The following is a 72,089-nucleotide window of genomic DNA, read 5'->3' as shown; positions in this document are numbered from 1 at the left end:
TGTGTACAAATATCATATTTTCTTAATCCATTCATCAGTAGTGGGGCATCTTGGCTATTTCCATAACTTGGTTATTGTGAATAGCGCTGCAATAAACATGGGTGTGCAAGTGCTCTGGAGTAACCTGTGTTGCATTCCTTTGGGTATATCCCCAGGGCACACTATATCTTTTACTATTAACAATCCTGTATTATTTTTGTGGTGCTGGGGTGTGCCTTTATTTTTAATTCCATAAAACACTTAAATCTATTTGACTATCTGAACCAATAATAGTAATACAAAAAAAAACATTTTTTTTCAGAGTAAGTTCTATAAGTTTGAAATAAACAAAAATGTTAAAAATTTAAAAATTTTAAAAATTAACAATTTAAAATTTTCCTTATTGTCTGAGTAATAATAAAATAACAACAGATTATAAAAAGTATTCTCATTTACTTCATTATTCTAGAACAGAGAAACTTTGACTTCCTATTACATGCAAATAAAGGCCAACCTCCATTTCTGTGACTGAACTCTGACACCCTGACAACTAATGATATATTCTTTTCTCGACTACAAGACTCTGTTTCTTATTCTAGGTCTAGATATTAGCATTTTATGTTATTAATAGTTATATTTTCAATTAGTGAGCAAACTAGAGATTCTTATCCTAGGGTAAATAATCCAGTGAGAGAATATATTGTGCAAATACGTACGAGAAACCAGCATCTAGATGAAACACATATGAAAGGGACTTGAGGAATTTTCTCAATCAGGAATTAGTAACTGTAACAAGTACTCTGACAGAAACTTCCCTTCTTCCTCTCTCTCTCTATCTCCTTCTCTCTCCTTTGTCTCACTTGTTTTGCTGTCTCTTATCTCTATCTTTACTAGTATCTCTATCTTTTATCTCTTTACACACCTAGTATATTGGTTCTGTCCCAATGCTACCTTTGAAAGAGGAGTAGCCATTTTAGGAAGTACTGCAGTATGAAGATGTTACTTTAAAAAAGAGGATCTAAAAACTTAAATTTTGCTCATTATTGCCCAATACCATTTACATGCTACCATGCCAGGAATTTCTTTTCCTATTTTTTCTGTAAAAAAGTACTTTTCTGATAGCCCATGATTATATATGTCATATGACAGGCATGACTGAAAAATTGAGTGGCCCTGTTTTTTCCAGAACTCATGTTTTCCCATTAAAGGAACTTCAAAAATCCATCACAAAGTCAGACAAAACTGTCATGCTTTTTTTAGCATCACACTTCATGTATCTAAGGTTTTTCAGTTTTTATTTTTACTATGTTACATTTTGTAACATAGTAACTGCTATGTAACATTTTGTAACTGCTCCTAAATGCTAACATTAAATTCTTAGTGAATGTTTCTATGTCTTTTGAGTACAGGGTTAAAAAAAGAAAAAAAAAGATAAGTGAGGTATTCTCCCAGAGAGCTTTTTTCTCTCAATGATATATATATATATATATATTTGCTATTAAGGGTCACATGTATGTCCTGTTTCTATAATCTTAATTAAAGCTGTCCCCCAGTTTTTACTAGTCTATTCAGTCTCTGTTTATTTTTCTTAAACATTTGTCAATTCTATTTTTATTTCTCCCCTGAAAGTATATAAAATTCAGATAATATAAAGCCCAAATCCTGAGAGATCTTCTGCTCCCTCACACTGGTATTTGCTTTTCATTGAACACTTAGCTGAGCCAAGCCCCAAGTACAAAGTTTAACTGAAAGAGTGCACTTCCTAATCCTTGCTCATTCACAATCCTTTACAAGAAACATCAGGTTCTAAATGGTGAGTTTTCTTCCTCTAAAGATGTTTTTCAGATTAAAGCTGATACCCATCTGTCTATGATTTTAAAACAAACCTGATGATGGCAAAGGCAGGATCTCTCCTGGTTGGGAGAAGAACATTTTATCTGTAACTACAACATTGGAGACACGGACCCTAGAGACTATCTAACTCCTGCTCCTCTGGAAGTCTCAGAGTAAGCAATTAAATTTAATCATCTCAATATGATTCAATTCTAAGATGCTAGAAAACCTGAGGATAAATTATATCAACATTGGGAACATTTTATGTAAAATAAAGTGTTTATTAATATCAACTTTCTCAACCCCTTAGACTTCCCCAATTATAAAAATATATGCAATTATAAAGATCACTAATATTGCATATTAATGGATTGACTCTCAATCAATTGCTTTGCCTGCATATCACACACTCTGACTGCACTGGTGGAGATTGAATATCCAGCTTTCAGGTCACCATAATTCACATAAACAGAAATTTTTAGATAAAACAAACATTCAAATGCATAAGTGATGTAGTCCCTACAAAGTCTCTTGCTGAGTCCCCTAGCTACTATAATCCCATCTCAATCATGAAGCCCAGTGTAGTGGTGCATGCCTATGACACCAGATATTCAGGAGGCTATCAAAAGGAGGATTGAAGTTTGAGGCTGGTGCCAGGACTCATAATAAACATAAAACCCTACCTGAAAAAATAAATAACTAAAGCTCAAAATGGCTGGAGAAGTAGGTCAAATGTAGGAAAACATGAGGCCAAGTTCAAAACCTTAGCACCTCAAAATTTTTTTTAAAAAAAGGATTTTTCAGAATAAACTATAGCATAGTAAAATTGAATATAAATGAAAACAAATGTCTCAATTCCTCCTTTAGAAAATCTTTTTTTTTTTGAGGGGAGTGAGTTGGGTAGTTTGAACTCAGACCTTGTGCTTGTTAGGCAGGTGCTCTACCCCTTGAACCACACCCTGAGTCCTTGTTGCTTTAGTTATTCTTCAGGTAGGGTGTTACATTTTTATCCATGTCTAGCCTCCCCATAGCTAGAATTACAGATGCACATCAACAGTGTTGGCTTGTTAGAGGACATGAAATCTTGCTAACTTTTTGCCTGGACTGGCCTTGAACTTTCATCTTCCCAGTCTCTGCTCCTAAGTAGCTGGTATTACAGGAGTAAGCCACCATGTTTAACTCCTTTAGAAAAATCTTAAAAGTAGATTCATAATGTTTTATCATGCTCATTTATTGAGCAAACATTTTTTCATGCCAACTACATCCAAAGTTACTAATATGATAATAATATAAAAATGAATCTCTTTAAAGTATCCCTCTAAAAAGATACCTAATCTTTCTGTTGTAATAAGCAGCAATGTTGAACATAGACTTTTAGAATGGCCCGGCTCTGGGAGGAGGGGAGATAAAAGACAATGATGCAGGGGTGAATTCAAGCATGCTATATTTGATATATTGTAAGAACTTTTGTAAATGACACAATGTATCCCCAGCATAACAATAAAAAAAGAAAGGTAGGACTCAGTAACCATAATTTTAAAAGTTATTACTTTATGAATATTGCTGTCTAATTCTGGAACACCATAAAGTAGATTAAATACATAGGAGCATACATAATTGCTCATTTATTTATTAATTTCACAAAAATTTGTAACAGGATTACCCTGAGCCTGGTATTACCTCAGGAGTTATGACACAGGAGTGAGAATATTCCTTTGTTGATCAAATTTGTGTTTAAAGGGGACAATACACAAAATTAAGGTTATAATGATTTTCTAGTAAAGCAAAGGAATTTTAATTTTAAGCAGAGAAGTCAGGTAAGGTCACAGTAAGGTGCACTTGTGAAGTAAGGAATGAGCTATGCAAGTGACTGGGAGAAGTGTGTTGAGTTTGTCACAAAGGGAGAAAAAACATTTATTTTACATAATTCCACAATATGTGGGGATATGTACTTTCTGAATCCCCTTATGACAATGTAACAAGAATTACAAAGAATGACATTAGTTATTGTACAAAGGAAAATAGAAGTGGGGGCTGGAGGACTGACTCAAACAGTAAGAGAGCCTGCCTAGCAAGCATGAGACCCAAATTTCCTACCCCAGTGCTGCCAAGAAACAAAACAACAAGGATAAAAAAGTTGGTCTACTCATATCTATGTTTAATTCAAAGCTGTACTTATGCCCCTAACTTGATTCCTTTGTATGGTAAGGAAATACAAAATGACATTTGTGGAGTGCATTTGAGGTACAGATAGATAATTTCAAGTGTTCTGAAATAATCTGAAATTGTAAAACCAGGAGATTTATAAATGTTATTTACAATCTTTAAGTGTTTTTGAAGTCTTTCAAGGAAACAACAATAATAAAATACTTCTGCCAAACTTGCATGCCTCATAACAAATAAATGCAAGAACTGCTCTGGGTTATTGTCATTTTTTATGTAAATGTGTTTTCTTAAATATTTATTGGCTAAATAATCATGTGTACAGCCTGAAAGACACATGTATGTGGAATGTGCATGGTCCTGAAGTATCAGGACACAGACAGGGATAGTGAGCTCCTGACTTCAAGTCCTAGAAAAGTGAGTTATTTAAAACAAAATAACATATGTAGGATATTCTATTTCTTGATTAGTTTTTTAAATTGATCATTTATGACCATTTGTAAATGCTGATTTGATTAAACACTTGTAACAATATTGCCAATGACAAAAAAATGTATTCTTTATATCATTCAATACCTAATCCATGATTAAATTTCTGCAGTTATTTCAAAGGTATCATTTTCCAGTTAGTTTGAATCAAGAGTCAAACAAAGCCAGGCATGGTGACTCATCTTTGCAACCCCAGCTTATTTTGGAGCCAGAAATTGGGAAGATTCTAAACTCACTCCTTCCATGAATTGTTAGGTGACTCTGAAATGCAATTCATTAAAAAAAAAAAAGAAAAGAAAGAAAACAAAGCAAAACAACTCATGTCCCTAATCCTAGCTACTCAGACAGAAGATCAGGAAGATCAAGGTTCAAAGCCAGCCTGGGCAAATAGTTTATGAGATTTTATCTTGAAAAAACTCATCCCAGGGCTGGAGGAGTGGCTCAAATAGTAAAGTGCCTGTAACAAGCATGAGGCTCTGAGTTCAAATCTTGGTAGTGACAGAAAAAAAAAAGATATATTAAGATTGGAAGGGGTGATTTAAGCCTTAGGTGAAGAAGGCAGGAGAATAACGAATTTGAGACCAACCAGTGTAAAGTAGTGAGACCCTATCTCTTAAGCAAAATATAAGCAAAATGGCTGGAAATGGAGCTCCAAACTGATGGTTTGGGAAATACAAACTTTTGGCTGATAATAATCGACTACTATCTACAAATACTGAAATGACTTCAATGTTTGTCCTTTCTGAAAGATAAAATTAAGTTCTGTGACCTTCCCTGATAGAACCTGAGAAGTACTACAGAAAGAGGTTGCTGTATCTATAGTCAATAGAGCTGAGCACTCAAGTAGTAACAATCATCTCTCAACTATTTCCTTAGAAGTCTGTGTCATCTTCTACCCAAGAGATGTGATTAACTTCATGCTGTGTGCTTCACAAACCAAAATCACTGCTTAAAGTGCAAGGATTTCTATCTACAGAAGTCATAGAATGCAAGGTACAAAGGTATCAGAAAACAGCTCTTCTCTCTTTTATCATGCATTATAACCATTTGCATCTCCCAAGAAAGGCACAGTACTTCAGTGATCCAGTGCAGATAACTTTAACTTCCAGGACATCACTGTCATACATACACATTAACAATCAGAAAAGTGTTTTCTGGGCTGGATAACCATTCTTCTTTTAGTAACAATATTTTAAACACTGCACCATCTACTGTGTTTTTAGTGTTTCTTTGTGTGTGTTATTACAACATTCAAGAAATAAATGTCTTTGAAATAAAAAAAAAAAAACTTGGGGAATTCATCCCAGTATTCAGTTCTTTTACTTCTTCAAGGGATTTGAATTTACCAGTTCAAACATCAGAGTCCCCAACAGAAACCTCATTCAAATATATTCTACACATTTTCAGCATTTTAGTCTCTCTTCCTATTATTCATTAGGATAGGAAAAATCTCTAGATATTGGCTCAGTGGAGTAGAACTTTTGTACTCATTAATTTCCAGAAGGCAGCTTTCACATCCTTGTTCCTCAGGCTGTAGATCAGAGGGTTCAGCATGGGGTTGACCACTGTGTAGAAGACAGAAGCAACTTTGACCGCTTGCCGAGAGTTTTTGGAGTTGGGCACACAATACAAGGAAAGTATTGTCCCATGGAAGATGGTGATGGCAGTCAGATGGGAGGCACAGGTGGAGAAGGCTTTGTGACGTCCACTGGCAGAGCGTATTTTTGATACAGTCACAAAAATAAACACATAGGAGTTGAGGATGATTAGCAATGTACTAACCTCATTGAAGGTAGCAAAGGCAAAGAGCAGCAGGTGGGGGATGTGAATGTCAGAGGTCGAGACAGCAATGAGAGCAGTGTATTCACAGAAAAAGTGGTTGATTACATTATGTCCAGAAAACTTTAGCTGGAGAGCATAGCAAAGCAGTACCAAGGGAGAAAACGTACCCCAGAGATATGATCCAGCTACTAGCAGGGCGCATAGCCTCTGTGACATAACCACTGTATACAGCAGGGGATTACAGATGGCCACAAAGCGGTCATAGGCCATAACAGCTAGCAAGAAGGACTCAGTCACCACTGCTGTGCAGGACAGGAAGTACTGCAGCATGCAGCTGAAGTAGAAGATGCTTTTATCTGCCATGACCAGGTTCTCAAGCAGCTTGGGTGTGATGATGGAAGAGTAACAAAAGTCTACAAAGGAAAGGTGACTGAGGAAAAAGTACATGGGAGTGTGAAACTTTGGGTTACTCATAATGATTACTATCATCCCAAGGTTTCCTGTTATAGTGATAATGTACATGATCAGAAACACAAGGAAGAGAGGAACCTGAAGCTCTGGGTAATCTGTGAAGCCTAAGAGGGTGAAGGTTGTCTCCATACTCAGATTTCTTGCAGTCATCTGCATAATTCCTTTTAATGGGAGAATGGGCTTGAAGAGGATGACCCCTGACAAAAATAGCTTATAGGAGTAAAAGACAATTATGTCCTGACTTTCTATGAGCATAATAGGCACATAAGTGATAGTTAACGTTCTACTATTTGTACATAACTACATAAAGAAGTGAAGACTCTTAAAAATGTAAAATATGACTGTATACAGTGGCTCACATTTGTAATACCAGATATTTGGGAGGCAGAGATTGGGAGTAGCACAGTTAAAGGTCAGCCCAGGCAGAAGTTAGCAAGACCCCACCTCAATCAATAAACCATGTATGGTGGTGTATGCCTGGAGTACCAGCTTCCTGGGAAGCCTTAGGTAGGCATATGGCTTGTGGCAGGGCCTGGGCAAAAATATGAGACTCTATCTAAAAAATTTTTTAAAGGAAAAAAAAGGGCTGTAAACATGGCTTAGGTGGTAGAATGCCTGTCTAGCAAGTGTTATGTCACGAATTCAAACTCTAGCACTACCAACAAAAAGAAAGAGAAATTAAATCTTTGCTCCAAAGTGCAATGTACATTACTACTGCATTTTGCTAATGCATCTCAATTATTTAAAATCATTAAAATATGATTTTTCCATTCAGATACTTAAATAAATATTAGAGAAATTTAAGAAAAGTGTAACAATTGCATTTTGGTAACTTTTACTTCTCTCATTGAATGTGTTAGTTACCGAGCCATCGTGGAGGACAAAAGCCTACTTTTGATTAAATTACTTCTTTCCTTTCTGAGCTGTTTGTAAAAGGACCTGACAAAAACATTTCTATGCATATAAACTTCGTTATTTGTCACAGAGTTAGGTAACATTTACAGTAGCTTAACAGAGAGGGAAAGATCAAAGACAATCCTAGTGACAATAAAAGGAGAATGGGTATTTTCACAGTTACAGGGGAAATCAGAATACACTTACCTGCTACAGAGAAACAGGCCTCCACGCTCCTGTTTCTCTGTAGGCTGGTGTGACTGGTATTCCAAGGCAGTTTTATAACTAACTCTATTGCCCTGGGGACTCAAACTCTTGAGAATAACCAGAAAATTGCAAGCATCGAAACAGACAATTAAGGCAAATGTTAGTCTTCCCATATCATATCATCTTTAATGACTTGAATTTCCTTGAAATTACACAGAAAAATTGCAGTGTGAAGATAATAATGAGTCTTTGTTAACATATAATTAAAATTATCCCTATAATTAACATCAAGATGAAAATCAATTTCTCAATACTCAAAAATTCAATGACTCTCTTGGGATTTTGAAGTCAGCATACACTGATTTTGGTCAAGTTACTATAACTAATTTATAAAATTACCCAAAAGTTGTCTATTTTGAGAGGATCTAAAAATGAGAAAACATTCTATTAGCAACTCTAGTTTGCCAAGCAAATTCCTGTGTTGTTTGGAACACATAACCCACTCCTTGAGATGGATATGACCTTTGGAAAAGCCATAAATTCAACTATAGACAGAAGTTTTAGGACTTCAGGACATAATAACTTCCTCTGTAAATAAGTATACACATTTTGAGGAGCAGTCTCTGAAATTTTAAGAGTCTTCTAGAAACTAGAGATTGGAAATAGCCCATCAAGTTGCCATAGGATCTTCATTTCCCATCATGAATAAATTGTTGTCTAGCCAACCAATCTATAAAACTAGGCATGCACAAAAGTCAGCTGCAGTACTATCTTAAACACACAAGTAAATCACATGAGAATGGGTACAGATGTCTGTGGTCCATATTATTACTTTATGTCTTCCTCTTGTTCAACTTGGACCTAGAGCCTCATGAGGTATTCCCTGACAACTTGAATATGGAGGAGAGCATTGAGGTCTTATTTTCAGATGATTACTTACAATATGGTGTCACACAAAAAAGCAGATATTTGTAGCACTATAATCCTGCTCTGTGGTTGGCCTGCAAGACAGCAGTAAATAAGAATTTTTCCAGTACTACTTAAATATTTATAAAGTGTGTTGGGAACATTTGATCCCCCTTTGTAACATAGTTGTAAGAAAACTCTAGCAATAATTTAGAAAAATGCAATAACATCCTTCAAAATGTGCTATATATTCAGAATCTACAACCAATGTACATTGTTGTTTATCCAGTAATTTATGAGATTAAGCATTTCTTGGCACAAAGTCATTTGTAGTGGCTCTGTTACCTATTACTCTACTTTCTTTTCAAACAGTGCTGAAAGACTACTACATAAGGAAACTAGGAAAACTTATAAGTCAGATACTCCTTGAGAAAATATTGAAATACCACACCCAAAAGATGGAAGTAAATCACCTAAAAAGTGGGTGAGGCCATCTTGGAGTGGAAGCTTTAGCATTAATTTCTTTAAAATTGTTGCAAAAGGAACCCACATAAGACTGGTAAAGGATCCTCCCACTCCACTCTCAGGATGCTGAGAAATAACTTGCTTTTACTTACTAGGTTTTGTGTGTTTTTCTCCCTCATCAAAAAACAATTTAAGTATATTTGACATTGCAATTTCAATTAGCCTATTCGTTTATAAACTCAGTTGCAATGTACATTATTTCTATAAAGCAACAAATTATACTTGGCAACAAAGTAATCACTCTCCATTTCTTTCATACTTTTCTTAGGGGTGGGTCAGTCTAAAATACCAGAGTTGTTTTTAAAATACTAATGTCCTGGAATGGGGAGGAGACGATACTCCTTATTTCATCCAAGTTTCCTGATTGTCTGTGACAATCTTCTCTTATTCTCTTCAGCTGATAGTTTAACCAATGTCTCAGTTTATGCTCATGTTTACTAAGTTATCACATCTTAGAACTGTCTGTGATTTATCCATCTGGCTGAATGGAACATCTGGGCATCTGATACTCAGATCCAATACTCTCTGCATTGCATATTGTAGATTCATCATAGTTAGTGGGTTTTTATTAATTATCTGTTTAATTTTTTCATCCTGTTCTTGTTGTTCAGGTGAATATTTTGTAACAGTAGCCAGTTTGGTAATGAAGAAAGCTTATTGTCATCACATCTCATCTTTCATTTTCAACTTTAACTTAAAGAAATATACTACTTCTTGGCAATACAGTCTTCTCCACTGATGTCTCTGACCTCGTGATCACCCTTTCTCTCCTCAGTGTGCAAGCTCCAAAAACTCATAAGGTATTGGGAAAACTGGCTCTGTTTTTTACTGTGCTTATAACAGTGTTGAACTCTCAGACTTATAACAACAGTTATAAAAGGTTAGATAGCCTATGTGGAAGTTGGTAGACTTCAAAATATTATACCAGTAAATGAAATTGGAGAAATATATTTCTATGAAATAATGTACATTTCTATTCAATATCAAATTTTAACAGAATCTTTCCTTAAAAACATGATAGCTGCTTTATACTCTCTTACCTAAATTGTAGTCTTTCAATACAGTAGAAAGATGTTTTTAATACATGAATGATTTATTTATTTGGAAATTACTGGATTTTTTTTTCAATTCTGGGGTTTGAATTTAGAGTATCCTACTTGCTAGGCAGTTACTCTTCCATGTAAGCCATGCCCCCCAGTCCTTTTTTGTTTGTTTGTTTAGTTATTTTTCAGAAAGAGTCTCACATTTTTTCTCAGACTGAAACCTTCCCATATTTCAAAGATGACTAGTACGTGCCACAACTTCTACCTTACTAATTGAGATAGGGTCTCACTAGCTTTTTGAAAGGCTGGCCTCCTCCTTATCTCTACTTTCCAAGTTGCTGAGGTTACAAGGGTGTACCACTACTGCTCCTTGCCAAAAATTACTATTATGAGTACTTTTGATCTGATAAAAATTCAGGGCATTTGTTAAGACTTTTTCCTGAATTAAAAATAAATATACACAGCCATTTTCTCTGACCTTTTCTTACACTGTCCTTTATCACCTTCACAGGGTCAAAGGAAATTCATTATTCTTCCATATACAAACCAATGTGGCACAAAATATGTTATAAACTGGTTCATTCTCAAGGATAATAATTGGTATTTTTTAATTTTTCATAAATGTGTTGGAAGTTGGAGTACATATTTTGCAATATTTCATAACACACCGTTATCACCATATACCCACAAAGACACACAATATTTCATGGTATAATTAAAATAGAAAGTTTTGTTTTATTTATCAAAGTGGAAAAATTTTCATTTGTTTATCTTCAAAATGTGTGACCTGCATGACAGTAACTGACCAGAATTATGGTGAAATTTTGTCATCTGTGAATGCCCACTAAGAAAAAAAATTAAGAAAAATACTTGTTGATTTTTTTATATTTATCTACACACTTAAATTTTGAAGACTAGATTTGGTGGTATATTTTTATATAAGAAGTTGAGGTTTAAAGATTTATTTGAGATAAACACAATTACACCTGAGAAAAATGTTTAAATATTAAAATCATGTGAAGTGTAATATCAGTTGTCTACACAGGACAGTTCCTAGGAAACCTCATGTGACATAACTGCGCTTAAAGAGAGTCAAAGAAATGTAGAACTTTGACATTTTTTCCTAAATCTATCAGTCACTGGTTTAAGCCACACACACAGAATAATCAATTTAGAGGACATTTGATAAAAACAGGTACAACCTTGCCATAACAAAACTTTTCCCTGAAGGTTAAATGCGTAATCAACTGTGAAAAATCCAAAAGAGAATTAAACAAGGTACTTCTGAAAGTGACCATGATATCCACTGTGTTAAGAATTTACAGAATCAAATTCAACATATCAGTCTGTGAGATTTGTGAGTTTGTGAGAATAAGTGAAGTTTTCATTTTTTGACCACTTGATAATTTTTCAAGAGGATCACACAAAAATCAATGTATTCCTTGCTATTCAGAGTCAAGATCACTTCCTAAACTGTAATAAAATTCCAGGAGTCTATTGCAGAGAAAGGAACAAAGGAGTTGATAGGATTTGAAAGACAGTGCCCATAGCTCCATCAGTATCTCACCCATGAGCCCTCTCCTACTCAGCTGGGTGTGGTTTCTTTCATATGTTCATATTTCTTCTGTAACCCTGACATTCTCATCAATAAAATGGAATTGATGAATACTTTAGAAAACTGAGTTATCATATCAATATGTAAGTCAATAGGCTTAGGTTTTGTGCTCTGACATTTATTTATTGCATAAGATTCCTAGGGCTCTACAAGAAATCACAACAAATCTGTTGTGGTTTTAAACCACATGAATTTATTTTCTCACAGTTCTTGAGAACAGGAGTTTAAAAAAAAGGTGGTAACAGAACTGTGTTTCCTCAAAAGGTGCCAGGGGAGGATATTTCTTTGCCTCCTAGCTCATTGCAGGAAAAAAACCAAAAAACAACAACAACAAAACATTGCTTCTACATTCATGTCCCTTTCTTCCTATGTGTATCTGGGTGTCCTTTTATTTCTCTTAAAAGGACAACTCCCTGGCTTGAGGGAATCCTAAAAAATTTCTATGATCACGTTTTGATCCCTATCTTAATTGTGTCTGCAAATATTCCATTTCCAAATAATGCCACTCTGAGGTTCTAAGTGGATGTGTGTGTTTTAGATAACACTGTTCAACTCGTAACACTTGTCTTACTTCACCTATGGTTCTCAGCTGTTTTGATTAGCACTGAAGTGAACACAGAGCAAAAGATCAAATAACTGGTTTATTATGATTAATTTAAAATTCTGACTGGGGGATTAACTAAAAAATTTGTACTAACTACTAGAAACATTGAAATATCTTCAATTAGTAAATAGAATTCATTTATTTATATAAAGCCTCAACAGAATTGTTTTGGGTGATTCATTAACTTCCTGAAACTCTCCTTCACATCTTTGTTCTTGAGAGTATAGATCAGAAGCTTTAGCAAAAGGATGAAAATTATATAAAATAAAGAACCTACTTTGACTATTTGGAGCTGGGAACACAGAAGAGGAACAAGACAATGCAGTAGAAAATGGTGATTGTTGTCAGGTGGGAAACACAAACCTGAAAACTTTTTAACACAAGTAGAAGGCATTTTATGACACTAGCAAAAATAAAAATATGAGCAATGAGGATGATGACCAGGCTGTTCACATAACTGAATATGGTGATGAAAATCAAAGCACTTGACTATTGGGGGATCTGAGGAAGAACCACTGAAAATGACAGAATGCTCACAGGCCAAATTATTGATGTTGTTACACACATGAAGGATAATGCCAAGAGAAAATAAATGAATACAAGGGAATAGACTTCACCCAGGTGTAGTAACCAGCAAAGAATGATGCCCAAAGCTTTGTGGACATGATGAATATGCAGAAAAGAGAGTTATAAATTGCCACAAGTAGCTCATAGGTCATCAATACATAGTTCTGCCTTTGGAAATACACAAATCAAGAGGAGCTACATGGTACATCCTCTGAAAGAGGTAATATCTTTTCTACAATCAAGCTTTCCAGCAGATTGAGTGAACTGTCATGAAATAATAAAAGTCAATAAAAGACAAGTGGCTGAAAAAAAAGCACACAGTGGTATGGAATTTGGATTGACTCTGGTGATCATGATCAGACCCGGGTTGCCCAGCCCTGCAACTGTGTAGGGACATATAATACTAATCGTCAATGGTTAGATAATTATCCTAAGAGTTTCTTATGGTAGGAAGATTGGCCACTAGATATTGTCAAAGAGTGAATCCTTCGACAATATAATAATCACTTATGTGATTATCATGTTTTGGATCATGCTCTTTTGCTCCCTCCCCTCCTCAGTCCAAACTCATTAATAAACATACTTCAATAAATTTTCACTATTTTCTGCTTTACTTTCATATCATTACTTAGTTCTTTCTGATTCTCTGTTTCTCCTCTCAGGTTTGTGTCTGTAGAAGATTTATCAAGCTGCAACCATTTCTCTGGTGGATAACAGGAGCAGAGACATAACCAGTTTCCCTGTAATGCTCCTATGCCTATGATGTCATCCTAATTCTTCATCCTGTGCTGCTTACAGAAGTTGATGGCTTCAAAACTTCAATTGCTCTCCCTTACTAAATTTATCAAATGCAAATATAAATCCTATTCCTAGGATTCAATTTTTTAAATTATATAAATATGCTCAGCTTTCTCTTTGTTTACTTGATCTTCTTTATCTTTTACTTGAATAGTTTCTGTTTTCTTATTAATTGAAGCATTTGTACCATATAAGGAATTAGATGAAAATGGTTATCATCAAGGAATGGTCCTTTTTTATAGAGGAATACCTTCTGTATTCTTGGTCTACCCACAGGCATTATTATCAGGACATTAAAATGTTATGATATGCTGTTTATTGTCACTTATGAATACCACTCTTTCCTTTAGAATTTAGTAAACATATCACAAGTTATGATAAACTTAGTAATCTCCCAGGAATATACTTCAAGTATCCATAAAATTTCAAGGGAGAAAAATAAGAGAGGCTATCAAACCTGGGGAAGTGTGGAAGTTTATTCTAATTTCTATGATGAAAATTAAAGGCTTATGTATGCTCCTATGACCTTGGGGACTTAGACTCTAGGTAATCCTCTTGCTAAAACTCAGAAATGAGATTAAATGCCTTCTTCTATGGCATTTTTCAAAAATGTAAATTCTCATACATTATGGAGCCAATGCTTCATCAAGCATATCAATTTATCTTAGAAATTTTACCTGTAGCAAATATACAAATGGACTTAGAAAAAATTGTGGTCAGAGTGAAGGTCAAGAGAAAAGATAAACAAGTGAAAAGAGAACTACCATTAGCATTCACTGTACTGTCTTTGGCTTTGTATCCTGTGTGTGTCTTGAGATGTATAAACAATACATTGTTTCATTTGTTTGTCAAATTTCTTTATTAGTAAAAAGTATTTTCGCCACTCAACACACACACAAAATAACGCATTGCTTGTTATATAAAGGACCATAAGCCAGATCATTGTTAAAGCCATCTCAGAAGGCTGGTTTTCCTGATTGCAATTTTAGGGAATCACCTGGAATCCATACATATTTGACAAGCTAGAAATTAGTGTTACTTTGGAAGCATACATATAAAATTATATTTTACATTACAAAGTACTTAAAATAAGTTACAATATGACAACAGATTGTTCAAGAGTATTTTTAAAAATTTTTTGATTTATTTATGATTTAAAGCAACTTCCCTAAAGTTGGATCCATGAAAAACCAATTATCATAAAATGGACTTCCATAGATGCATTAACTAATAGCCTTATGAATTAAATAATTTGAATCATAAGTTGAATTGTAAGAGCTTGGGAATTTGTACTATTTATTTCTCAGAAATAAAATGATATATCTAAGAGTATTATACTGAAATTGAATGACAAAGACACTTGGTGACTACTAATTTTCTGAATGTGTTCTTCACATCATTGTTCCTAAGGCTATAAATCAATGGGTTTAGCATAGGAATCACCGCTGTGTAAAACACAGAAGCCACTTTAACTATGAGCCATGAAGTTTTAGTATTAGGAACACAGTAAAGGAAAAGGATGGTTCCATGGAAGATGGTGATGGCAGTCAGGTGGGAGGAACAGGTGGAGAAGGCTTTCTGACGTCCATTTGCAGATGGTATCTTCATAACAGTGATGAAAATGAACATATGTGACGTAAGAATAAGCATAAGACTGCTCACTTCATTGAATACAGCAATAATAAAACACAGAATCTGGCTGATATAGGGGTCTGAACAGGAGACAGAAACAATTACAGAAAATTCACAGACAAAAATATTTATGATGCTGGATTCACAATAGGACAGGGAAAGAAGAAAATATGTGAGTGTCAGGGAACACACTATGCCCCAGGTGTAAGATCCAACCACCAAACCAGCACAAAGCTGCTGAGACATAACAGTGTTGTAGAGCAGAGGGTTGCAAACTGCTACAAAACGGTCAAAGGCCATTGCTGCTAACATGAAAGTTTCTGTCACTCCAAAAATGCAAGCACAAGAAAATTGCATGACACAACCAAAGAAAGAGATGGTTCTGTCTTCCACAATCAAGTTCTCTAACAATTTTTGTGTAACTACAGTAGAAAAACATAAATCTACACAAGTGTCTAAGGAAAAAGTACATGATGGTGTGGAGTTTTGGATTGATCTGGATGATAAATATCATCCCCAAATTTCCCACTACAGTGACAGTATAGATGGACAAGAAAACCAAAAAGAGTGGAACCTGGAGTTCTGGATGTTCTAAAAAACCCAAGAAAATAAAAGTGGGTACACTGCTTTGATTTCCTTCAGATGACATTGTGATTCCTGATGGGTATAAAAGAAAGTTATTATGAAAAACAGAATGAAAATAAAGGAAAAACTGACAAAAATTTACCATATGTTTCCATGAAGAATGACATAGAACATCATTTCTCCAAGTGTAGTACCAACCAATAAGACCTGGGAATTTCTTATATTGCCCCACCCTCAACCTTCTTAATCAAAGATGTGGGATGAGACCCACAATTTGTGATTTTACTAAGCCTCTCTTGGATTTTGTCACATGCTAAAATGTGAAGCCACCATGAAAAAATATATAATTATCAATTTTATTTAAAATTCAGCTTTAGTAGTGAAATATAAATTTATGATACTTGGTAGTTGTAAGAAGAGAAATAAGGAAGGCAGACCAGAAGCACAGAGTACCTTCTACTATATGGCTTGAACAATACACTAAGGATTGTAGAGATGGCTTGACATTGCAATTGGTGAAGCTAAAATATTATTAATTTTTATTGCATTTTTTCACTTTTCTATGCATAGTGCACAATTAATTGATCAAAGAATTTAAAAGTTTAAAAACTCCTACAATGTATATGCTCATGTCTTCTACCTAATTTTAAAAACTTTGCATTAGGATCTCATTTATGGGATATTCACACATCCTCCACTCATACCTCTATCAACGTACACTGTTTCTTGGAATATTTTATTGGTCTATTATAGAAATGTTCATGTTTCATTGTTTTATTAGTTTTAAAATTGCATTTTAATTATCTGCTTATTAATGTTATTTAGGTCATCTCACTTGAAATAGATACATGACAGATATAGATGATATGTAGATAAATAGGTAGATAGATATAGATAGATGATAGATAGTAGAGAATAGAAAAATCTTCTGATCAACAGCAATATTTCTGTACATAAATATACTTTGTGATAATTATGTAATGAAAATGACACATTTTCTTAATCAAAAATATAACCCATGCTTTTTTGATGAGACAGAATTGGAAAAGTCATGAAAATGAAAGCTATAAGATCATGAAATATATGAGGATCTAATAGAAATACATTTTTTCCATTTTTTCAGTTTTACCTAGAAACGGGGCCAAGCTCTAGACCCAGCCCTGTGAGTCCCTGCCCTTTACATGAACTTCAAACAACTTCAGATGTAGAGCATCCATTATTAATGTATAATTTTCAACAGGAAGTAGACCTGGGTGGGCACACTTTATCCATTACTATTGACTTTATTTCAATACATGAATTTGCCTTCAACATTTGAACTTACTGGTAAAGTCTGCTACCTGCCACACTCATTAGATCTGTCCTGCCAATGTGGCACATGTACTAGATCAGTAACAAAAAAATATTCAGAAAAAAAGAGCTAGTGTTACAGTCCTATGAGTGTTCAATGAATTTTATAAATAGCAGTGAATTAGAATTAGTATTATACTCAAATTAAAAATTTGTCTAGGAAAGTTCAAAATCAACAAACAGCCCATAAGTTTTCTGTGCCTTTTCTTCATTGTTACTTGGTAGTTGCACTGATGCCAGTTTCTACATTACAAAAATTTTTATTTTGAAAAAAACTTCAGGCCCTGTTAGTGAAAATCAAAATGTCCCTGACTATAAAAAGAGACTTTCTGATTTTTAGAATAATCTCTATGAACAAGACCCCATGATTTACACCTGAACTAAAAGACAATGAAAGATAAATTAACTGACCTGAAACCAGAACCTCTTGATTAATTTACTACAAATTTCTTCTTCACATTAATAAGCCTCAGTCATTTTTATTCATTATAATCAATTTTTTTAAAATAAAATAGGACTAAGGGTTGGAACAAAAGTGGAAGTGTGTTTCAATATTTATGCCAGTTAAGTGGGATTTTTTTTTCCCCAGAACATAGGAAATCTCCTAGAGCACAAAGAAAAATCTGAAAGCTGTTTGAAATCCATTAAAGTCTGGGCCTTATTTATGTAACTGTCACTATGGAAATATAAACATCAGAGAATTATAATTAGAGTTTTCCTCAGTGGGCTCTACAATGTACAATTAGTTGAAACTCTCACTTGTGTTGTTGTTGAAGATGTGTTTTCTTCTGAAGCATTAGATATGGCTACATTACCACATTCGTTACATTAACTGTCTTTATATATTGAATTATTGAAATATTACGTCTTCCCTTACTGAAGAAAATATGAACATTACAGTTCAAAAACAGGAAAAAAAACAATAAAAAAATGGTTTGTTTTAGCAGCATTTCAAATTTGACATTTAAATTTTTAGTGGAGAATTGTGGCAACCACTACATTAAGCAAAGAGAAAATCACCTGACAATTCAGATTGAGAAATATTCTTTAGGATACCTAGCCGGTATTCCCTAATATTGCCTAAGACCTGGCAAACAAGAAAAGAGGGGCAAAAGTATCACACACCAAAGAAGGTTGGGCAAACATGACTACTAGATGTAATCTGTTACTCTGATTGGATCCTGAACAGAAAAAGGGTGCTAATGAGGAAGAGGAGTGGTGAAGGCAAACAAAATAACAACCAAAAAAAACCAAAGAGCATTCAAATGCAAATAAAGTCTTCACTGCTCACTGGACTGATAATAATATACTAATGTTTCTTAACTGTTTCTTTTTGAGAGAACACTTAAGATGTGCCCATTGAAAAGATTTCTAACTGAAATATAGTGTTGACTATGTTGACTAAATGTTCAATGTTTTACAACAGATCTCTAGGGTTTATATATCTTGATTAATTGAAAATGTGTGTTCATTGATTAGTAACTGTCCATTGCCCACTTCCCTCAGTCCCTGGCAAATACCAGCCCACACATCATTTATGAAACTATTTTAGATGCATCATATTAGCACAATCATGCAATATTTGTTCTGTGAATGTCTTATTTCACCTAGAATAATGTCTTTAAGTTTCACTCCTATTATTTTTCATAGTAGGATTCACTTTTTATAGCTGTGACTAGTATTATGTTGCATGTACAGATCACATTTTCTTAATGTATTCATTTGTCTATGAACATTTAGGTAATTTCTACATCTTGGCTATTGTGACCAGCACTACAATGACCATGGGAGTACAAACATTTATCTGTGTTTCTTATTTCAGTTATTTTGTACATGTACTCTCTTTGTTCTGTCAAACTACAACCCAGAATTTTTCTTTATTTTAATTTTACTGAATAGAAGATAATCCTTTTAAAGATATAGAGTAAAATTTGAAACTTTTCAATCATGAAGTTTTTTTATTTCTTTTTTTAATTTTGATGCATACATCATTTGGGCCATCTCTCCCCCCTCCCCATCCCCTCTGACTCCCCCCACCCCCTTGCTTCCATGCAGAGCCTATTCTGCTCTCTTTTCCAATTTTGTTGAAGAGAAGACATAAGTGATAACAAGAAAGACATGGCATTTTTGCTAGTTGAGATAAGGATAGCTATACAGAGAGATTCCCAGCGTTGCTTCTATGCACATGTGTATTACAACCCAAATTGGTTTGTCTATTCTAGACCTGTTCACTACTTCCTGGTCACCTTTCCAGAACGACCTCTGTCAGTTTAAGATTACTATATTATCTCCTCCACAGTGGGAACACCAAACACTTTCAAGTTTTGGGTTTCCTACCTTTCCCTGTTCCTCCTATATACCTTCTCCCCTTAGCATGTGACCCATGTTCAATAATATTACTACATTTGTTTTAGGTCTAAAGTCCACACATGAGGTAGAACTTACAATTTTTGGCCTTCTGAGCCTGGCTAATTTCACTTAAGATGATGTTCTCCAGTTCCATTCATTTACTTGCAAATGCCAAGGTTTTATTCTTCTTTATGGCTGAGTAAAATTCCATTGTGTATAAATACCACATATTCTTAACCCATTCTTTGGTAGTGGGTCATCTTGGCTGTTTCCATAGCTTGACTATTGTGAATAGTGCTCAATAAACATGGATGTGCAGTTGCCTATGGAATAACCTGAGTCACATTCATTTGGGTATCTCCCTAGAAATGGTATTGTTGAATCACATAGCAGATCTATGTTTAGATTTTTAAGAAGCCTCCGTATTATTTTCCAAATTGGTTATACTAGCTTACATTCTCATCAGCAGTGTATGAGGGTTCGTTTTTCCCCGCATCCTCACCAACAATTATTGCTGGTGGTGTTTTTGATGATAGCTATTCTAACAAGAGTGAGGTGGAATCTTAGTGTGATTTTGATTTGCATTTCCTTTATGGCCAAGGATGGTGAGCATTTTTTCATGTGTTTTTTTGCCATTTGGAGTTCTTCCTTTGAAAAAGTTCTGTTTAGTTCAGTTGCCCACTTCTTTATTGATTCATTGATTTTGGGGGAGTTTAGTTTTTTGAGCTCCCTCTATATTCAAGTTATAAGTCCTTTATCTGATATATAACCAGCAAATATTTTCTCCCACTCTGTGGGTGGTCTCTTCAGTTTAGAGACCATTCCTTTTTTTCTGCAAAAGCTTTTTAATTTCATGTAGTCCCATTTGTCTATCCTTTCTCTTACTTGCTGTGCTTCTGGAGTTCTAGTAGGAATTTCATGCCTATACCTGTTGCTTCCAGAGTATTCCCTGCTCTTTCCTGTACTAACTTCAGAGTTTTGGGTCTATGTTGTCTTTAATCCACTTTGAGTTGATACTAGTACAAGGTGATAGACATAGATCTAGTTTCAATTTCTGCTGGCAGATAACCACATTTCTCAGCAACATTTATTAAAGATGCTGTCTATTCTCCATCAGATGTTTTTGGCACCTTTGTCCATTATAAGGTGGGCATAGCTGTGTGGATTCATATCTAGGTCCTCTATTCTGTTCCACTGGTCTTCATGTCTGTTTTTGTGCCAGTACCATGCTGTTTTTATTGTTGTGGCTCTATAATATCATTTGACGTTGGGTATTGTGATACTTCCAGCATTGCACTTTTTGGCTATTCATGGTCTCTGTGTTTCCAAATGAACTTTAGGGTAGATTTTTCAATTTCTGTGATGAATTGTCATTGGGATTTTGATGGGTAGTGTGTTGAACACATAGACTGCTTTTGGTAGCCATTTTTACTATGTTGATTCTACCAATCTATGAGCATGGGAGATCTTTGCACCTTCTGTAGTCTTCCTCAGTCTCTTTCTTCAGAGGTTTGTAGTTTACTTTGTAGAGGTCATTCACATACATTTTTAAGTTTACTCCTAGGTATTTTTTTTGAGGCTTTGAAGGCGAAGGTAAGGGTACTAGATATGCTCAAAGTACGCTATATGCGTGTGTGTAAACGGCACAAGGATGCCCACTGTTATGTATAATAGATTCCCACTAGAAACAAAGAACTATGAGCAAAACATATTGTAAATCCATAGGAATCAAATAAGTGTGGACTTTTGGTAATGTTAAATAAGTAGATCAATGGAGTAAATTACAGTATTCAGAAGTAGACTTGAATGATTATAATAAGAAGGCATTTTCCTTAAAGAGTGATCCATTTAACATTTACTCATTTTGGGCGCTTGATCATATCTATCTTAGTGAGTTATGCTACATTTCCATCTATTTAAAATAGTTCTTTACCAATTATATAATTTTAAAAGTTTCCTTCAGTTTGTAACTTCCTCTATTATCCTACCAACAATTTCATTCTCACAGAAAAAGAACTTCATCTTGATGAAGTCCACTGAAGGTATTTTCAAAAAATAGTAATGCAATAGTGAGCTCCCATATTTGTAAAAATTCCTCTAGCTATGTATCACAACTTGTATAAAAAGTAATTCAAAGTATATTTACATATATATATACATATACATGAAAAATATAAAAGCATAAAAACCATTACAATGTACATATTGATGACCTGAAAAGCTACAAAACATTACTAATAATTATTTAAGTGAAAATTTAAAGAATAACAATCATACCACATGTTCAGTAAATGATTAGTAGTAAAGATATTGAGAGTTTGTAAGAATGTGAGAAAAACACAATTGATATTCCCATTAATTGGGGATGTTAATTTTTTAGAACTCTTTTGGAAAACTGTTTATAAATTAATTAATACAGTTAAATATAAATTTCTTATTTTACCCAATATTTTACTTCTTCAGATTTATCCTAGATGTAAGGAAAGCTCATACCCAAAACTAGGTTTGAAATGAAAGTCAAAATATGTACACCACCAAAATGTCTGTTATTGGAGAATTGGTTAAAAACATTGTGGAAGTTTTGTATAATAGGAAAATCTCAGAAGTAAGAAAAAAGATACCTTTTGAAATATAAATTAGCATTAGATTATGAAAATTAAATGAAATGTGATCAATGTCCTGCTCAAATAATACAAAATTCTAGAAAATACAAATTGATCGCCTATTCCATCTGTCAATCTGCATTTAATGTTATAAAGAGGCATGAGGAAACTTTTGAGTAAGATGGATATGTTCTTTAATATGATTGCATTGATGATCTTATAAGTATAGTTTTTTTTATGCATGTGTGCATACAATGTTTGGGTCATTTCTCCCCTCTTCCCCCTGTCACCTCCCTTTCCCTCCGCATAAATATAGATGTTGATCTAACTTTGTGTACATCATTGGTGAACACATAATTTGACACTTATTTCAATTATGCACATTGGCTGGAGAAGGTGCATATGTCTTCTCAGACACTGCACCTCCATATTTCTGTCAACTCACTTGTTAGATACGCTGGGATTAGAATAGATTTTCACATGCAGGTCGTACTTAGGACATGTGGTGGGCCAGGTGCATTATAACATCCAAGAATTTAAGCTCTCAATTCAGAAAGACCTATTTATTTATGACTGTCTAGCTGTAAGACATTGAACATAACCCATATGGTGTTCCTAGATTAGTTCTTGGTATGTAATATCTATCCTACATATGATTGTAGTAGTTGGTCTTGCCATTAGGATTTCAGAAAATTTAAGTACTCAGTTCAGGGAAGTTAAGCAAGTTGTACCCAGGGTCTCTGAATATGATGTTCAATTTTCTTTAAAACATTTAAATACTACATTGGAAAATATGACATAAGCTAAAGCAATGGGAAGAAACAATAATTGATTAGCCAGAGCAAATTTTCTCTGCAATTGACTAAATGTTTTTCCCTGACAATCCAGAAGATTCCTTGGATCCTGGGAGTAAGAACATGTGAATTACATGTGTGAAAAGCTCCAAGAAGGGAGACATCAACAGAGCAGAGCAGTTTGTAACACTGGGACAAACACATCTGCCTTTGTGCTTTCCTGCATTGCTCCCTGGCTGTTGAGCAGGGAGTATTCAATTAGAGGTGCTGTGTGGAAGCTAGGAAAAGACAGGTGTTTGAGGAAGAAAAGAGAACTAGAAAGAGGGGACTGTGGCATAAGGCTGAGAGGAGTAGAGGATTTATTAGACATGGGAAAAAATGATACTTAGGGTAATAATGACTCCTTAACATACACACACAATAAACCAGTCATTATAGAAAACAGGGTTGGCTGAATTTCATTCCCTCCCTGATAGGCATAAGGGGTCTGTGTTACATTTTTGGCTTTTCAAACATTGCTATGTTATTATTATTATTAATGTAGGTTTATAAATAATGTAAATACATGCTCCACATATGTGAGAATAATCAAATAAAAAGGGGCAATGATATGTTTCATTACTTCTTATAAACATTTCAATATTTTTTTACAAAAAGTACATGTACTATTTCTGTGACAGGGATCAATTAAATAGGAAAGAATAATTTTGTCCTTCATTAAACAATGAAATCAAAATTTGCCATTTCCAGTCTATTCCTTTCCAACCTTTGGACTTAACAAATGTCTTGTTATAGATTTTGAGAAGAGAAAATTGCTTAATTAGTAAGTGTTGTGTGGGTAACTTTTAAAGCCTCTTTCTAAGACTATCACATAATTTCATCTGCTTTGGTTTTTTCTGCTTTTAGTTCTTATATTTTTCTGTTATGGGATGATTGTTACTGTATATTGCATTTTCATAATATTAAAACTTTTCAGTATTTTAATAATTCAGTCCCTTCATAAAAATATGGAATTTTACTAAAATATCATTTTTTGGTGGCACTGGGGTACTGGTTACTGTTAAAAACAGAGGCTCTTGCACTTTACTTATTAGGTAGGCTCTGTACCACTTGAATCACACTTTCAGTCCTGAAATATCATGTTTGGATTGTCTTTTGCACGCAAAAAAACTTCCTGGTTTCTAGTGAAAATTACTCAGAGTTATCTTTTATTATAGTTACAGGTTGATTTCCTTAGTCAACATTCGCCATATGAATTTTAAGCTGATGAACTTTAGTTTTAGATTGATTTTGAGTTCACATGAAAATTTAGTGGGAGGTACAGGGGTTTCACATATGCAATCACTGCACACATATAGGTCCCTTTCAGATTGGTTTCCTTCCCTGTGTAATATTCAGCTAAGTTTCTTCCACATCTTTTCCTATCTTCAAATTATGATGCCTATTGTCATTAAATAATAATCCATTGTCCAGATATACCAGATTTTTGTTGCTTTTTAAGCTTTGTGTCTAGTCAACTAATAAAAGACATCTTGGTTGCTTCCAGTTTGGGAGTATTAGGAGGATATCTAAGTATCATGCAATCACAGTGTTATTTGCTTATTTGTTTGTTTCTTTGCTTCTATACTACATTTTATTTTTCCTTTGCTACTTTTTGATCATTGTAGCAAGGAATGTCTTTGTGTCAGATAGATTGACTGGCCATTTACTTATGGACTTTATGCATGTAGGGCCATTGCAACAGTTACATTTTATAATTCTGTTCCACAGGTTTTATGGGAAATGATCTTAAATTTAGGATGATGGGGAGAATACAGCAATTTGTTTTCAGCTTTCACGTATTGACTCTCATTTTTTTTTGTTTTAAATTTTTGCAATGGGAAATCAGGAGATTTCACAAAAATTCCACCTAGGATTTTTTATTATCACTAACCTACCAAATATACAACCACATTATTTTCATGATGTCAACTAATTCTAACTTTTTAAATAATTAAGAAAATCACATATGTAATTTTACCTTTAAAACAATTTCAGAAGAATTCCAATAGATATGTGAATGTATCTAGATGTAAAGAATTTCATAGAAAATTTGAGACATGTACTTTTCATTTTGGTGGTGATAGACAAATTAGTTTGGACATACTTTGGACAAAGTACCTTCAGTGATAGAATTTGATCTCTATTTACAATACTCTGACACTATTGGAAATTCCACAATATCCCTGTCACTATCCTTCTTACTAGAATAACTTTACTTTCCCTATGTTTGCCAATAGCTAGATTGCCTCTTCTCTAAAAATGATCCCATTTTTTTGTGTGTTTCATTACAATTTACACTCATTTGTCTCATTGTAGACTATATAAAATATGATTGACCTATCTACTATCAATACCACAATTTCGTTACTATATAAAAGTGAATTTTACAGCAAATATTTCTGTCATTATTATGTTTGATTTTTTAAAAAAATCACATTAAAGTTTAAAACTCTTTCAATTTTTATATAGCCACCATAACTTACACAAATATTTTTAATTGACTAGAACTTACTCAACAACTTTTTGTGTTTTAAATTTTCAGAATGTACAATATCTCAGAGTAGAAAAAGATAATTCTAAATTAACAAATCTTCTTTTTTGATGAGAAATTCAAAAAGGAAATCAAGCCCAAATAGATCTTGGGATCTGGCAAGATAAGTATGTGTTTAGCTTATGTACATTTGGAGATTCATTTATGGAAGAAAAATATAAAGACATTAGAAAGGTATGCTCCACTTAGCAAGTAATCACCACAATGCTGTATGAAATTTTAACATTTTATTATGAAATTTTTATTTTACAATTCATCAATGTATATTATTTGTGCAATGAAAGATTTTTAAAATTTTGTTTGCTTTTTTTTTTTTTTTTTTTTTAGTACTACTGTGGATCAAATGCAGGGCCTTGGGCTTGTAAGGCCCTGCATTTGATCCACTGTAGTCCTATGCTGTAGAACTTGACCATTTACCAGCCTTTTTTACATAAGTTATTTTTCAGATAGGTTTCATGCTTTTGCCCAGGCCTGGCCTTAGACTTTGATTCCTATACCTCAGCCTCTCAAGTAGAAGGGTATGCAGATGTGCACAATCATGCCTAGCTTGTTCTTTGAGATCTATTCTCTCTATATTTTTTCTTGGCTGACTGCAAATCATGATCATCCTATCTCTGCCTCCTCAGTAGTTGGGATTTCAAGTGGGAGTCACTTGCATGGCTCTTATAAAGTTGTTTTATAATGTTATGCCCTTATGTGCAAGTAAAGTGCTTGATTAAATTCACCCTGTTTGTGAGTCTTTTTTCCACTTCCCCCCACACTTTTTTGCAATTTTGATGGGTTTCATTATTGTGTCTGCAAAATGCATATGAAATAGTGTGATTATATTCACCCTACATCACACTCCTCTTTGTTGATCCCCACTCCTACTGGTTTCTATTCCCAAACAGTCCCTCTTTTACGTTCATGTCATTTTATTTTTTAGTTCTACATTCCACATCTGAGAGAATGCAGAACAAAACATTGTATTTAATCAGTATGGAAACCATATGGGGGCTCCTCGATAAACTGAAAATAGAACTGCAGGAGGTGTGTCTCAAGCAGTAGATAGCCTGCTTTCCAAGTATGAAACCATGAGTTCGAATGCCAGACCCACCAAAATAAAACAAAAAAACAAAAAAAAGTCATGTAATCCAGTAATTCTACTTCCAAAGATATACCAGAAGGAATGTAAGTCAAGTTACAATAAAGACATCAGCACACCCATATTTACTGCTGCACTATTCACAATAACTGAGCTATGGAACAGACAAGAGGTCCCACAACTGATGAATAGATGAAGAAAATGTGGTCTGTTCAACCTCTTCCATTATTCTCCCTTATCCTTGATTCCCTCTCCCCATTTTTCCATAGCTTTTGGCACATATCTTTATATCCTCTACCTTCATAGATGTTATGTATTAAGATCTTGTTGATGCTCTGTCATCCCTTTTCCTTTCCCTCCTTCCCCACTCACAACAGGGATACATGGAGAAACCTCTTTGAATATTGATTTAGATATTAACAACAAAATTCACCACTGTTAAATAGGGACAGTGTGGGGAAGTACTTGTGGGAGAGGAAAGGTGAGCAAAGGAGATTAAGGTGAGGGAATATGGTTGATGGATTTCACGCTTATAGGAAAGAGAACAAAGAAACCTCTTGCAATTTCTTTAAGTGAGGCAGGGAGGGAGTCAAGGAGGGAGCCAGTGGAGGTGATCAGACAAATTTATTATATATATATATATATATATATATATATATATATATATATATATGTTTAGAATTATATAACATATATTTTTATGTTTACAATATATATACAAAATGAAATTTTATTCAGTCATAAAGAAAAATGAAATTTTGTCATTTGCAAGTAAATGGATGGAACTGGAGAACATTATCTTATGAAGTTAGCCAGGTTCAGAAAGCCAAAGACTCTCTGAATATAGCATTTACTAGGAATACAAATTTCTCTCATATGTGGAATATACTCTTAATACAAATACAAGCCATATTATGAAAAACAAGTTACACTAAGGGGAGAGAATTAACAGGAGAGAAAAGGTAAAAGAAGGAAGCTAAGAAGGTGAATATGAGTGATGCACTTTCTATACAAGAATGAATACAGATTTTTTTAAACCTGTTGAAATCACCATAATAAAGGGATTAGGTAAAAAGGAGGAAAATAATGCAAATGAACCAATTTGTGTTATAATACATATTAATACATGGAAATGTCATAATGAAACACCCTCTTTACCTATCTTAAACAAATAAGGATTTTTTTTTTCCAGAACAAAGAACAGCAATGTAAAACAGATCCTATCTGGGGGACATAAGAAAAAGGTGTAGAAGGACAAATGTGGTAGAAATATTGTGTACACATGTAAGAAAACTGAAAAATGAGACCTGTTGAAACTATTCCAGGAAATGGGAAAAGGGGACAAAGGAGAATGATTGGAGGGGGTGACATCAAATATGATATTTTGTAAGAACTTTGATTAATATCACAATCTATCCACAGTAAAACAATAATAAAAAATGATTAAGAAGAAACATTATATCTTGCTAAGTAAATTTTTTGCACCCTCATACAAGTACTGGTCTTGGGTTGAAAAGCACTACATATTTATTGATATTGTAGAAATAAAAAGAAATAACATAATAGCATATAAAACGTAAGTGGTTACAATATTCTTTTGATTTAGATTAAAAATATAAGTCATTAAGCACATGAAGTTGAGAAAGGAATGATGTTTACAAGAGGAAGATATACCAAGATCTAAAGTCATAAATGGCACCTAACACAATTACAACTCCAACTACTTTTAGATAAATGAATGACAACATGTGTTCATAAATTATTTCATTATTTTCTCTTCTTTTTAAATGTGACTAAGTAATTCATTTTGGTATAATGATGATGCTAAATATTGTAAAGGAATACTTTGTTCAGAATACCACATTTTTAAAGTAATCTATAGTCTGAAAAGCATTTTGAGTTGTGTTTATAAATAATCTTAGTTTACATTATTAATACATTCATTTTCAATTAGTTTGATAATCTTTTATTTATGGTTAGGAACATACCTTGGGTCCATTGCAAGTGTCTTAGGAAAATAACATTTTTCTCATACAGCCCCTAAAGTATAACATGATATTTTCTCTCTTTTTTTGGTGCTGGCAATTGAACACAACCCTTCAAATATGCCAGGAAAGCACTATTCCTCTGAGGTACATACTTAGCTATACTTAGTACACATACATATTTACAAGGATGAACATATTATAAAGCACACCCAGGGTCAGATGCTGGTAGCTCAAGTTACTTGGTATGTGGAAATTGGGAGGATGATGATTCAAAGGCAGTCCAGGCAAAATGGTGGCGAGACTCCATCTTAACCACTGGCTGGCTACTGTGGGGGTTAATGTCATTCTACCCATGGTGAAAAACCTAAAAGAAAAGGGCCCTGGTCCAGGCTTATGTTGGCAAAAACTGAGATGTGATTTCCAAAATAACCAGTCAGAAAGTGCTGAGGGCATAGTTCAAAAATTGGAGCACCTGCCAAGCAAGCATGAAGACCTGAGTTTGAAAATCAGTATTGCACCCCCTACCCTCCAGGAAAAAAAAAAAATGCTCGAAATAGTTCCATTACTTAGCAGCCAAAATGGTTTGAACATATCTTTCTCTCCCACTTTCTACCATTTTCTTTCATTTTCATGATAGCAAGATTCTATACCTATTTAACTGGCAAATAATTCAATTACTCTTTTCTTTGTTTCTACTACTTTAGTGTTCTTTGTATACTTTGTTATATTAATTTATATGTCATGGAACGCAGTTCTACTCCCATCTTTACATTTTCTGTTCTTTTTTTTTGGCAGTCCTGGAGTTTGAGCTCAAGACGTCATGCTTGCTAGGCTGGTACTCTGTAAAGTCATGCCAAGAGCCCAATATTTCCTATTCTTAAAATGTACGAATTGCAGGATTTTCTTTAAGAACTCCAGAGGTTCGGCTAATGGTTGGTTACTTGATTTTAAAGTGTAATTCAAAGATGTGTGTGTGTGTGTGTACTGGTCTATTTTTCCCATGCCTCATTTACACAGAAATGGAATTTATGTTATCTCTAAGATGTTTTCCATCCTGCCTCCCGTCCTGAGTCAAATATCCTAACACCTCACCCAGGCTTGCTTCCTTAGTGTGATGGAAATATTGAATCTTTATTAATATTAAAATTGCTCTCTTCCTGCTTGTAAATCATATGTTTTCCCATGCTGTATTAACTCCAAAAATCATCTTTCATTACACTCATGCTCAAAATCCATCATTTACTCTTTCACCTTCAGGAAGCTTTCCTTGGCTTTTTAAAATTGTAGAGATCTTTATCTTCTTCAACCTCCCTAAAACACTGACATTAATCTCATCATTAACATTTAAATTTGAAAAGCAAAATTTTTAATTCTTATTTAATTTCTTCAAGGTATTTCTTCAGACAGGCAACAGCAGCACCTTGGTGTTCATGTATGAATTTCAGATTCAGAGAGGAGGTCTTACCATTTGATCTGGGACATGATAATGAATTGCCTAATGCTGCTTTCCTCTCTTTTCAATATGAGTATTTCAATTATTAATTATCAGTGACTGCACAGGGTAAATTCTCTGGTAATTAGTAAATCATCAGCACCAATTCTTTTTCCTTTGGTTTTTGTTTTCCTCTTAACATTATGCAGTTGGTAGATACACAATATATAATAAAATGAAGAACAAAGAAAAGTACACTGAAAAGTCAGAAGAAAAAATTACATTAATAGAATTCATATTAAATTGGTTACTATTGAGACATTACACATACCGAAAAGAAAAAGAATTATAATACCTAATACTTAGTGTTTGCTATGTTCTAGGTACACCTCTAGCATTTTAAATATTTTATACCATTCATCTGAAATAGGACCTAGTGACATTTTCTCTCCATTTTTCAAAAACTAAACATTAGAATGTTAGTGCATAAAAAGTTTACAAATATTCATAAAATCAATTTATATATATATTTGTATATACACATATATATGTGTATATATATTTATTTATTTATATGTATACACATACATATATACATATATATATAAGAGTAACTTGTAGTATATTTGTGTAGATTTTACTTCTGTTTCATAGTAACATTTACATATTATTGGTTGATTACCCTCACACTTGCTATGAAGTTGCTATGTACAACTTCAGCCACACCTCTAAGTCCAAGAAAATCATTTTTATGTACTCTAGCAGGCAAAAAAACTCTGATTTGAGGTTTTTTTCTGGTTTTAATAGAAAATCCCTCTAAGTATCTACTTTTATAGCAATGGAATGATTTCCTTAGTCATCATTTGCTGTATGATTTTTAAACTGATGAATTTTATTTTTAGAGCAATTTCAGTTCACATCAAAGTTAGTGTTGGTACAGAGATTTTAAATATGTAATCTACTGCACACATACATGGCCCTTTCAGATGCTTTCTTTCACGATGTAGTATTTATTTAAGTTTTTCCACACCTTTTCATGTCTTGGAATCTGATTGTCTGTTAGCATTAAATAATAATCCATTGCCTATATATATATATATATATATATATCAGTGTTTTCTTTTTAATTCTGTTTCCAGTCAACTGACAACAGACATCATTTTTGCTTCTAATTTGGAATTATTGGAAGGATATCTTAAGTGTCATGCGATCACAATGTAACTTGATTTTAGGTCTCTTTCTTTGTTGCTATAACATTTTATTTTGCCTTTGGTACTTTCTCATGGTAGCAAGGAATGTCTTTGGATTAGATACATTGACTAGCCATTTACTTATCACCGTTATGCACATTGGAGTGGAATAGCACATTTTATAATTCAGTTCCATAGGTTTTATGTTAAATGATCTTAAATTTAGAATGCTGAGCAGAATTTAGTGATTTACTTTCATCACTCAGTTATTGACCATCTTTTTTTAAATCTAGTTATTTACATTCTTTTAGTGGGAAATCAGGAGTAGCATGTTCTACTGTACTGATTTCTTTTTTCCACAACTGATTTTTGAAAAAAACAAGTTATGTATTTGTGAGTATCCTATCAAAATTTCAAAGTAGAATTTCATTTATAAATTTCAAATTCATATCTACTCGAAAAAATGTACAATTTTGTAGTCAGCCTTGAAAGTCCAAAATTTTTAATAAAATTAACATTAAAATACTTACACTGTTTGTATTACTGCTCAAAATACCATCTTGCTTTGGTTTGGATTTATTCTATTCAGTTAATACTAATTGCACCATTTCAATATTCTACAAAATTGACATTCCAACTTTTTTGTTCAGTCTGCATTAATTTTTGATTACTCTCTTCTATAAATTTGTAAGTCCTATTATTTTTATTCATTTCATTAAAAACATTAAAATATATTAGATCAATGACATAGTTTCTATTTAACTCATATCTAGTCTTTTCCCTTTTGAACTGCATAACTAGTAAACTTCTTCAGGTTAACTATATGCTTCCATTGAGAATAAACCTTGACACCAAACTTTTCTCATGGCATTCTTCATCTCTGTATTTCTCAGTGTATAGATTAAGGGGTTGAACATAGGAGCAATGATGGTGTAAAATAAGGCAATCACTTTATCCTCAGGGAAAGTTGTAGGGGGTCTAAGGTAAGAACAGATTGCAGGACCAAAGAATAAGACCACCACAGTGATATGAGACCCACAGGTGGACAGGGCTTTTCGTCTTCCTTCAGCTGACTGATTTCTTAAAGTGAGTAATATAATGACATAGGATATAAATAAAATGATAAAGGTCACTAATGAGACAATTCCTGAATTGGCAACCACAAGGACACCACTGAGGTAGGTATCAGTACAGGCAATTTTTAGCAAAGGAAAAATATCACAAAAGTAGTGATCAATTTCCTTCGGGCCACAGAAGGGCAAACAGATTATCATACATAATTGAGGAAAGGAATGGGCAGACCCACCAACCCAAGCAGCTAAAACTAGGAGATTGCATTTTGTCCTGTTCATGATAACCAAGTAGTGGAGAGGCTTGCAAATGGCTACATAACGATCATAGGCCATGGCGGTGATGATGAAGATCTCAACGCCACCAAAGAAGTGCATGGTAAAGACCTGTAACATGCAGTAACCATAGGAAATGGTTTTGGTTCCCTCCACCATGCTGCCAATCAATTTGGGTGTAACAGTAGAGGTATAGCAGATGTCCATAAAGGACAAGTGGCAAAGGAAATAGTACATTGGTTGGTGAAAAAGATTGCTGTGCAGAATTGAAATAAGAATCAGAATATTTCCTATCAACAAAGCAACAAAACAGAATGATAAGAGCACAAAGCAAAATCTTTGCACATCCTTGTCATCAGAAAGTCCTAGAAGAATGAATTCAGAGATGTTTCGCTGGTTTTCCATGCAATGAACTTGGGTGTATATTTATAGAAATAAAGGTCTGAAAGAAAGAAAACTTAAATTTAAGTGAAAAATTGGAAATCTGATCATCATAATATAAATTATTACATATTTAAATTAACATGTAAAATCATAATCTTAATTTTTCTTGATGTAGGGAAAAGTTTCTATTTCTTATTTACTATCTCTCAATTTATACATGTATTTTGTACAAATTTTTAAATTTTAGTTAGAATAATCATGTATGCTATCCCATTTTACTTGTAATGATTTAAAATATTTATTCTGAAAATTCATTTTAAAAATTGCAATAATTTGTATAATTAAAAAGCAATGAAGGCTTTATTTTCCTATGACATGAAAACTTTTTGAAAACATTTTAAGTGGTGTATTTTTCCTACTGGCATCAATTCAAAAGGAAAAACAGAAATCAAGAATTATAAAAATAAAAATAAATAATATTTTCTTGATGATAGTAATAGTAAACAAAATTCTAAAGAAAAATAAAATCATAATGATGGAATTAGTAATATTAGGCAACCACTGAAAAAAGTGTTTGGAACAGTGGTAACAGAAGGTTAGAAACTTTGAAGAAATAGACTGACCTGATGTGATTCCTGACCTAGTCCTTAAGCTTTCTAGGCACCAATTCCTTATCTGTAACATGAAGAGAGCATTTGCTAATTTGAAAATGCAATGAGCACTTATGAGATCATGTGAAATACCTATTTTCATACATTACTACAACACAGTCATTCTCCTTATATGTTTTGTTCTTTGAGTAGTTTAACAACTAAAGAAACTGTCATGTACTCTATAACTCAATCCAATGAAGACAGACATAAATAAAAGTTACCATAACATGATTTTCATGAATGTGATCAGGTAAATTTCAATTTTGACATTCTGTCAGTAAATGCAATTAAATCTCTACTAATAGATTGTTCATTTTAAAGGCATTTCTTAAAATTAGTCTCTATTTTGTTTGTTTGCTTTTTACTTACTTGCCCTTTAAAAGATATAGCCAAGCTGGGCACTAGTGTCTCATGCCTGTAATTATAACTACACAGGAGGCAGAGATCAGAAGGATTGAGGCTAGAAGACAGCCTGGGAAAATACTTTGCGAGACCCTATCTTGAACACAGAAAAGGCTGGTGGAATGGTTTGAGATGTACAAATGACTACTTTATCCATTCGTTAATATTGAATAAAAATTCTGCATACCCATGGAATTGTGCTGAATACATAGTTGGTACTATTATATTTAAAATGGTATCGACCATAAATTTAAATTTTCTTTATATATCAGAATGTGACATGACGTGATCTTGCCTTAGTTCAGATGAAACTGGTCTATTACGAGATGGCCAGCACTTTAAGAAACAAGAAATTATTCATTGTGTAGATAGTCCAGCAGAAGCTGAGCTGTTTCTTGATGGGAATATGGAGAAATGCACACAAGCCGCACAGCAGGACATAAGGAAAATCATCACTAACTTAAAAATGTCTCTAATGCTACTGTTCTTAAGTGAAATTCTGCATAAAATCATGCACCGAAATAAATTAAATCCTAAAACAATTTATAGTAACAAAATGGCCTTATGCTACAAGGAATGTGTTTTGAATGAAACGATGCAGAGGGAAAATAAACAGAACATAACTTACTGAGCACATAGTTGGTGAGAACCTACACAAACCCAGGTTTCTCACCTGCAGGTCTGAGTGAAGACCAGGTGGGATTGAAGCTGCATTAAGAAGTAGTTGTCTCTCAGATACTCGCCTCACCAAGTTTCCTGCATGAAAACTTTAAATAAAGTGCAGAGTTACAAATCACACATTCAAAAACACCCACACTAGTTCTCAAAGTATTTTGACCATCTCCACATGTCAAACTTTCTACAGATTGCATGGAAGTAAAATACAAGCCATTGACAATGTAAGGGGTAAATATATCAGAAAAACACATGAGTGTTTTGAACAGCTATTTGACATTTTTACATGAGCTCAGAATAAGAATAAAAATTCCTTAAAAAACTAACTGGTATTTTGTATACCAAGAGTTATCTACTTTATGCCAGTGACTACAGGAACTGGTCTAGGAAGACCAGAATATAAACTAACTTAAGTGTCAATGCAATAATTAATATGTATTTGAAAGCTCTAAGTTATATTCTCACAGGCATTTCTAAATAGATCCTGGGCAAATGCTACCAAGACACTGATGGTGGCAATGTCCCTGGTATCCCTGAGAATTTGTATTCCACTTTTAGGGTGACTGCCTCGGGCACTATTTTCCCTCAGGCACCAAAATGCCAAAGCCACATCGAGCAATTTGGAAAGCTGCCTGCTTTGTGCCTTTTCAGTTTTTTGAAGATCAGAAGGGGGATAATGCAGTCTTCAATAGTACTAGACAAGAGTTCATCCAATCTGAGATGATGAATGACCAAGAAAACCAAAGGAAGATATTTATTATATATTATCTTTTTGCCACTATGTAGATTGATACAACCAATCCCTTGCAGTTTCTTGATACCAGAGCAGAGCATAGGTGGAACAGATAGCTGTGAAATGAGCATCAGCACAAAAGGAAAAATAGAATAACGAACCTCGTTTTGTATACGTACTGTTCATGGAAGAAGAAAATATATCAAACAATTTTTAGATAAGAAAAATCAGAGGAATGCAACCATGAAAATATAGCAAAGCTTTTATTCTGTTTATCATTCTGGTTTTTTTGTATTTACTTAACATGCACAAGTGAGTCATTGCTAATGGCTTACATCTGAAATACTAACTACTTGGGAATCTGAGATTGGGATGATGTGGACCTAGGGCAGCCAGGGAAAATGGTCCCTTAGATATCATCTCCAAAATAACCAGAGCAAAATGGGGTAAAGGTGTAGCTGAAACAGTAGAGCCCTTGCTTGCAAGCCCAAGCCCTGAGTTCAAATGCTAGTCTTACCCAAATCACCCTATCTCTGTATCATCTATTTATTTCTTTATCAACCTATATATAGATAAAGACATTCACAGGTGGTTTAGCTTCCTTTTCATCTTCACACACCAATAGCCAGTTATTTTCTGCTTCTCCATTGTATACAACTGCATAGATTTAGACATAAATACAGCATTCAAAGATTCAGAAATTAAATTTTATAGTATAATCTGGTTTGAACAAAAGCCTATAGGAAAATATAATGAAACTAGAATTTATTGAGAGATTATTGATGGTTTATGGCCCTATTTTTAACAAACATTATGTATATATTGACTTAAGCAATATTTTCCATTATGCAGATAGGAATACTGAAGCTTTTGGAATGTAATTAAGTGGTGTAAAGGGATAGTAAGAAATATAAGCGGGAGATGTATGTTTCAAAGTTCAACACTTGCTCCCAGGGATTGATAGCATATGAATTATTCCAGCATTTAAACAAAACCCAGTGTTTTGTTGGTGTTCACGTCTATATACACCACTGCTTACCAAATCTTATTTAATCTTACCTTTCATCAAACCATAGAAAGAGAGAGTTGGATACATCTCTATCCAACACAGACTAGGATACAACTCAGGGATTTATATATGGCTACATTTACATCCTCAACTCTGAATTTATCCCTATTTATATAACTTGTTTTACTGCAAAAGTTTTAGTTCCATTTATCGTTTTTGTGGAAGGTATATGTAACTTGTTATATAAAGATTATTTGAATAACAAGATTCCAAAGATCATTGCTAATTTGTTAGAAGCTATACGTATGTATATACAGTCCATTTCTTTCTTTTTATTATTATTTTATGTAATTATACAAAGGGAATTTATTTCAATATTTCTACACATACTAATAATATTTTTTATTAAATTCACCCCCTCTCTTACTCTTTCTCATTTTTTCCCCTTTTTAAAATGATTTTAACAAGTTTCATAATTCTATTGTCATACCTATGTATAAAATAAATTGATCATATACACACCCTTTGCTCTCTGCTTTCATCCACTCCCATCACCCATCACTCCAATTCCTATCACCCAACAGCCCCAATTTTACACTCCTGTTGTTCAGCTTTTTAACATCTAATTTTTGCATATGAAAAAGAAGTTGAGATATTTGTCCTTCTGAATCTGAATTATTTCACTAAGCATGAAAAATCTCCAGTTCTGTTAATTTTCCTGAACATGACATAATTTTATTCTTCTTTGTAGCTCAATAGTCTCCATTGTCTGTCTGTGTATCTATCTAATCTCCATTGTGTGTGTGTGTATGTATATATATATATATATATATATATATATATATATATATATATCACATTGTCTTTAGTTATTTTTCACTTGATGGACATCTGAGCTGATCCCATAGTTTGAGTATTGTGAGTAGGGCATTAATAAACACATAAACACAGATACCTCAGTTTTATGCTGACCTACAATCTTTTAGATTTATGATCATGAATGGTAGACCTGGATAATATGGTTGTTTTACTTTTAGCTTTTGGAGGAATTTTTGCACTGATTTCCATAGTACTTTTACTAGTTTATATTCTCATACACAGTGTATAAGGATTACTTTTTCCTCTACATCCTGACCACCACCTGATGTTGTTTGTTTTCTTTATGATAGCCTTTATGGCTACAGATATTACATTTAATGTACTAGAAAAACAGCACTAGAATTGAGGTGTTTTGGGAATGTTGAAGAATGTAAAAAAGACCAGTGTGGCTATCCAAAAGCATGTAAGCATATGGAAAGACAAAAAGAAGTGTGGTAAAGAGAAAAAATATATCTGACACAAGTTTATGTTATGCAATATGGCACATTAAAATTTACATGCATTGTTCAAAGTGTTCTATATCTTTACAAAATATAATATTACCTAATTTCATCAATAATTTAATTGAGGTTCATATAATTATTGCAAATTACTAAGACAGAGAAAAACTGTCAAATTGGTATGTCACCCAGCTTTCTCTGAGTCCAAAGATATAACATCACTATTTCTTCCAGTGTGCTGAATTCTGATAGTAGAAAGTGAAACTTGGACAAGTTTTGGAAGATTTCTGATTAACAAATGAGAAAATTAGACATTTGCCTAAGAAAAATAGAGTTTCATGTAAGCTAGGAGGGAGTGATATGATCAGAATTGTGCTTTCACAAACCAGATCTTGCATCCTTCAAATCCACATGGTCTGAGTTGGAACTAGTTGAGTTTTTTTTTTTTTAGAATGCAGATTGGATTCTAAGGAACCATAACATTCATCTGTGGCAAAGTTCTTCAGTTCAACTTGCCAAAGAAGTCCTCTATTCTTCCTGTAACACCTGAAATAACTATCCTGGAGAAAAATGACCAAAAGCACAGTCATTTTCCCCACATTAAGTTTAAATCTAAATGTGCCTCTTGAGACCACACCTTCTGCCTGACAATTTTCATCTCAATATTAGTAACAATTTGAGTATAAAATATGGGCATTGATCCAGAGCACAAAAAATAAAACTAAAATGATTATTTAAAAGCTACAGACTGAGAAATCTTTGCACTGCCCTGTAAAGAATCTTGTCTATAGGTTATACAATTAAATTATATAAGAGGTTGGAAAGCAAGAAGAATTCCAACAGCAACATCTCTGAGTTTGTCAGCACTCAAAGAGTCACAGATTGGATCAATTACAGATGAGTTTTAATGGAGGCTTCACACCACACATGTAGTAATTTATTTGATTATGATGTCACAAAATAAATTGAGCAGTGCAAAAACCCCACATTCTATTAACTAAAAAGATGAAAGTTCTCCACTTAATGAAGAGTGGAAAAGAATCATTAACTGGGGTCACTAAAATCTATGAGAAGAATGACTCTTCTGTGGAATTGTGAAATAAAAAAATAAATTTTTGATAACTTTGTAGCCAGATTTCAACCTCAGAAGATGAGGCCACAGTGTGTGGTAAGTGCTTTGTTAAGATGTAAAAGACATCAAATTTGTGTATGTATTTACGGGAAAATCACTACATATAGGGTTTGTTGCTATCTGAGATTTCAGGCATCCACTAGGATTCTTGGAATGTATCCCTCATGGATAAGGGGCAGTTGCTGTACTACTATTCATAGGCAAGTTCTTGTATAATCTTAATATAATTTTAAGTGGAATAAAATCATGTCATTAAGATTCTATACACAATGGAATTTTATGCAGCCATAAAGAAGAACAAAATGTTATCATTCACTGGTAAATGGATGGAATTGGAGAACATCATTCTGAGTGAGGTTAGCCTGGCCCAAAAGACCAAAAATCGTATGTTCTCCTTCATATGTGGACATTAGATCAAGGGCAAACACAACAATGGGATTGGACTTTGAGCACATGATAAAAGCAAGAGCACACAAGGGAGGGGTGAGGATGGGCAAGACACCTAAAAAACTACCTAGCATTTGTTGCCCTTAACGCAGAGAAACTAAAGCAGATACCTTAAAAGCAACTGAGGCCAATAGGAAAAGGGGAACAGGAACTAGAGAAAAGGTTAGATCAAAAAGAATTAACCTAGAAGGCAACACACACGCACAGGAAATCAATGTGTGTCAATGCCCTGTATAGCGATCCTTATCTCAACCAGCAAAAACCCTTGTTCCTTCCTATTATTGCTTATACTCTCTCTACAACAAAATTAGACATAAGGGCAAAATAGTTTCTGCTGGGTATTGAGGGGCTGGGGGGGAGAGAAAGGGGATGGAGTGGGTGGTAAGGGAGGGGGTGGAGGCAGGGGGGAGAAATGACCCAAGCCTTGTATGCACATATGAATAATAAAATTTAAAAAAAAAAGATTCTTCATGTACTTTTTTTTGACCAAGTTTATTTTAATTCATTGGGAGATGTGAAACAAGCATACAATGAACTTTCTGTTTCAAATTATATTTTAAAATATATATGTGTATATCAGATTGGGTAAGTTGGATTTCTATCTTGATTTCTTTTCTCTAAATTCATTGCTTATATACAAAGAAGCTGTAGTTTTTACGCATTGATTTCATGTCCTGCTACTTTATTGAATTTGTTTTTCAGTTAAAACAGTTTTTAATGAAATCCTTAGGCTTATATATCTATGTCTATATCTACATATATCTATATAAACTCACGTAATCTCAAAGCACAGGTACTTTACTTCTTCCTTTCTTGTTGTGATATGTCCACCTGTATATAATACATTGAGATTGAGTGCTTTTATCAGAAAATGATGTTGTATATTGTCAAATGCTTTTTCTGCACATAGTGAGAAGAATAAATTATTTTGTCCTTTATCATATTTATATGCTGTATCATTTTTTTGACTTGAGTATTTTAAACTCTCCTTCCATCCCAAAGGTATATAGCTTCTTTTGTAGAATTCAGTGGACAGTAAACTGATCATTTGTTTAAAAACATTTTTGTAGGGCAGAGTACCAGAAACCATCAACTATTTAAAAGTAATTAAAAGTTCCTATCTTTTCACTTCAGATGCTTTTTTGGATCAATCAGGAATTTAACATATTAAGAGATAAAACATATAAAATTTGTTCCCAATATTGAATTACTTATTGAGGAATATAGAGATGGTCAAAGCACTGTGTATGCCTACCACCACATAAATAATCATAGAAACAATTATATTGCAATAGAGCTGTCATTCATGAGCATATTATTTTAACCTTTCTACTTCCTATATTATAAATATTCTTGTATTTAAAGTGCTAGTTAAAAACTGAAAATCTAAAAATCACAAAGATCAATCAATTTGGTCAAATTAAGACAATAAACATAAGGTAAAAGTAGAAATTATAGCTTTTTACTTTAAAAAAATACTACTCTTCTTCCACCACTCATTTCAGTCCATGTGACATTTGCTGATAAGGAGAGAAAACATCAATAACGTTGAAAACAACTGTCTCCACTTTGAGCATTTTTTTGTTTCATTTGTTGTATGGTTAAAGGAGTATTTTGTTAAAGCCTACGAAATTAAATTTCCAACACATTTTTGTACAAGAGAATTAGGATGTCAATTATAAGTTGCTTTAAAATTTCTAATGACAATTTTTCCATTCATAAAATGATATTGATTAGGAGCAATGATTGTGTACAATAGGGCAAAAACTTTATCTTCAGGGAACGTGGTAGGAGGTCTGAGGTAGGAAAAGATTGCAGGTCCAAAAACTAAAACAATCACAGTGATATGAGACCCATAGGTAGAGAGGGCTTTTCATCTTCCTTCAGCTGAGTGATTTCTTAAAGTGAATAAAATAATGACATAAGAAACAAATAAAACCACAAATGTCACTAGCGTGACTATTGGCATGCACAAGGACACCTTTGATGGAAGTATCAGTACAGGCACCCTTCAGCAAAGGAAAAATATCACAGAAGTGTGATCAATTTCACTAGGTCCACAAAAGGGTAACGTGATTGCAATTGAAAATTGAGGAAAGGAATGGGCAGCCCCACCACCCAAACAACTAAAATTAAGAGATTGCATTTTGCCCTACTCATGATAACCATGTACTGCAGAGGTTGCAGATGGCTACATAGCGATCAAAAGCATGACTGTAAGGATAAACACTTCAATAATGCCAAAGAGGCATATGGCAAAGACCTGAGGCAAGCAGTTGCCATAGGAGATGGTTTTTCTTACTTCTAGTAGATCTCCAATGAACTTGGGTGTCACACAGGAGGTAAAGCACATATCCATAAAGGACAAGTGGCTGAGGAAATAGTACATTGGTTGGTGAAAAAAAGGGCTGCATTTAATGGAGATAAGGATGAGAATGTTTCCCAGCAAAAGAGCAACATAATAGGTTAAGAAGAGAACAAAGCAACACATTTGTATGTTGTGGTCATAAGTGTGTAAGTTTCCAGGGAAACCTTCATGCCTAGAGCACAAATATTAATAAAATTGGTGACCAGTGAGATCAAGATTGGGACCAGGTTGCCAATAGAACAAAACTTGATGGAATAAATGTTTGGGGGAATGGAGGAGAGAACAAAAGAAAAAGATAAAACAGCAAACATTGTGTAACCCATTCTCTATGATGATAGAAATGGTATATCATTCATAAGGTAATGAAAAAACAAAATCGAATGAGTATCCAACATAAAGCAGAACTTTATTCTGTTCAGTTTTTCTCTCTTTTGCTACTTTATTCCTGTGTGTAATATAGGATGACCCCAATATGTGTATGCTGAAGTTCAGTTAATCAATTCCTCTGTCTCATACACAAACCCGTACATTAAGCATCTATTCTACACATGTAAAACTACAGAGAACCCATTTTTATCTTATCTAGTTTGATGTCTTAAATTGATCATCTCTGCTCTGCATGTATGATAGTAAATAGTAAGCAGAGTTTGAACAACATCCCAGTCACTATCCTTTTCACTAAGATTCCCTTATTTTCCATATGCTTTTCTAGGATCAAGACACTCTCCTCTGCAGATATGAGCTCACTTTATGTACATTGTTCCACTGTAATTTACACTCAAGTTTGTCTTATGTTAGAGTATAAATTATATGGGTGCCCTATCTATTGCCAATGAAACTTTGTAATTAATATATAAAGGCAATTTTATAGCACATATTTCTGTCATTACTAATTTTTTTTGAGAAACACCAAGATTTTATTTATTTATTTATTTATTTTTTATTATTTTAATATTCATATGTGCATACAAGGCTTGGGTCATTTCTCCCCCCTGCCTCCACCCCCTCCCTTACCACCCACTCTGCCCCCTCCCTCTTCCCCCCACCCCCTCAATACCCAGCAGAAACTATTTTGCCCTTATTTCTAATTTTGTTGTAGAGAGAGTATAAACAATAATAGGGAGGAGCAAGGGTTTTTGCTTGTTGAGATAAGGATTGCTATACAGGGAGTTGACACACATTAATTTCCTGTGCGTGTGTGTTACCTTCTAGGTTAATTCTTTTGGTTGTTAAAATGATCTCATTAAAATAAAATTTTAAAAAATCTTCCCATTTCTTCATCATTTTTACATATAATGTTTCTATTGTTTAGACCATACTCAAATACATTTTTCTTTTTATATTTGCAGAATAAATATACAATGTCTTGAGCAGAGGAGAAAAAAGTAATTGTGAGCTCTAATTAACAATGATTGGACTAGTATAAAGGGAGGAAAATACTCAACAAATTGTGACTGTGGCCAAAAAGGGAAATCATGACTCAAAATGTTGAAGAAAGATACAGATAACAATTGCAGATCAACAAAAATGGTATATGGTTGCTCAAAGAAAATTACATTATTAACAAACTGACAACAGTTTCTGTGATTATTTGTTATGAGAAAGCAATTACTATCATAAACTAATAAGGAAGAAGGTTTCACTTGAATGTCCTGAGTGATGAGAATGAAGGTCTGTCCATTTCATATAATTTGCTTTCCAGTCAAAAATGGTTGCTGGCACCAAACTTTTCTCAGAGCTTTCTTCATTTCCATGTTTCTCAGTGTGTAGATCAGAGGGTTGAACATGGGAGCAATAATGGTGTAGAAAAGAGCAAACACTTTGTCTTCTGGAAGAGTGGTGGCTGGCCTAATGTAAATGAAGAGGACAGGCACGAAGAGCAAAACCACAACTGTTATGTGGGAACTGCAAGTGGAAAGAGCTTTACTGCGGCTCTGTGCTGGGTAAGCCCTGATTGTGTAGAATATCAACAAGTAAGACAGCATCAACACCACAAAGGTCACCAACCCCATCATGCCCGAGTTGGCAACCACAAGAATTCCAACTCTGTACGTGTCAGTGCAGGCCAGTTTCAGCAAAGGGTACACATCGCAGAAATAGTGGTCTATTTGATTGGGGCCACAGAAGGGTAGGTTGATAGTGAGGAGAAACTGGACAGAGGAATGCAGAAATGCCCCAGCACAACAAGCAGTGGCCATGGCATTGCACCTCTGCCTGCTCATGATGATGGTGTAGTGCAGGGGCTTGCAGATGGCCACATAGCGGTCATAGGCCATCACTGTGAGGATCAAGATCTCAATTCCCCCAAAGAAGTGCATGGCAAAAAGCTGTACCATGCATCTGATGTAAGTAATCATGTTCTTTTCTATCAACAAGTCATTGACTAGCTTGGGTGTCACTGTAGAGGTGTAGCAAAGGTCTGAGAGAGCAAGGTGATTAAGTAAAAAATACATGGGTTGTTCAATTAGCTGACTACATGTGATAGAAATAATTATCAGTGTGTTTCCCATCCAAATAGCTATGTAACAAAATAAGAATAGTAGAAAGCATAGATGTTTAATTTTCTTATTCTGAGAAAGTCCCAAGAGTATAAATTCTGTGACATTATTGGTGTTTTCCATGGTCCAATACAGGTAAGACTCAATACTTTTGACTGAAAAAAAAAAAAACTGACATGTAATCATGAGTGTTTTACTTAGCATGCTATTAGTCATTATGATTATTGTAGAAATAAGTTCATTAATTTAATCAACTCCCTTAATATATTATAAAGTAGTTTATTTTGTAATTCTCATTTGGAGTAGGCAAACCATTTAATTTATCATCCTAATTAGGTTAGTTTTTACAGTGAGAAGAAGTAACATTAATATTCATACTTGCTAAAGTCATTAACAAAGTTTTTCAGGCACATTACATATAAGATACATAGGTGATCTTAGGGATAATATGTTTTTTGTCCCTGCCTATTTGTTATGTTGGGACACTAGAGTGAGGACAATGAAGGGAATTGTACAAACAGGAAGGAATCACACTTGTATTTGAAATTTTAGATTTTATTGTGAAAATTTCATTTTACATATTTATTAATGTCCATTAATTATACAGAGTGGGATTTTGTTTTTTTGTTGCTTTTGGTTTTGTTTTGATACTACTGTAGATCGAATTCAGGGCCTTGAGCTTGTTAAGCAAGTGCTGTAGAATTTGACCATATTTAAGATTTTTTGTATTAGTTATTTTTCAGATAGGTTTTGTGCTTTTGCCCAAGTGTGATTTCAGACTATGATTCTCCTACCTCTGCCTCTCATGGAGGGTTTGCAGACATGCACAACCATGCCTGTCCTGTTTTTTGAACTCTATTCTCTCTATATATTTTCTGAAATTATCTCAAATCATGATCCTCCTACCTCTGCCTCGTAAATAGCTCAGATTACAAGAGAGAATCTCTTGCCTGATCCTTTATAAAGGTGTTTTGTAATTTTATACCCTTAACAGATATGTAATATGCTTGATTAAATTCACTTGCTCCACTCTGTTGGTCTTTCTTACCACCTCTGCCTCTATTTTTTTATAATTTTAATGGGCTTCATTGTTGTGTTTGCATAATGCATATGGAATAGTGTGATTATATTCATTCACCCTGCATCACACTCCTCTTTGGTCCTCCCAACACCTTCTGGTTTGTATACACAAACAGTCCCTCTTTTACTTTCATATCATTTTATATTTTGGGTCTAGGTTCCATATATGACAGAAAACAGAACAATAGATTGTATCTAACCATTATGGAAGCAGTAAGGAGGTACCCTAATAAACTAAAAAATAGAACTGTCATGTGATCCAGCAATACCACTCCTAGGGTGATATATCTAAAGGAATATAAATCAAATTACAATAAAGACACCTGCAAACCCACATTTATTGCAGAATTATTCACAATAATTAAACTATGGAAACAGCCAAGATGCCCCACAACGCATGAATGTATAAAGAAAATGTGGTCCATTCAACCCCTTCAATTATTCTTCCTTACCCTTAGCTTCCTTTCTGCATTTTTCCACAGCTTTCAGTACATATCCTTGTATCCTCTACCTTTGTAGATATTATGTATTAAGATCTTGCTGATGCTCTATTATTCCTTTTCCTTTCCCTCCTTCTCTACTCTCAGTAGGGACACATGGAGAAACTCCCATGAATATTGACTTAGACAAAAATAACAAAAGACAGGACTGTAAAATACGAATAGTGTGGGTAGGTACTTGTAGGAGGCGGAAGGGTGAACGAAGGAGATTAAGATGAGAGAATATGATTGATGGACTTCATATATAAAATAGAACAAAGCAACTATTTGTAATTGCTTTAAGTGGGGCAAGGTGGAAGTTGAGGGGAAGTGAAGGTGGTGGCCATCTAACCAATGTACAGTTTAAGCCAATTTGGAATTGTCATAATAAATCCTCCAGTGTACAATGAATATAAAGAGTCTAGTTGCAAAAACTTTTATTGAAAGAAAATGCATCCAATAAATATTTATTTTTCTTCATAAAAATAGTAAAAATTAAAGATAAATTTAAAAAAGGAAAATGTTGAATTTTATTCAGTCATAAAGAACAAAATTTTGTCCTTTGCAGGTAAATGGATAGAATTGGAGAACATTATCTTAAGTGAAGTAAGCCAAAGGCTCTCTGAATGTAGAATATAGTTCTAATACAAATTTCTCTCATATGTGGAATATAGTCCTAATAAAAATACAAGTCACATTATGAAAAATAGGTTACACTATGGGGAGGTCACTAAAGAGATAAGAAATGAAAAAGAAGAAAGTTAAGAAGGTGAATATGGATGATATACTTTCTATACAAGACTGAATATGGATTTTTAAAACCTTTTGAAATCACCATAAGAAAGGTGTTAAGGTAGTAAAAGAGAAAAATAGAGGGGATAAACCAATTCAGGTTATTATACATATATACAAGGAAGTGTCAAAATGCAACACCCTGGGTAACTATCTTGAACAACAAAAATGTCTTTTTTTTTTCAATATTAGAGAACAGAAAGCAAAACAGATCCTGTCTGGGGGAGATAAGGAAAAGGTGTAAGAGGGTAAATTTGGTAACCATATTATGTACACATGCATGAAAATTGAAAACTGAGAACTGTTGAAAGCATTCCAGGAAAGGGGGGAAGAAGGACAAAAGAGAATGATGAAGGGGGTGAACTCAACTATGATATTTTGTAAGAACTTGATAACTTGTACCACCACACAACAATAATAATAGGAAAGATTAAAAAGAAACATTATATCTTGCTAAGTAAATGGTTTGCACCCTCATTCAAGTACTGGTCTTGGGTGGAAAAGCATTGTACATTTATTAATATTGTAGAAAGCAAAAAGGAAGAACATGATAGCATATAAAATATAAGTGACTATGATATTCTTTTGATTTATACAGATTAAAAATAGAAGTTATTAAGCACATGAAATTGCAAAAGGAATGCTTGCTTTCAAGGGGAAGGTACACTAACGTCCAAAGCCACAAATGGCACCTAGCACAAGTACAACCTTAATTACCTTTCAGATAAATGAATGATTACATGTATTATTTCATTTTTTCTCTTCTTTTTAAATATGACTAAATTATTTCTTTTATTTATAATGATAATTCTGTAAACAGTGCAAAGAAATTTTTTTCTGAATACCTCATTCATTTTTAGTAGTCTATAATCTGAAAATCATTTTATGGTTTATAAATAATCTTAGAGTTTAGGTTATTGACACATTCACTTCCAATTAATTTTTTTTTTTTTGTAGTTAGAAAGATATCTTGGGTCCATTGCAAGTTTCTTAGGTAACTAATATTTTTCTCATACAGTCCCTAAAAAATAACATGAGTTTTTGTTTTGTTTTGTTTTGTTTTTTGGTGCTGGAGACTGAACATAATTCTTCAAATATGCCAGGCAAGCCCTCTTCCTTTGAGCTATATACTTAGCAGTATACTTGGTATATATAAATACATGGACAAAAATGTTATAAATTAAACTCAGGGTCAGATGCCGGTAGCTCAAGCCTGTATTTCTAGCTACATGGGAGGCAGAAATTGGGAGGATGATGATTCAAAGTCAGGCCAGCAAAGAAGTTGATGAGACCCCCATCTTAACAACTAGCAGGGCACTGTGATGTGAGCCTGTCATTTTAGCTATGGCAGGAAACCTAAAACAGGAAGATCTTGGTTCATGCCTACCTAGGCCAGAAGTGAGACACTATCTCCAATATTACCAGAGCAAAATGTGCTGAGGGCATAGCTGAAGCAGTAGATCACCTGCCAATAAGCAAGCATGAACCTTGAGTTTGAAAATCAGTATTGCACCCACACTTCTCCCCCACCGCATCAGAAAATTTCCATTAGTTAGCAAGCAAGATAGTTTGATAATATCTGTCTTTCTCATTCTCCCTTCCCCTTTCATTCTCATGTTAACAAGATTCCATACTAATACAATGGGCAAATAATTCAACTACTATTTATTTCTATTACTTTACTGTTCTTTGTGTTATGCTATTTATATGTCAGAGAATACAGTATTACTTCCACCTCTATTTCCTATTTCTTTCTTTCTTTCTTTTTGGCAGTTTAGGTGTTTGAACTCAAGGCCTCATGCTTGCTAGGCAGGCATTCTAACACTTGAGTCACTCTACCAGACCAATGTTTCCTATACTTAAAATATAAGAATTATACCATTCTTTCGAGAACCCCAGAGGTTCTGTTAATGGTTGATTATTTGATTTTAAAGTACAATTCAAGGATGTGTGGGATAATGATCTGTCTTTTCCATGCCTCATTTATACAGAAATGCAATTTACAATACCTGTAGAATATTTTGCATCCTCCCTCCTGCTCTGAGTCCTTCCTCTTTCCTAATAGTAAAATATCATAATACAGCACCACACTTGCTTCCTTGAGGGTAATGGAGATATTACATCACTGTTAAAATAACTCTCTACCTACATGTAAATCATTTGATTTACCATGCTACATTAACTCTAAAAATCAGTTTTTATTACACTCATGTTCAAAGCCCATCACTTGCTCTTTCACCTTTAGGAAGATTTCCTTGGCTCTTTAAAACTGTGGCGATCTTTCCTTCATCCTAAAAGACTGACATTAATCTCATTATTAACAGTTAAATTTGAAGAGCTAAGTGTTAATTATTATTTAATTTCCTCAAGGTAGTTCTTCAGACCGGCAACAACAGCACCTTGGTGTTCATGTATGCATTTCAGATTCATGCAGGAGGTTCTGCCGCTTGATCTGGGACAAGATAATGAATTTGCCTAATGCTGTTTTCCTCTCTCTTCAATATGAGTATTTCAATTACTAATTATCATGGGCTGCTTGGGGTAAATTGTATGGTACTTTGTAGATCATAGGATATAATTCATCTTTCTTTTATTTTCCTTTTTTTCTTAACATTATGCAATCATTAGGTACCCAATATATAATAAAACGAAGAATAAAGAAAAGTACATTGAAAAGTTAATAGAAAAAGTAACACCAATAACATTCACATTAAATTGATTACTATTGAGAACTTACATATACTGAAAAGAGAAATAATTATATTAACTAGTAATTAGTGTTTGCTATACTCTAGCTGTAGTTTTAAGCATTTTAAATATTTTGTATTATTGATCCTAACAAGAAACCAGTGCTCCTTTCTCTCCATTTTTCAAAAATTAAACTTTGGAAAGTTAATGGAAAAGAAATTTCCAAATATGTGAAAGAGAAAAATGCATTTATAAAAAATCAGTTTATCTACATCTATATCTATCTATCTATCTATCTACATATATATATACATACACACAGATACATATGTATACACTCTCTATATATAAAAGTAATTTGTAGTATACTTGTGGATGAAGATTTTGTTTCATAGTAACATTTATATCCTATTGTTTGACTATAATTTTACTTACCAGATGATCAATCAGCCCATGTGTGCCCTTGTTGTAGGACTTTCCTGCTTTCCTTGAGGAAAGGAAGTATTTTCTGCCAATTTTTGAGAATAAACCATCATTGTTGGTTATGCTGAAAATGGTTCTATTTTCTTACCTATACTTGTATGCCCTTTGTCATTTCAGTGGTGAAAATGTTAATGTAAGTTGTCTGGTTAATTTCCAAGTGGCATTTAAAGTGGATTACTTGAAAGATTAGAATCCCTAACCTCTCTCTTTTTTTCCTGTGGCCTGAGACATTTCCCCAAGGAAATCTCTACCAACTTGCAGTTTAAGATAATTCATTTCCTCTCAGGTTCTTAAAAATAGTTACATAAATTTTAATAATCTTTAAACCTTACCAATGGTGTACTTTCAATCATTGTTAACAGTCGCAAACATGAGCTTTATCTTGAAACAAATTCGGAGCAAACAATATAAAACAATATGGGTTGCAGGAAAATGGACATCTTTGGAGATCATCAAGTTAAACCAAATAAGCCAGACTGAGAAGTACAAACATCGCATGTTTTCTCTCATATGTGGAATACAGATCTTAAAAATGAATGACAGCAATGTAAAGCAGGGACTGCTTGGGTGTGGAGACCAGTGGGAGAGTGAAAGGAGACTGTGAAGGGGAAGTAGATATGGTAGAAGTGCTTTATGCACATGTATGAAAATAAAATAATGAAACCTATTAAGATTGTTTGAAGAGGCCCAGGTACCCATGGCTCAAGCCTATAATCCTGGCTACTCAGGAGGCAGAGATCAGGAGGATCACAGCTCCAAGTCAGCCCAGGCAAATGGTTCGTGAGATGCTGTCTCGAAAAAACCCTTCACAAAAAGGGGCTGGTGGAGTGGCTCAAGGTGTATGGACCTGAGTTCAACACCCATACTGAAAAAAAAAAAAAAAAAGAAAAACAAAAAAAAAGATTGAAGAATGGTAGGAGGAATGAGAAAGAGTAATAGAGATGTTGAATTAGATCAAAATACATTGTATTGATATATGAAAATTTCATAATGCAACAGCCTTGTACAATTAGTATACATTAATAAAATGTAAAACAAACAAACCAAAAACAATCCCGATGAAACCTAAGACCAGGGAAATGGAACCCAAGTTTTGTATTTGTTTTGTCAGTGAAATAAAATTATATAAAAAGTGAGTGGAATGTTTCTACTATGAGAATTCACAATTTGAATGGCCTAACTTACACTCTTAGCTATAGTAGCAAAAAATTTTCATAGGTTTAATCTTTGCTCCTTGGCACCGGAGCTCTAGATGAGGTCTTGAAGCCTGTGTCTGTGGAAAGTAGTCCGGAGCTAGGATTTACTGGAAAGGGCTTGGACCCTGGGTCTGTTTGAGCATGGGGCTATCAGAGCTAGACCTCTGGTGGGATCAGAAGGAGCAGTCTGGCACTGGGCAGGTACAGGCTTGAGACCACAGTTCTGTCTGAGCACCGTAGCCACTCTGAAGCCTGAAGCCAGCCTAAGGTTGAGGGTAGTCTGGAGCCCTGGTCATCTGGGTCTGGTCTCTCCCAGCTGCTGAGCTGAAGATTAAGCCTGCAGCCTTATCCTGGAATCGGGTTTTCAGCCTGCTCTCTGAGCCTGTAAGGGTTGCCCTGGCACTGTGGTGAGCCTGGAGTCCAAGTGCTAAATGTACAGCCTTAGTAAGCCTGGTCCAACCTGGCAGACTGGAGGCTCATTCCACACACTTTGGCCTGGAATCCGGACCTGTGGGACGTGCCAGGTGCTAGGTTTTCCTGTGGTTAGCATAGTGTTGTTGTCACAGACAAAATCTGATGTTCACTTCCTTCTCCTTCCTCCATACTGAGGGTCTCTCTCCCCCCACTCTGTCTGTGCTCCTAGTGTTGGAAGAATGGTGCTGAAGTTCACATAAAACTGTTCTTCCTGTGATCTTCAGTGTGTTTTTCTGTGTTACAATCAGGTGCTGTAATATCTCACCTGGTATACTTAACTCTTGTGGACATTTTTGTGAATGAATCGATATTCAAATTGATATTTCTCTGGGGGCATAAGTAATGAAAAGTCCTAGTTGACCATCTTGGTGATGTCCACTTCTGTGACATAATTGTACAATTATTTACATTTGCAAGAAGGCCTGGATTGTTTTGCTCAGCATGATGTCCTTCTCTTCCATCCGTCTTTTTTGAAAATGACAATAATTAGGCAAGAGAAAGAAATAAAAGGCATATGAATAGGAAAAACAGAGTAAAAACAAATCACTGTTTGTAGATGACATAATTCTACACATAGAAAAAACTTAAAATTACCTCTTAATTATGAATCCTCCATTGATATTCACTAATTATCCCATTATTGTTAATCTAAAGGACCATTGGTAAAACACTTCAATAAAATGTTCACATTTCATGTTTTTATTTTTTTCACTACTGGAGTTAGAAATCAGGGTGCTCAACCACTTGAATTACCAGCCCTTTTTCCTTTGATCATCTTCCTTGGGGATTTTGTTAACATTTTTTGGCCCGGACTGGCCTCAAACCTCAATCCTTTGAGTCCCACATCCCACACAGCTAGGGATACAGGCATATGCCAGTGTATTTAGTTCCTACATCGATGCATTTCTAGACTGAAAATGTATAAGCTTCTCCCTGGAGCTGCTGTGAGACCAGATCCTTGCTATTGGCCTGGTAGAAATGCGTTATATGACAATATCTCTTAAGAAATTGAGCATAATTTTGCAAGGATATAGCTTCAGGTGACATTTTATGATCTCTAGGCAATAAGAATCTCTTCTCTTCTGGGAAGGGAGTTACATTTGTCCAGAGGTAAGGAATCATCATAAAAGTTATGAACACATTAGGAATAGAATGACATTGCTTCAATATAATAAGGGCAATGTATGATATACTCATAGCCACACTGAGTGTGGAAAAGCTGAAAGCATTTTCTCAAGATCAGGAACAAAACAAAGATGTACTCTGTGACTGATCTTATTCCGTATATTTCATAGAGCAGGAATGTACTTTAATGTGGATTTTATATTGGACTATTTTATGCCAATATGACACAGTTTTTATTAATATAGATATAATAAATGACAGTATCATCAAACACCAATACTATAAAGATAATCCAAGATGACATCTGTATACTGTTCAGATTCAGTGTTCACTTTTTCACAGTTGTCAGAGACTCAGTTTTTCAAAACTTCATCAACACTTTATTTAACTTTTACATGTCAAACTGATTTAAATTTTGCCCTAATGAGAATACATTTGGCCATCTGGAGCCTGTCTCCTTTGAATAACCCATGCAATGATATCCAATATGAGTCAGTCATGGAAAATATAAACCCCTGGGACTGTAAAGATCCCAAGTCATTATTGGCCTATAAAACTCTCTCACCTTGCTGCTGTATGACATCACCTAGGCAGGTAAGCTCCTTCTCTCATCCTTCACTTCCCAGGCATATCCTTGCTCTATTCCCATTCTTAGTGGTGTCACAGTAGTTTGCGGATAGGCTCATGCTGTGAAAAATTCCCTCCCTCCTTCACACACTGCAAACAGCTCTACGATTACTAAAATACAACAGATTATTACTGCCACCTTATAGTCAAATAATTTTCTTTAATCATCCTTGAAATTATTCAAACCCTTCACAGCTGATCTCTCCTCTTTATTCTTCTGACAGTCATGTTTCACCCCTGTGAAATTTCTCATGTATTTTAGAATATTCTCAATGAGTTCCATTAGAGAACTGCTGTGGTAATAATTATAGTTGAACGGACTATGTAAGCCAATTTGGAGGAAATGATTTTTACGTAACAAACATTATATTCTGTAACAACCTTAAAAACAATATATAAGATTTTCTGATCTGTAACATTTATTCTGGGCACCTACATGTTATTCTGTTACAAATTGCATTTGCTTCAAGTTTTATTTTCTGTTTTCTGCTAGTGCAAAGAGATGAATTTGGCATTTGCTCCTATTTTATTTCTGAAAACATCAGATACTTTCTGTATCTTTGGCTACTTTTCATGTAAACATTCACATAAATTGAGACTAATTTTTATGTATGTGTGTGTATCTCTCTGTGTGCATTTGTGTATAGATTCTTGAAGCTGTTTTCTCTTCTGATCTTACTAATATAATAATTAGGACCTCCAGCATAGTGTTATAAAACTGATAACAGATATCCTAACTCATTCTTGTTAGATAGGATTAACTTCTGATCAAGTAATGCTGGCTGGTGCATGGAACTTCATTTAACTTGTTGACAAGAAAAACTGACAGCTTGTCCTTACTCATAGACTCATTGGGTGAATTTGTTTCAACCTCTGAACAGTTATATAAGCTCGGTTTCAAGAATGAGAATCCCAAAACAATAAGGTTAGAAGTCAGTGTTTTTAATATCTTGCCACAAAAAAATCAACATGTTCACTTTGGCTGTATTACCTTGGTTAAAGTAGCTTCTTCTCTCATTCTTCTCTTGCCAGGCATTCAACCCAAGTATAGAGGAAGGACCATAGGCCATGCCAGTTTATGAGAATACAGTCAATGTCAGAGTATATCAACAGTGTCTTATGAAAAATATTGTTGTGAAACCAATATTGACAGCCCAACAGATGTCAGTATCCATTCCATGTTCATTCCTGTGCTTGCAAATTGATTACAGTGAAATCCTTCTATCATAGAAGGGAAAGAATTTGCCCTCAGAGAAACAGACACTCTTTGGACATAGAGTTGCCTTATCTTCCAGCAATGCTTATACAAGCAGCATGATTTATGGACTTGGAGTACCTTATTCACGTGGTGTTGTCTCACATAACATTGAGTCTGATCAATGTACAGAATGAAATTGGACATATATACCAGGCATTCAATTTACTATGTACACTATTATGCACTGAATTATTCTCTTTTCAATTGTACAAACAGAACCCCTAACTTGTGTATATTTGGAGGAAGGGCCTCTAAAAAAGCAATTAACTTAAAATGAGACTCTTTTGGTGGATCATAATCTAATCTGACTGAATATTTTATGAAAATAAAATTTGGACACATAGAAGACACACTGCGGATGCTTGCATCGAGAAAAGGCCTAGTGAAGACACAGTAAGCATGTGACCACCAAGAAGCCAAAAAGACCAACCTCTGGGGACGTCAAACCTATAGATACCTTCAGGCTGAACTTCTAAACTTGCCAGGAATAAGATGTGCTACTTAAGTCACCCATTCTCTTTTAGTTTGTATAGAAGCATCTAGTAACTAAGTCCTAACCCATTAATTACTTTGATATAATTCTTTTAGTACAATGCTGGAATGTTCTTACTGAGCATTAAAAGTGTCAGATGAGAGATAGTACTTTTAATGCCTAAAATTATATATTTAAGGAAATATTTACTGATGTATGATGTTGTTTCTTTCAATAGTTAAACAATTATGGAAATGAAAGAAATTACATGTAAATATTTCTCTTTACTATTACATTATAATCCATTCATAGAATTCTTGTATCCTGTCCCTGAACTGCTCAGTTCAGTTGTCTTAAATATGCATTCTATGCTGTCATGAAGGACCACAATAATTATTTTAATGAATTGTAAATTTATGTTTTTTCCTGTACATTTTAGGCTCTTCATGCCACTAATAAAGAAACAGACAAAAAACAGTCTGTAGTGATTATTATTGGAGATTTTGATTGCTATGATATAATGTGGACAAAGATGACCAATACATGGAACCCAGAAAATGCTAAAAGGCATCTTATTAAAATTTCTGTAAGTATATGAATTAATAATAATTGAATGATTAATAATGGTAGCACCATTAATGATTGAGAATTTTGGAAAGCAAAACATCTTTTAACCTTATTAGAAATGAGTTCCAATTAACTGAAGGCCAACTTGGAGTAAATGTAAGGTGGGGTGGAGAACCCAAGAAGTTAAACTGTGAATAGTCACTAAAACCTCATCATAAAGAACAGAAACAAAAATGGTTGTAGCAATGTATATTTTCTCATATATGTACATTTTTCATGTACTATTAATTCATCATTTTGCATCTTTTATAATTTTCTATCAGGATCTTTTAGGCATTGAATCTAATATATTCTTTGTGTTGCAGAATATTTAGGAAAGAATATAACTTGAATGAAAAGAGAAAATGAAATCGCCAGTATCATTTTCCAGACATTTAAGATTACTTACTTATTTTTTGGCTGGAGGTAAAATAAAATGAGACTATCTTTGCAGAAGCATCTTGTTAAACATAAGAATAAAATGCTACTTCTCAAATGTAGGTTCAGTGGAAGAGTGTTTATGATTTCTAGTAAGGAAGGAAATCTATTGCTCTACTCATCTATTAACTTCAGCTAGAAAATCATCTTTTTATGCTCTCCTCTTCTAAGATGCTCACAGCAGAAGTCTCAAACTATATTTTTCCTTTACCTGATGGCAACTTATTAACTAATAAGTTAATAAAAGTTCCAAAAACTTTTGGAAAAAGAGGCACACCAAGCCAAGTGTCAGTGGCTCATGTCTGTAACCCTAGTTATTTAGGAGGCTACAATCTGGAGGATTGTGGTTCCTGGTCATTCAGCACAAAAAAAGGTTTCTAAGACCCTATCTCAACAGTGAAAAAGCTAAGCCTGATGCTAATGCTTGTTATCCAGGCTCTTCTGGGAAGTGTATAAAAGGAGGTTCATAGTCCAGGCTGGCCTGGGCAAAAAGCAAGATGTTGTCTCCAAAATAATAAGAGCAAGAAGGGATAGGAGTGTGGCTAAAGCAATGGAATACCTGCCTAGCAAGCACAAAATGATGAATTCAAACCCCAGTACCTCCTCAAATGGGAGGGGGCACAGAAAACTTAGAAAACACTAAATTAAATATTAAGCATAAAAGGTAAAATTAAGGCAAATTTAAGGCAGAAATATGAGAATAGAAGGAAAAAAAGATAAAAATATATTAGCCATTCTCAAATCATGAGTGGTCAGAGGGAAATGTTAAAAAGACTGACCTTTGACTGGCTCTCACATGTGCTATGCATGGTTTTTAAAAATGATGTATAATAACTTACATATTTATGGATGCAGTGTAATATTTCAATACATACATAGAATGTATGATGATCAGATCAGAGTAATCATCATATCCATCCATCACCTCAGTGCTAATCATTTCATTGTATTGGGAACATTCAAATCCTCTTTTCTAGCTATTTTGAAATAAATGGCAAATTATTTTTAACTATAATCTACCTACGGTGCTGTAGAACACTAATACTTATTCCTCCCATGTACCTGTTTTTTGTTTTTAATATCATTCCATACTAATACTTAGTCTCAGGACTGAGCCCTAAAGTATAATTCTGAAATGTCTTTCATAGAACTTACTTCCTTTCTGCAAACATTTGGTTGTACCACATTTTCCTTATGGCATTCTTCATCTCCAAGTTTCTCAGCGTGTAGATCAGAGGGTTGAACATAGGAGCAATGATGGTGTAGAAAAGAGCAAACACCTTGTCTTCCGGAAAAGTTATGTTTAGCCTAATGTAAATGAAGAGAACAGACACAAAGAACATGACCATAACTGTTATGTGAGAACCACAGGTTGAAAGAGCTTTGGAACGGCTCTCTGCAGGGTGAACGCTAATGGTGTATAATATCAGAAAATAAGATAGCATCAAAATCACAAAGGTCACCAAAGCAATTAGACCTGAATTAATAATAACCAAGAGACTAATTGTATATGTATCAGTGCAAGCCAATTTCAGCAAAGGATACACATCACAGAAGTAATGATCTATCTCATTGGGGCCACAGAATGGCAAGAAAATAGTGAGAAAGAACTGACTGGCTGAGTGTACAAATCCCCCAGTAAAACAAGTTATGATGATTGTGTTACACCTCTGCCTGCTCATGATGATGGTGTAGTGCAGGGGCTTGCAAATGGCCACGTAGCGGTCATAGGCCATTGCTGTGAGTATGAAGATTTCGATGCCTCCAAGGAAGTGAATAATAAAGAGCTGTATCATGCAGTTGTTATAGGAAATAATCTTCTTTTCTGTCAGTAGATCAGTCATTAGTTTGGGTGTCACTGTGGATGTGTAGCAAAGGTCAGAGAGTGAGAGGTAATTGAGGAAGAAATACATAGGTTGATCAATTAGCTGAGTACATGTGATAGAAATCATAATGAGCATATTTCCCACCCAAATAGCAATGTAGCAAAATAAAATTAATACAAAGAAGAGGATTTCAATGCTCTTATTTTGAGAAAGTCCCAGGAGAATAAACACAGTGACATTATTCCTATTTTCCATGGTCCAGTGGGTGAAGATACGGAACAATCACCTGAAAAGACACAAGTGAATGTCAGAAATGTCCTGGAGAGAATTGATGAGAACACAGTATCATGAAACTATGTACAATAGATAAGATTCTAATGTTCCAGAAAAAGAAAATCATATATTTAAAATGAAGTACAATTTTCTTATCTTTCTTTTTTGGTTCGTTTGCTAATGAGTTCATAAGTCCTTTTTTCAGGACATTATGTTCAATTCTTACATTTATAAAAACAACTCATTCAAACAAACAATTTTAGAGTTGTTCAAAAATTATTATTATTTTCCACTTTCCAAAATAAACTAAGTTCTTACAAAGAAACAGCATTTGATCCTTAAAAAAACCAAATGTGTTAAGATGAAAGAGTAAGTCAGATGTGATTCAAAGCAGAAGTAGTTGTCATATGCAGTATTTTTACAAATGTAAAGCTAACAGTAGTCCAAAGATTTATGGGTAATTTAGTCTACCTCAATAAAGTGAAATAAAGACAATATTACAGATTGAGATACCTGTATGTGTGTTAAGTAAAACCTAAATACTTTCAGTAAGAAGCTTGTGGGATTGTTTTGAGAATTTTTCTATTTTCTTGTTTCTTCCTTACATATGATTTCTAAAATAAAATGGTAATATTTTATAGCAGTAGTATATATATATATATATATATATATATACATAAATATATATGTACATATATATTTCTATAAGCCTTCCATTTACAATTATATGCTTAAGTGAAACACATAATAACACAGGATTAAAATTAAAGAATGGAACAGAAGGCAGTTATATCTGGATGTTTTTCCTTTTAATTTAATGAATTATATTCTGCAAATAAATATTTTTTTTTTTGGCAGTACTGAGGTTTGAACTCAGGTCCTCACTATTGCTATGCTTGCTACGCAGATATTCTGCTGCTTGAGATACTCCCTACAACCTTCTGCTGTGTTTTAAATTAAATAGTCTGCATTTCAATTTTCTGTTGTGTCCAATGTATGCTCTTTATCAAAATACTTCAAAATTTGCCAACCATGTAGTAGTTGAAATAAAATTATTTAAGCAAGAAGGAAACTTTGACTTGCTAGAAGATCTAGTTCTAAACAGAACGATTTCATTTAAAATTCAAATAAAGAATGAATAAAATAGTTTGAATTTCTTCATCACTCTGCAAATGTAAACCAAGAGGATTCAATTTATACACATCTATGGTATATTATTGGGGTTGGCTAGAGTGTCTGCTAATTTAGTTCAAGTCTCAAAACTGTTGTTAAAGAATTGTTAACCAATAGTCCAATTGTTTTTATTATAAATTTGAGCTCAAATATCATTACTATTATTACTATATTTACACATATGATATTTACTCTGTGGTAATCTTGTATTGATCTTTACTCATGATTTCATTTTAAATTTCCAGTTTAATACAGTTTTAGAGATTATCAGTGGCATCCGCTAAATTAAAAAAATTGTTATAAAGAAAATGAAGACTTAAAACAAATTAACTTATATTTATAACACCTTAAAACAAATTAACTGATATTTATGACACATTTTCAGGATTTAGCATTAGTTTAGAGGCAAATCATAGAAAAGCAATTGTTTTTATCATTATAGTAGTTATACTATACCTATTTTCCACCTATAAATAAAGAAGTATATTTTTATTTATAAATAATATTTAAGCTACTAATCTGGACCACTCTTAAAGTAGTTGTTTATTCACATGAATCTACTTCAACAAAATTGTTATTTTAATCCTGTGCATTGAGATGAAATGCAGCTCCAATTGTTCATCCAAAATTGAAAAATAGAGTTCATATAAAAAAAAAACTCAAGAAAATAAAAGTTTTAGAAACTTTGTGCAACTCCAAAAAGTCATTTGCTTTCATTTTTTATAGATGATTAATTTTTCTTCTAGCTAAATAAAGTATGACTTCCTAGCCAATATTCCAAAATATGTGTTTGAATCTTCAGTTGTTTTCCTTCCCAAGGCCACAGGTAAGGCCTGATTTTGTTACTTAGGAGACCTTCCTTTTCACTTGAATATCTTCCTACATCCAATCCTGATTCACCATGTGCAAAATGCCAACCTTTTCAGTCCTGATTTTTATTTTAGGGTATGAGCAGATGACTCATTTCTATACTTGACTCAGCCACCAATTTTAAGTGTGAGATCATTTCTTTCCCTTCAACATTCTAAAATGTGCACATACTTTCTCCCTATGTATTTCTTTTCTTTTTTTTCTCACAATTCTTACTTTATTTCAGTATTTTGTTTTTCACATTTAAATTGGAAGATGTACCAAACAAAGCATATATACATATTCCACAAGTTTAGAATTACATATTTGTGACTCTGTCCATATATATACATGTATACATACAAAGTAAGTTACAATTTACTTATCTGGGTGAAAAGCACTGATTACAGCCATAATGGTCCCTTTCCAAGAACTATGTCTTTGTAAAGATGAGATCATGATTCATGATTCATGATTCATCTAAGTCTTCACTCACTTTAGGAAAGTTAATCACCTGCTCTAGGTTTCAATCTGTAAAATAATAAATCTAAAAACTTGGTACCATCAGTAGATCTAATAAATATTATAATACTGTAGAATTGAAGCATTCTCATGTGCCTATTATGCTTCTAAACTCCTTGTAGGTATCAACTTTTAAAATCTTGCAATAACTCAAGTTAATATTAGTAACTCATTTTATAAAAGAGGATATTGACTCTTGGGGAAATTGAACAGCTCAAGGTCAAATGCCTGCAAAATGGTATGGTTAAGATATAAAGCAAAGTATACCTCACTTTGTAAGACATGTAAAATTTTATTCACTCAGCACAATAATTGATCATAATGTTAATAAAACATTTCATAGTTACTTACAACAGACATCTCAATGCCTTAAACATTGTTGTGTGTAATCTATGTCAAAGTAAACTCTACATGACTAATTTCCTTGTTGTGAAATCCCTCCAAGATGAAAAGGCTGTCTTATGCTGCACCAAAGAAACACTGAGAATGTTTACACATATTTAATTTTGAGCCTCTCCTATCACTGATCTGTGTGATTATTGTTATGTAATGATATTTCTGAGATCATAGCATTCTGATGAGTCCATTGATAATGAGTACATCTTTTTACAGCCATGAAGAGTGAATTAACTCTCAATTATTATATAAATAAATGGAGCCACCCAGTACATGATGGGGGTCTCAATAAGATTTTCTCTTATATGCAATCCTTTTATTTTATTTATGTCTAATCAAATACAGATTGTAGATTGTATTCATTTAAAGAACAGTTACTGTACTGTTTGAATGACTAAAAGAAGTAACTGCAAAGATTTCGAATAGGATTTATTATATAATTAACATCATTACTCTATATTTCCTTTTACTTTTCTTTTTTTTTTTTTTTGACCTGAGTAAGGTCTGATTAAGTCTCATTCTCTCTTCTTTCTCTCTCTCTGTCTCTCTCTCTTTCATCTCTCCAATGATGATGACAGCATATTATTTTTCCTTTGAATTAATGTCTCTTCATTTTTTTTGACCTGTGAATTACGGGTTCCTTAATACTTTATGGACCTTCCACCAAAAGCTCTTAATATTTTTTTTTTAATTTGAAAAAATTTGCTACCCAATTAAGAATCCTTCCCCTCTTATATCTACTTGTCTTCCTGAAAAGTCACATCCCACACTCATTGAAATCGTTGTCATCTTAATCTCAAAAAAAGATAGTCTACCAGTGTCAAAGTGGATGCCTATGTTAATTTTTACCTTGCAGTCCATCTGTTTTCCTCATGATGGAAGCAAAAATGGATATTACACATACATGCAGGATAACAAGAAAGTACAGGTAATTCACCATACATGTTCTCATGCTTGAATTATAAATGAATTCCTTTTATTTTCTTTCCATTGTTTTCTCTCTCTCTCTCTTCGTTGAAATTGTAGTAATTCTCCTACTGTTTTATTTTGGCTTCCTGGATGATTTACATTTTACTTTGCATAGTCTGCTGCTTGTTCACAGAAAAGAGAAAAAAAAGAATCTTGTTTCATTTTGGATACAAGTGACACTTGTCAATTTTCACACCAACTGGAGGTCATATGCTCAGAGCTACAGTTTGAAGGCATGTGAGATGAATTAGCATCCAAACAAGTCAAATCACAATGGATATTATTGATTTAGTGCTTCAACTAAAATTATTCCAAAGGGTGTCCAAAATCACAAGAGTTTTGGATATTTCCTGAGGTCAAAATCTAAAAGAGCTTTCAAAGAAATCATTAAGCATTGATTATTCCTTCCATGTTGTTTGGATTTGCCTTCCAAAATGATACAATCATCAGTTTCATTTCCTTTAGATCCAAGTTACCAGACTTTTCAGACTAGGATGGAATCAGGATTATAAATAGTTATCAAGCTGCAATTAACTTTGCTGGTGATTTAAAAATCCCTGTCATATACAGCCTCTTGGGCTGCACTGACTGAATTCCCCTGAACTTCACAGAAGAGTTTTGTGATAAAATGTACTCATCATACATGAAAATGGGAAAATGAGAACTAAACAAAAACTATTTCAGTAATGAGGGAATGAGGATAAAGGAGAATGACAGAAGGGGTGAATTCAAGTATGATATATTGTAAGAACTTGAAAATGTCATAATGTACCCCCAGTAAAATAATATGATAATTTTAAAAATGTGGAAAAAAAACTATAGTGGATTTCTTGAAGGACAAATTCCTTTCATACTCTCCATAAATTAACTGAGGAGAGAAGGATAATTCTGGCTCTCAAAGTAGATAAGGTGCTTTATTTTTTCTCAAAAAATGCATTTATTATATTCTCTGTGTTTTAATTTACTTGGAAATCTTAATTAAGGAGACATTGAGAAAAATAGAAAATCCAATAAGCCTTTCATTGTATTGTCTGGATTAAGAGCCAAAGAATTTGCCAAAAAAAAGTTGCAAACATTTAAGTTTTCTCCAAATGCCTATAACACTTCCACATCCTTCTTTCTTCTTCTTGTTCTTCGTTATCTGTAACCAAAGAGGAAGCTGACATCCACTGTGTGAAGTGAGCAGAGTAAACCACAGAAAATGCATGGTGAGCCTCACGGTGCCCCATATTATCATGGAATCTTCCCAGTGACCTGCTGGGGTGGGCATTAATTGTCCACATTATACACATGAAAAATCCCTATAACAGATAAAAAGCATTACCTCAGGTGACCAGGCAAAGAAGAGATTACCACTAATTCTCAGGAGAACTGATCTGGGAGAAGAGAAAGAATAAAGCCAGAATAGCACCTAAGGTGACTTCTGGATCATGGCAGGAGTCTACTTCAAGAAGTTGCAGAGATAGTTCCATGTAGTTCACTTTTCCTCTTCTTTTTATCTGAAAGTTTCCTTATGTACTGTATGTCATAATTTGAATATTTGAAAAAATTTCTAAAACAACCCAAAACCATATTCAAGGCACCAAATTACTTCGAGTAAGTTAAGAGGTTTGACTGACTCCAAATATTTAATTTGAAAGCAATTACATTGACTTTGTCTCACTGAAATTTCTAACAAAAAGTTCTAAGGAGACTTCTTAAGACATTGTCACTTTTAGATGCCTCCTCAAGTGTAGGCAGTGAACTGACAGTCCTCTGAGCTTCCACTAATCTGACTTTGTAGATATTCCTAAGGATCTTCTCTGGGGCTCATGCACATATAACTATCTAGATTTACTTCATCAGCCTGGAAGGACATTTGCTGTCATGGATTCTCTTTCCTTTAAAAAGAAAACATTCAGATATATCTTTTTGTTCTGCTATTATTCCAAAAGATAAATTGTTAAGTATATTTAAAGTATATTATTCCTCTAGTTAGGCACACATTTCACTAAGGTATGTGTGCTCAACTTGATAAAATAAAATTGGTTCAGGATGTATATACATTTTTCAATACGCATTTTTAATCATTTTATCAGTAACTCTTGATAAAAACAAGACAAGAAAACAACTAGTTGCTTTCATTTTGTTTTCAATAACTATATAAAATTTATGAATATTTTAGTATGATATTCAAACATTATACTTTATAGATTTGAATATGTTATATAAAGAATGTCTTCTTTCTCAATTTTTAGGAATTACAATATTATTTTTCTGTTATATAAAATTCTTAGTATAAAATATCTTGTTTGAGAAAAATCAATACCTTTTCAATGTTGAATAATTTTTAATTAATAAAGTCAGTAGCATATTGGCATCGATGCTAAGCATAATTATAAAACAAGTATCTCATTTTTCTTGTGCACATGGTAGGTGGAAGTGAAACTTAAAAGCTTCTGTGGATTCAGTTTTACTAGAAATGTTTCAAAGTTAATGTAGAATTTAGTGGATAATGAAAACTTATGTAGGATTTAACTAAAAAAATAAAAGAGGAATGAGTGAATATTAACTCATCAAACATACCATGAGCAAAAATACCATTTAAGAGAAACTTCTCTGTATGAAGGGTGCTGTGATAAATTGGTGAAAAAACTTGGCTGTGTATTCAGAAAATGTGTTTTAGATCAGCACACTCTGAGTCTGCTCAACTCTACAGGGTTAATTAGGCATACTTCTACTCAGCTGCCTGTTTTGCAATGCAAAACACAATTTTAGTAGCTTGTGAAAATCTCTTTTGAACTAATGATGTTTTGATAACTATGTCTCCTTTGTAAATTCATTCATTTAAGACAATAAAGAGGACAACAGCCAAACCCCAGTCCCACCAAAAAAAGAAAAAAAGGAAAAAATATTTAGTAAAAGTCACATCCAGAAACATATACAGAACTAATTATATAACTTTTGCTGAGAAGTTACAATGCTTTAAGGAATATTTCCATTTATCTTTTTCATTTTAATCAACATATATTCATTGTAGTAGGGACATTCATTTTGACACTTATGACTAACCTTACATTGTATGTTGGTTATATCACCGCCCCCCTCCATCTGCTCCCCATCGACTCTGTCCTTGCTCCACTTTAAATAATTGCAAGAAGCCTCCAAATTTTTTTTCCAGAGTGGTTGCACTAGTTTGCATTCCCACCAGCAGTGTATGAGGGTTCTTTTTTCTCCACATCCTCACCAACACTTATTGTTGGTGGTATTTCTAATGATGGCTATTTTAACACAAGTGAGGTGAAAACTTAGTGTGGTTTTGATTTGCATTTCCTTTATGGCTAGAGATGGTGAGAATTTTTTCATGTGCTTTTTGGCCATTTGAATTTCTTCTTTTGAGAAAGTTTTGTTTAGTTCAGTTGCCCATTTCTTCATTAATTTTGCCCATTAATTTTGGGATAGTTTAGTTTTTTGACTTCCCTGTATATTCTGGTTATCAGTCCTTTGTCTGATGTATAGCTGGTACACTCTGTGGGTGGTCTCTGCAGTTTAGAGACCATTTCTGCACACCCTTGTTTGTTGCAGCACTATTCACAATAGCCAAGTTATGGAAACAGCTGAGATGCCCCACTACTGAAGAACAGATTAAGAAAATGTGGTATTTATACACAATGGAATTTTATTCAGCCATGAAGAAGAATGAAATCTTAATCATTCACAAGTAAATGGATGGAACTGGAGAACATCATTCCGAGCGAGGTTAGCCAGGCTCAGAAGACCAAAAATTGTATGTTCTCCCTCATATGCAGACTTTCAACCTAGGGAAAGTGCAGCAATGTGTTTGGACTTGGGACACATGATAAGGTGAGAGCACATATGGGAGGTTAGGGGATAGGTAAGAAACCCAAAAAGCATGATGGTATTTGATGTCCTCAATGCAGAGGAACTAATGCAAAAACTTTAAAGTGACAGAGGTCAAAAGGACAAGGGGATCAGGAACTAGAGAAAAGGTTAGTTCAAGAAGAACCATCTTAGAATGTGACACATTTGTGCATGGATGCAATGCTAGAAATCTCCCTGTATCGCTATCCTTATCTCAACTAGCAAAAATGCTTTGTCTTCCTTATTATGCTAATGTCTTCTCTTCAACAAAATTAGAGATAAGGGCAGAACAGCTTCTACCTGGAAGTGAGGGGGTGGGGGGAGAGAGGGAGAGGGTAGGGGAAGGAGGGGGTAGGGGGTAGAGGGGGAGAAATGGCCCAAACATTGTATGCTCATATGAATAAACAAACAAAAATAAATAATTGCAAGAGGTTTCATCATTCTAATTCATTTATGTATATGAAACCCATCAAACATATTCCCTCACTTTCCTCTCCTCCATTCACCTTCCTTGCTCTCACAATTACCCCCAGTAGTTATTTTATAGTCCTGTCTTTCATTTTAACAACTCATCAGTTTTATTTCACATGCAATATAAATTTATCATTTTATGATTAAATTGTATTGGTGTTTTCTTCTCAGTTTTTTGGTATAAATAAAAATATAAAATAAGTTTATTGATCTGGTGAGACTCATACAGTGAACAAATTGTTGACTTACATTCAAACCAATGTTTAATGACCCTTGTTTCATTGCTTCCTTTCCTAACCAGTACTTTTAGATAAGACCTTTGATGATGGATAAAAAATGTATCAGTCATTTATTCTCTGGCTTTCCTCCTTAGGTTTAATGTTGATTCATTATTTTATGATATTTGAAATTTATTTCAGAAGAAACACTTTTACAATGTGTTGTTCAAAAACAACATGTGGTAGTATGTCTTATGAAACCAGATTAATGTAATGGTATTTCTTTCTAGATTCTTAAAAGCAACTGGGAATACAATTCATTATTCTCAGCCTTTTTCTCCCCAAATCTGCAGACATTACTACATTTTCTTTTTTATACTTGATTTTAGGGAAGTAGTCTAATTTTATTACTATTATAGTATTTCTCAGATTGTGTTTTTTATAATACTTTTCAGTATAAATCTATGATTTGCCTTCCTTATCATTTTTAACTGGTTTCTGAAATTTCAAAATAATTATGCTTTTTCAAATGACCCTTTTGTTAACATAATACTGCTATCTAATTTCTGTTCTTTTTCATAGGGATATTTTTTTTGCATCCTATTGAAAATATAAATTACTTTCCAATTTCCTTGGATCTTGTAGAATATTTTTAACAAAAGTCTACTCTTCATAATAGCTACAAATACTATATCTTATCCATTTATATGGTATCAAGGGTTTTTTTCTCTTTTCTTTATTCATTTATTCATATGTGCATACATTGTTTGGGCTATTTCTCTATTAGGTTTTTAATGTCACATTTATCTACTCTTTGGTAATAGTGTTTTATTCACACATAAAGGAACAGAAAAATACTTAACAAAAAGAATTGCTGTCAAGAAAAATTTATTCTGTTGAATTTTTTCATTAATCCTATGTCCTTCAACCAGGATGGTGATTGAATTTCTAGCTCATCTTTATTTATTAGGAAAAACTAAAACATGCAGATTCTTCCCAAATGTGTCCTCTTCCTCAAGTAATGAGGCTTTACTGGAAAGTAACGGGATGTGTTATTGTTCAACATTCAAACCTTTGTCTTTCTCTAGGACTCTTTGGCAAAAGGGTCAGATCTTCAGCCCTTAGAGCTCAGGTTTGGCTACCACATTGAGATCACACTTAAAAAATTATATGTGAGGTTTTTTTGCATATTTTCAGAATAACATCACACAAGATTTAGCTGAATATACTATTAGAAAGTATATTCTAATATATACCATTATAAAGCTTGATAACAAAAAATTAATTTTCATTTCTGAAAAATATGTCAATCAACTCTATAACTAAAGAATGTTGAAAAAGTTGTGTATTCTTATGTAAAATTTTTAAATGAAAATTAGTACTAAATTTACACAATCAGTATCAGCACTGATTATATATGACATACCTACCTACCATTCCATTAGCCCAGAATATTTTAATATATTTTGTTTCATACTGTAAAATTTTTATTTTACTCATAAGTCCTCAGTTCTTCACCACTGACATTTACAAATAAATAATTTTTCTCTCAGTGATTTAAGATCTAATAACCCTTATTCATGACAAGCCCAATCTCATTACTGAATGGAGTTATTTAGCATATTGAATACTACAATTCAATTATGCTTTCTTGCTGAAAATATCTTTTGACACCTAACACTTTTCCTGGCCTTTTTCCTCTCTGTATTTCTCAGGACATAGATTAGGGGGTTGAACAGGGGAACGATAATGGCGTAAAATAGAGCAAAGTTTTTGTCTTTAGGCAAAGTGGTAGGAGGTCTAAGATAGGTAAAGATAGAAGATCCAAAAAATAATATAAACACAGAGATATGAGAACCACAAGTGGATGCATCTTCCATCTGCTGAGTGATTTCTTCATGTGAATAGGATAATGACATAACACCCAAACAGAAGAGCAAAGGTTACTAAGGCAACGATTCCTGAATTGGCAACCACAAGGACACCAATGATGTAGGTATCAGTACAGGCAATTTTCAACAAAGGAAATATTTCACACTAGTAATGATCAATTTCATTGCATCCACAAAAGGGCAACCAGATGATCATATAAAACTGGGGAATGGAATGGGCAGCCCCTCCTACCCAAGAAGCAAAGATCAGGATATTGCATCTAGTTCTGTTCCTGATAGTCATACAGTGGAGAGGTTTACAGATGGCAGCATAGTGATCAAAGTCCATAAATGTAAGGATTAAGATTTCAGTCATTCCAAAGAAGTGCATAGCAATGATCTGTAGCATGCAATTAGCGTAAGAAATATTTTTTTCTTCCAATGAGATCATTAATCAGCTTGGGTGTCACACAGGAGGTATAGCAGATATCTATACATGATAAGTGACTGAGGAAATAGTACATGGGTTGGCTAGAAGGAGAACTGCATCCAACAGAGATAAGGATCAGGTTTCCCAGCAAGATGGTGATATAGCAAAATAAGAACATGAAGCAAAATATTTGTATTTTGTGGTCATAAGAAAGACCCATGAAAATGAATTCAGTTATGTTTCTCTGAATTTTCATATATCGTCTGCTATGCACAAACTATTGAGTACTTGTGGAAAAATGAGTTAAGGAGAAATATTTGAAGAGGATCACAGTCATGTAAACACTATCCACAAGTCATGCTTATTAGTTCAACAGATCACAGAAGCTAGTTCATAATTCATTAAATGTGTTTGTTCTTGGGGATTATAACTTCTTTTCACTAAAAAAAGTAGTCTTTTTTTTTAACTATCCAAAACTTTTGTCAAATTTGAGCAAGCATATATATGTCTTAATTTTAAAATTATAATGATTTATAATGACTATTTCCCCAAAGACAATAAGTTTTGCTATTGTTATTTATAACTTTCAGGTACAAGCAAAAATAATTTAAGAAATTTATCTACTTTTCATCCTCTTTATTCCTGCCAGTGTTTTTATTTTAAGTAAATTTCTCTTCTCCCAGCATGAACCAGATCAGGTCCCCAAGTTGTCTGCAGAGATATCAACCAGAGATGTTTTTGCTTTTGTTAGTTGCCTAATTTGCAATATGAGAGATTGGTGGGTATCTAAGGTAGAAGTTCATGAAACAATGTGTCTGAGATCTGGGGCTGATGAGAACTGCACATTGTACTTGTGAAAATAATCTTGTTGACTATGTTATTAGCCAAAAATAATACAATGAAAATACCGCAAGGCATAGTGTCTTCTTTCTTAATGACTGACATTTTTACAAAATAAGCAAAAATTGATTTATGCTTCCTTTAATTTTTTGGATTAAAAGGATATCTTAACATAAATTCTAGAATCACTAATATTAATGGTACAAAATATAAAACTGCCAATTGAAATTCATAGATATTTTGATGTGTGTGCTCTGCTATAATAAATTAAGGGCATCAAAATTCAATAAAGGATATTATACAATGTAGCTACCTACCCTGCTGTCAGGGAGCTCAGCTTTTATCTAATGTCAAGTCATTGATTTCCATATATAATTCTCTATATTATCATGGTAGGCCCCACACAATGGCAATGGGTGTGCTGTACAGATAGCATGCATATCCCAGTTCTGCTCTTCTACCTACTGAGGAATTACACAATAACCAATAACCACATGGCTTTTTTACTTTATGGCTACATTACATTTGGCAGCCAAATATGAACCACCAGATACCAGTTTAATTTTATCACAGAAATTTCAATACATATACAATTACAAAATAAGCAATTTTCCAGTTTGTGTAACTGTTTACTAGTGATCTTTAAAACTGCTTCAGATGGCAAAGAGATATATCTTTATTTTTTCTGTTTTTATTAACATTTATTAATTGGAAAAAGAGGTTTCATTGTGATATTTCCATATGTGCATATAATATACTTTGATGGAATTCACTCCATTACTTTTTCTCATCCCGCTTCCCCTCCCTTTAAAGTTTTTAGTTGGTTCATTGTATTGTTTTCATATGTATGAAATCATCCCATAATATTCTTATATCATTATTTTAGGTGTAAATGTAACATATGAGAGAAAACATTTTTGTCTTTCTGAAATATACCTTTAAAATACATTGTGTAAAACACATTAATATAAACTTTTAATTTTAATTATGTTTGACTACATGAATGAAGTAAAGTTTATTCACATTTTGTTAAAGCTTTTCTAAGACTGTCTAATCTTCCTTTTTAGTATGAAGACTATAGGTTTTATCCTCAAAATCATATACAAGTTATAGTAACTCCATAAAATTTATAAAAAATAGGAGTGATCTTGAAAATAAATTTTAAACAATAAAGTAAAGCTAACTTTTATAATGCTTTAAGAAATAAATACTCATTTCACCCAACCCCATTCTTTTCTATATAGAAGGAATGAAGCAAGAAAAACATTAAATTTACCAAATAAGAGAGGTAGTATAGTGTGGTGTTTGAAAAGTTCTCCTAATTCTTATTCAGCTGCTTGAAGGGGAGATGTGTCACATGGAAACTAGTGGGAGAACTACTATAATTTTTACATCATGAAAGGTGATGCACTCTGAGATTCCTGTTAAATATACTACTCTAACTGAAAGAACAAATACGTGATTTGACATTTCTGTGATCATTTATGACTTTTGAATAAAGTCAGATTAATATAAGTAGGATTGTTTTGAATTTATCTATTCGCAAGAGCTGTTCTCATGTTCACAAGATGCCAACTTCTGAGTTTGTGTTTCAACACCACGTGAGCTATAAAAATGAATATATAATTAATGAAAACTTTGAGTTGAGCATGTAGTTATGATATTCTCTGGTGAAAGTAAGAGGTACACAGCCAAGAATTATTTCTTTTCCTTACTCACTTGTTCCTTGAATACATGTATTAAGAATTGTCTAAAATGTTCTAAAATAGATATAGCCTTCCAATCAAATATTTGCACATAACAAAAACTGAAGCAAAACCACCAACATGAGAAGGTTGCTCTGAACAAACTTGCAGGTAGATATTTTTGGTCAAAAAGTAAAATCCATTTAAAGGTATTGCTTACCTGGGGAGTTTCCTAAAACTTATGTTTTAAAATTTCAAGTTAACACTTTGCATTATTGAAGAATCCTGCTCACCTCTTATTAGGTCTTGGCAGCATTGTAAAAATAGGTTAATTTGTTCCATACATATATAAAAACATACATTTTCATTGGTGGCATCAATGTGTACTTTACCTTTTACCTCTAGACCTTTAGAAGACTAAAGGTCTAGAGACCTTTAGAAGTCTATTTTAAAAAATGGGAAGTTTTCTGAAGATTCTAAACAGCTCTGTGGACATTTTACTGGAAATGTGAACATTTTGTTATTTTTAAATCCATTATCCAATA

At 33.6% G+C, this 72,089-nt stretch overlaps 4 protein-coding genes and 2 pseudogenes across 4 annotated transcripts; all 6 read right to left on the bottom strand.

The window, feature by feature from the left end:
• Positions 1-5,928: 5,928 nt before the first annotated feature.
• Positions 5,929-6,873, bottom strand: LOC109676592 (olfactory receptor 5D14). The gene has a single exon (XM_074068026.1). The coding sequence runs from the start codon at positions 6,871-6,873 to the stop codon at positions 5,929-5,931; it is 945 nt and encodes a 314-aa protein (XP_073924127.1).
• Positions 6,874-15,208: 8,335 nt separating this feature from the next.
• On the bottom strand, positions 15,209-16,157 carry LOC141421581 (olfactory receptor 5D13-like; annotated as a pseudogene).
• Positions 16,158-32,291: 16,134 nt separating this feature from the next.
• LOC109677423 (olfactory receptor 4P4-like) lies at positions 32,292-33,242 on the bottom strand. The gene has a single exon (XM_020153410.2). The coding sequence runs from the start codon at positions 33,225-33,227 to the stop codon at positions 32,292-32,294; it is 936 nt and encodes a 311-aa protein (XP_020008999.2). The 5' UTR covers positions 33,228-33,242.
• A 10,384-nt stretch (positions 33,243-43,626) lies between these two features.
• Positions 43,627-44,565, bottom strand: LOC109677421 (olfactory receptor 4P4-like). The gene has a single exon (XM_020153409.2). The coding sequence runs from the start codon at positions 44,563-44,565 to the stop codon at positions 43,627-43,629; it is 939 nt and encodes a 312-aa protein (XP_020008998.2).
• Positions 44,566-57,311: 12,746 nt separating this feature from the next.
• Positions 57,312-58,241, bottom strand: LOC109677425 (olfactory receptor 4P4-like). The gene has a single exon (XM_020153412.2). It carries the CDS (start codon positions 58,239-58,241, stop codon positions 57,312-57,314), a length of 930 nt encoding a protein of 309 aa, XP_020009001.2.
• Positions 58,242-68,355: 10,114 nt separating this feature from the next.
• Positions 68,356-69,275, bottom strand: LOC109677427 (olfactory receptor 4P4-like; annotated as a pseudogene).
• Positions 69,276-72,089: the final 2,814 nt, after the last annotated feature.

The sequence above is a fragment of the Castor canadensis genome, chromosome 1 (genome assembly GCF_047511655.1).
Source record: "Castor canadensis chromosome 1, mCasCan1.hap1v2, whole genome shotgun sequence".
Taxonomy (NCBI): Eukaryota; Metazoa; Chordata; class Mammalia; order Rodentia; family Castoridae; genus Castor; species Castor canadensis.
The sequence above is the reverse complement of the archived record's forward strand: the minus strand, read 5'-3'. Positions and strand labels throughout refer to the sequence as shown.

Coding starts and splice junctions, on each gene's coding strand:
- LOC109677421 (XM_020153409.2), bottom strand. CDS start 44,565: ATGGAAAACACCAATAATGTCACAGAATTTATACTCTTGGGACTTTCT.
- LOC109676592 (XM_074068026.1), bottom strand. CDS start 6,873: ATGCAGATGACTGCAAGAAATCTGAGTATGGAGACAACCTTCACCCTC.
- LOC109677423 (XM_020153410.2), bottom strand. CDS start 33,227: ATGGAAAACCAGCGAAACATCTCTGAATTCATTCTTCTAGGACTTTCT.
- LOC109677425 (XM_020153412.2), bottom strand. CDS start 58,241: ATGGAAAATAGGAATAATGTCACTGTGTTTATTCTCCTGGGACTTTCT.